This window comes from Psittacula echo (genome assembly GCF_963264785.1).
Source record: "Psittacula echo genome assembly, chromosome: 4".
Classification (NCBI taxonomy): Eukaryota; Metazoa; Chordata; class Aves; order Psittaciformes; family Psittacidae; genus Psittacula; species Psittacula echo.
Window position 1 is genome coordinate 110,353,076 of NC_137738.1, and position 64,985 is coordinate 110,418,060.

At 40.9% G+C, this 64,985-nt stretch overlaps 1 protein-coding gene across 1 annotated transcript; it reads left to right on the forward strand.

Moving 5' to 3' along the window:
• The first annotated feature begins 13,419 nt into the window (after positions 1 to 13,419).
• MRPS5 (mitochondrial ribosomal protein S5) lies at positions 13,420 to 60,152 on the forward strand. Its single transcript, XM_080614984.1, has 11 exons — positions 13,420 to 13,492; positions 18,641 to 18,778; positions 34,283 to 34,408; positions 34,706 to 34,939; positions 39,893 to 39,927; positions 49,023 to 49,113; positions 50,126 to 50,172; positions 51,458 to 51,515; positions 52,798 to 52,860; positions 57,814 to 57,950; positions 59,597 to 60,152. The coding sequence occupies exons 1-11, from the start codon at positions 13,429 to 13,431 to the stop codon at positions 59,819 to 59,821; spliced, it is 1,218 nt and encodes a 405-aa protein (XP_080471110.1). The 5' UTR covers positions 13,420 to 13,428; the 3' UTR covers positions 59,822 to 60,152.
• Positions 60,153 to 64,985: the final 4,833 nt, after the last annotated feature.

Sequence of the window (64,985 nt, forward strand, 5' to 3'; positions counted from 1 at the left end):
TCAAATCTCTAAGCACTTCAGGTTGTCTCAACTTATCATGATACAGAAAGTCACTTTGAGGCAGTAGGAGACTCCTGGGGCAAGATCTCAGGGAAATACTGTCAGTATGTTGCCCTTCTGACTGCTGGGCCCAAAAATCAAGACAGTCTCAACTATAAGGAGGTACAGGACTGAGATTTGAGACCAACTGTGAGACTTAAGTCACCTAACCCGTGCTCTGGTGGCTGAGGATTGTCTGAACATCTGTGTAGGTACATCATAGGTGTGCCAGTGCAACATTTGGGGCACTCCAGATCTGGACAGGGGTGAGGCAATGTGTACAGCATGATGAGGGAGGCTCTTGTACTTTCCCTGTTAAATCAGCACTGGGGGTCTGTCTCAAGTGCCTGAATGTGAATATAACATGGGAAGCCAACAGGAAGCACTTAGGAAATAATAGTATGTCTAATAAGAATACTTTCTTGCCATAGCAGAGGAGCATGGCCCAAGAAGAACCAGCACACGACAGATACTGGAGTGCCTATGGTCATCAAGTGCCACTTTGAAGGAAGCAACAATAATCCCTTTTGTGAGCATTTTGAGGTTAATAGCCTGCCTCTGCACTGCTCATTTTCCCATTTCCTGAGACTATATAGAAGGTGCAGCTTGGTTAGGGAACAACATTGAAGCTAGGATGAGATAATCATCATATGACCAGTTCATACAAAGCTGGTATGACCTTCTGTACTGCAAAGAAGTTTTGTTGGGTCTACTAGGCTGGTTTAACATCCAGCCTGATGGATGCTGGCTTATGGTAGGACTTCTGAGAAGCCAGTCTGGGTTTTATTCTGAAATAAGTACATTTTTGTGGTTCATAACTTTCATTTGTGCCTAATTCTTTTTCCTCAAACTGTAAGAGCAGAAGTACAAGGCAGCAGCTCCAGAAGCATTACTCTTGACTCCTAAGTGAAGGGCAGTACTTGGGTAGAGTTACAGGCAAGCCTGACCTTGGCTTAGAAAGCTACTGAAGTGACCTGAGCCACAGTTGATCACAAGCAACTCTGCTGTCATGGAGAAGGCACACTTCATACTGGGATGTACCACAAGCAGATGTCTTTCTTACATGTATATAGTCAACTGGGTTTTCCTATTTGCTATGGGTTAGCCATGGCGGGGAGAGCTGTGTCTGAGCTGGGGCATTCACCACAGAAGGGATGCAGGATGCTGAAGAGAGTCACAGGGAAAGCGTGAGGTGGTTTCGAGGTCTGAGCCGTAGGAAATGGGCACTATGACAGAAAGCAAAAGGAAGCAGGAGTTGGCTTTATTTAACCTATCCTGGGACTGCCTTCTCTGTCACCAGCGTGACCGGCCTTGCAGTCTGCCTGGAGGCTGCACAGTAGTGATAAGCATAAATATTTTAACACTTCATATTAATGAAATTGACTGCCATGTGCCCTAAAGATAATAGGCGTCGAGCTGTCACTCAGAATATTTTAGGTGCAAACAGATGCATCTTCCCCTGCAGCTGTTTTCCTCTGTGAGAATAGTGATATTATCAAAGTTCGCCAAGAAAGCATTTCACCAGCTCATTAAACACAGCTGCGTATTTTGTGTAGCATTAAAGCAATTCACTTAGTAATTAACTAAATGTATGATAAGACATTTTAACTAATATTGATTTTCTTATATGAGTGATTTTCACTCACCTCAATCTAATGTCCTCCTAGCTGATAGCATGGCAGGGGAGGATCGACTGCCATCCAGGGTGGAGGAAGTCCATGAAACCACTGCATGGCCCTGACAGGCTTTTCATCTGAACATGTCAGGTCCTCCTCCAAAGCAACCATCCACCTCTGCACTGGACTTGCCAGCCTTATCTGTCTTGTCTCTATCCTATTCCTTCCAAATAGCAATCTTGATATTTCTCCAGAGTTTGCTGTGCTCTTTTGGACTTGTGCTTCTCCTCCTGCATCCATAGGTACATATAGTTTCTCTCTTCATGCTGCTGCTGCTTGTGTCTTCATCAAGAGCTGTTTGGGTAGTTTTACAGCCCTGTGGGTTGACTCATGTCCCACAACGGCTCTTCCAGGTGCCTTTGTTCCCTGGGGCTGTTGGATGGCGGAACCAGAGCTGCTTTCTGCTGTGCAGTGGCCTCAGGCTCAAGGGAGTTTTGTTGAGCCAGATCTCCTGCACAGTGGGCAGCCTGGGACTTCTTGGCCCTCTGACCTTAAAGGGATGTATTTGTCATTCCTTGCCCTGCTCCACTGCTGTGCTCAGCAACTTGAATCCCCAGCATTGCAACTGCAATTGCAACAGCCCAGCCATCACATATATGCACATGCATGACACAGCAATGCATCCTTCAGTTTCCAGCTTACTGTGCTTGCTGCAGGGGATCACCAAGATCTCCATCAAGAAAAGAAATAGCCAAAAAGTCTTCTGCTACATAGTCTTGTGCCTTCTGCCCTTATGATTGAGCAGGTCTGTTCTGAAGTGTTCCTAGGGCTGGCATGGGATCAGAGAGTCCTAGTCTGGGTCCATCGCTGGAATCTTTGCAGGTTTTGCTTAGCGCATATCAGGTTTTCATGCAGCCTGGATCCTGTCATCCAGTGCCAGGAAGGAGTTCCTGTGTAGGGAATGCTCTGTGCCACCCTTCCTCCCTGAGCCAGCATCTGTCCAGTGGCTTCTTCTTCTGAGGCAGCTATGGCATTCATTTTGCATCCAAGGCAGGATGACCCCAGAGACACTTCAGGGCAGATCCTGGTGGTGGGTAGCAGTGTGGTGCTGCAGTTCCTATGGCAGTGGGGCGAGCAGGTCTGCTGCAAGGAGGCAGCTCTGGGGTAGTCCAATGCTAGGTCAGCAACTTGCAGACAGCTCATCAGGACACAGAGCCATGGACTGTGGGGTGAGCTAAGCAGGAAGCAGGAATAAAGATGGACAGGGAGGGCCCTGGCCATTCCTTCAGTTAGGTTTTTGCTACGCAGCCAGATCTCAGGTGACCCCTTTGCTCAGCACATGGGAAAATGTGTGACAGATCCAGGGAAGTGTTATATATGCAGAGGTTGCATACTTGACCTAGATGAAAAAAAAAGTATTCAGAATTATCTGCAGAGAAGCCACTATGCATCAGTCATATTTTCATCTCTTTTGTTCATAATGGTGACAGGATTTTGGTTTTCCTAACAAGTAATATGACATAGGGTATCCACTGAAAAAAATGGAGTACTTTACTACACCACAATGTCCAATATTCCTAAAGTTAGCTGGGATACTCTCCAAATTTTAAATGAACACCCCCATCCTCAAGACAGAACTGAGTATAATAATATGAGTATTGCTTTTCGCAGCCTCCCTATACGGTGCTTTGTAACCAGAGAATGAAAATTAGTTGGTGTAAATCTTATTTTGGAATATTTTGGCCTCATCCCAGAGTCATTCAGAAAGTTTTCTTTTGTTCACTTCCACCAATAGACAGCATGTGTGATGTTTGTAGGGGAGATGGAAAACTCATGGATCATCCCACTTTTCCTCACAAGTAGGATGTAGTAAGTAAGCTAGTAAGTTTTCTTACTAGCTTGCCATAGACTGGCATCTCTTTGCCGTGTTAGTACAATGTAGCCTGCAAAGATCTGTGATAAACAGAAAACAGAGCAAGTTGAGGAGCTTGCCTCACGTTCTGAGCATTTAATGTAACTTCGCTGATAGACTTCTCTCACTGGATTGTGAAATGGTGTTTTGTGTGTTGGTGATAGGCTGTAATGGAATCCCACAAAATGTTCCCATGTCACTGCTTAATGTGCTGCCGAGCAGAAATCTGGGAAAATGCTGACTATTATCTTTAGGCGCTTGCAGCACCAGACCAGCAGTGAAGCACTGTTGATAAAGACATCTCTGAAATACCTCTAGAGTCAAAGTCTGACACACACAAACGAACAGGGCATTGAAGGGATTATCACTAGCAGCCTTCTTCTGCTGAACAGCTTACTGAATTTCAATATTGTCAACGAGGAATGGACAAACTGGATAATATGAATATTAATAAACTCCACCACCACCACCGCCAGTCCCCAAGGTATTATTTTTCCTTCTAGTTTAATGTAAGAAAGGTGCTGTGTACCTATGAAAACCTTCAAACTCACTTCACCCAAGTTCAGGAGGAAGGAGGCAGGGGCAGAGAAAATGGAGAAGAGGTGCTTTTTCCTTTGGCAGATTCCTCACAACGTCCAGATCCCACAAAACAAAACATGGGTTCTTTAAGAGGAAGGCAGTTTAATAATAATTTGAACACAGTCAAATTCTCTGTTTTAGTCTTTATGTCCCAGATCCTTCCACCCATCTGGCTGAGCCTGGGGTTTTGGTGCCTGGATGCTGCACAACTTACCACTCATGCAGGAAAGAAACAGTGGGAAAATCATCAGGAGAATCAGAAGCATGGGGACATTTAGAGGCTTCTACAGCTTTGCTGCTGGACTCACAGCAGGAGCAGAAACAGGAATTGGTTCATTACTCTCTCAGCCAATACATCCATTTGTGCATTCTTGCTTTCATTTCAAGGATAGAGCTTTTGGTCTTGCCCTTCCCTGTGAGTGTGTGAGTAGTGGAGATTGTGCAGCCCTTGCCTGCTCTTCAGGCAAAGGGGATGGTAGGAGAAGACAAAGGCACTGACAGTTAGGCAGGGTAAGCAGCACTTCTGCCCAAAGGCAGGATGAATTTGCACTGCAGTGCTATACATTGGAAAAAGCTTCCTTTGGTTCAGGAGACACATACAGCAGGTGTTGATGAGAGCAGAAGTAGAATATCCTGAAAGTACAACTACAGAAACTGAAAGCGAGTAAAGGCAAAGGTGATGCTGTTTTGTACTTCCTTTCTCAGCTGTATCAGCAGTCAGGGTGGAAGTTAGTGCAGGACCAGGACCCTTGTATTGACACCTGGTTATGATCCTAAGATCGTAAGAGCAAAGATCATTACAGCTGGGTTATGATCAAAGAGAGCTCTCACACAGGCAATTGTACAGTACACTATTTAGCACACTGGTACCCCAGCTGTGGCCAGTGAAAACTTTAGCTCAAACTCTCCTGCTTAGGTGGAATATGAAGGCATAAAAAATAAAATAAAATAAAATAAAACAAAATAAAATAAAATAAAATAAAATTATAAACTGCATAAAAATTTGGTCCGCTTTCTGGGCTGCGAGCACACACTGCTGCCACATGTCCAGCTTTTCATTCACCAGTACCCTCAAGTCCTTCTCCTCAGGGCTGCTCTCAATCCATTCATTCCCCAGCCTGTATTAATACCAGTGGTTGCCCTGACCCAGGTGCAGGACTTTGCACTTGGCCTTGCTGAACCTCATAAGGTTCATATGGACCCACTTCTAGAGCTTGTCCAGTACCCTCTGGATGGCATCCCTCCCCTCACACTTGTCGACTGCACCACACAGCTCTGTGTCATTTGCAAACTTACTGAAGGTGCACTTGATCCCACTGCCTATATCATAAAGACATTATATAATAGATAATACAGGGCTTGTTAAGTCCCCGAGAGTGTGCAGCATTTGACTGGTGTGGGTGGTTAAGTCTCAAAGCCACACAGAGAGCTGCTGTTCCTGTTAGCACTTTCCCTGGGTGCTTCCAGGAGCAGGGGACAGAAAACATTCTTGCCTGTTCTGCACAGAGTCAAGTGCTGAAGTTGGCACTGCCAGGGTAGCTTTTCACATCATCTTTTACAACATGATCATGCTTACTTAGAATACACAAGAGAAAGACATCTGAGATTGCCCTCCAGATGCTGGGATGTCTGAGGCAGAAAGTACAGACCAGTCTCACAACTATTCTGCCTATGTTTGTTCTGTATGACAGACCCTGGCACAAAGCAGCCCAGATCACCTCCACCAGTTCACAGGACCTGCAGACAGGGGAAGGTTGTTTTGGGGTTTTTTTTAATTTTTTGAGTGTTGCATTAATTTAAAATGTCCTCAATCTCTAACATGTCAGGGAGGGAAGAACAAAAATCTCATCACCTCTTTTCTCTAGAAATGTAGTTCAAAGAGGAGATGACAGTATGTTTGAATTTCTTAAAAGTTACCTCAAGCAAAGTGAGTATTTATTTTGTGCCTGAAAGCATCTGTTTTCTGAGCCATAACTTCTAGTCTCTGCCATTCTTAATAGCTTATTTGGCTTATTGACATTCCTTAGAGATGTCCCAGTTCCTGGCAACATGTCTACTAGGACTGATTTCTACATACCCTGAACAGGTTCTGGGAGGAGCTCTTAGCACTCCAGCCTCTTAATTTTGTGCTACTACTGGGGGTAGTTGACATGAGAGTTGACTTTTTGTTTGGTTCTTCACTACATATCTCATGAACGAGCCTTTGGTGCATAAGTTGAGCTGCTTGTTGCTCAGATGAGTTATGCAGATAGGAAGCAACTGAATGCAAGATGTTTGGCTGCCAGATAGCAGGACAGCCCTGGACAGCAGCCCAAAAGATCTTTGTGTCAGTAAGTTCCCCAGCTCATAATGCTTCCTTGCAACCAGCATAGGAAAAAGGTAAAATCTGTTGGTCTGACATGCATCATTAAACCATATCAATAAAAGATGTGTATGGGGTGACAGTGTGCTTAAAGAAAGAAAACACCCCAAATAGTCAAAAGAGCAATTCTAATTTGGGCCCTGTAGATTTAGTGCTGGTATTGAATGCCTTTGTCCTGTACAGAATTTCTGCCTTCCTTTGGGGTAACTGCTATCTTTCAGGATAACCAGTTGCCTGTTCTGTTGTTTATTTATACATGTTTCAGATAGAGGCATGGACTTGAGCATGCAAAGAAGAGTTTTTTGCATTTCATTTCTTTTCCTGCTGCCATGCAATTATGGCCCTAGCAAGACAGTCTTTGCAAGAGGAGGTCTGCAGATGTCAGCATCCAGCTTAAATGTAGCTTCTCTTCCTTATACAATTTCTCACTGCACCCTCTATATAATGCCAGGTCTCAGGGAAGACAAGCATTGAACACCTGTATTGAAGCCCGGAGTGACAAACTCCCTGTGAGCTCGTGCTTTTGGATTGTGCTCATGCCAGCACAATAGTGACAATGGATTTGTACTAATCCCCTGGATTGGCCTGTCACTGCACAAACCCTGCCAGAGCAAATGTCCACATCCCCCAACAATGCTGCTAGTATGGAGTCCAGCAGCAGCAGCTCTTCACAGTCAGAGACCTCTGCGCACCTGAGCACTACAGCTGGTTTTTGGAAACAACAGCCTTCTGCTTCGTAAATGATCCATATGAGACAGGTGGAGCCTGGTTTGTTACTGCCAGCAACAGGAAGGAGAACACATAAGTAACGTGGAGAGTTGAACAGTTGTTTTGTTTACTGCTACTTTATCTCTGGCTACTGCCATACAGAAAACAGCTATAATGCATTTGATGCCAGGTGGCAATAATACTTAGATCTCAGTGGAAATGCGTACATCTTTAAAAGCTTGAGCACTACAGTCAGATAAATGCTACCTTGGCTGATGGTCTTAGGGCAGCCTTCTGGGCCTGCCAAACCCTCCTTTTCATGTATGTTTATTTCTCTGTATAACTGCTAGGCTACTTTTCCAATTGTACAGCCTTCAAACCAGGTGCCTGGCAGTAGCCATCTATTTCAAGAGGCATGTAAATTACCTTCTGTCCTACCAGGAATTCAGAATACCTTAATGGAGTTGACCACAGGAAAGCTTCAACCTATTTCCAGCTTTCACTTTGGTAGGTTATTGATAGCTTGCAACACTGTACCTCAGCAACACAAGAGAAATGATGGCAGTAGTCACATTAAACTTTCCAATCAGCTACATGCTGGTTTCACATTGCTCTGCCAAAAGCCTGGCAGTGGCTTTTGGCTCACAGATGTCATCTCAAAACAATTAAATATCAAGTTATGTCATTGCTGTCTGACTCATAACAGTAATGGCAGAAATACTGAGGCACCTTCAGAACCGAAGGTCTGTTTATGACCTTTCTTTTGTCTTCATTAGCAATACTGCTGTGCAATTGCATGTTAATTGTTATGAATGGCCAGCGCACCTGCTCACTTCCCTGCTTGACTCTGAGCCCAACCAGCAGTTGCAAGGCCCATACCGACCACCTATGTAACAAAAGTGGAACAGAAACCAAGGCAGAGCAAGCCTAGATACGTATGCGCTAGATATGTATGTTGGTATAATTTTGTATTGGGAAGAAGAGAGGTTTTCACCTGGTGCCACATCACACAGTGTTGTTAGATGCAGCATCACTACAGCTGCTATTGCTCTGTCACGCATATTCCTGGTAATGTGGACACCTTGGATTCACATTGCCTCCTCCATAAAACTGATGCTTATGCACAAATAATAAGAAAAATCAAGCCCCAGAACTGTTGAAGAAAACAGGTGATCAGCCAAGTGTGAAACCTATGGACTAAAAAAAAGAAGGGCAGAGCAGAGAGACAAAGAGAGAATACTGACCAGGGCAGGAATGTTTCTGTCTATAATTCAGTGAGTAGGTATATTAAACACCCATTGAAGATCTCAAATTACTGCAAGTTGTCTGGTTTCAGCAGCTCTGCAGCATCTCTAGGTTAGCCAAGACCTGTATTCTTCGCTACTCTCCTTGGCAGCGGATCTTTTGTCCCAGAGATACACTTCTGTAGCAATACTGGAGTTTTACAGCATGGGAGTCTCCACAGACAGTCACAGCAGAGGAAATGAAACACCACGCAAATTGCAGACAGGGGCAGAAGGGGAGCAATTGTGAAAGGAAGGGCTGATTTTGCTGGCACAGACAAAGGAGTTACCACCTGGGAGATGGTATGCTACAGTTATTCCTGACTGGCTGAGGAGAAACACGAGGTCTGGCAGAAACCCTAAAAGCACTCTGATACTAAAAGGCAACAGCAATGTGGCAGGTAAGCCCTCATGCCCTCATGGATACTCCTGATGGCCTTGCTCTGGAATCTTTAATGACACCTTCCTGAAACAGGTGCCTTGATGATGCTTGTCAGTCCCCAGCATGTACAGAAGCAAACCGTTCAAGTGCAGGTTTCCATGGAGAATTTATTATGCTTTCTCCTGAAAACCCTTTAGGCAACACTGGCAAGTGGATATTGTGTTTGCAGAGTGGGGCTTATTTGGCCCTTATCAAGGAAGCTGGGACTGGGGCCTCTTCTATGTGTCACCAAGGCCTGCGATCAAGGTGAGCATCTGGGCTGAAAGCTCCCTGGTTCCTCATTATCCAGTGGCCCAGGCAGGTAAAAAGGGTGCAAAAACTTGTATCTCGTCTACCTGGGGAAGAAGTTCCTGGTAGGACATATTCCTGTTCTCTGGCATTGTCCTGGGTTCAGCAGTAGCAGTCATTTTTTTTCTCCTTCTTAGTAGCTGGTGCAGTGCTGTGTTTTTGACTTTCGGCCTGGGAACAGCACTGATAAAACTGATGTTTTCAGTTGCTGGTCAGAATGTTTACCCTGACCAAGGACTTTGTGAGTCTCATGCTCTGCCAGGGAGAAGGGGAAGCCAGGAGGAAGCAGAGACAGGACACCTGACCCAAACTAGCCAAAGAGGTATTCCATACCACAGCACATCATGCGCAGGTAACTCTTAGTTACATCCTGAAGGGCTAGTGCACTGCTGGGTGGGGGGGAGCTATCGGTCGGCGGGTGGTGAGGTGTTGTATTCTCTTCCCTTGTTATTTCCTTTATCATTATTATCATTGGTGGTAGCAGCAGTGGTTTTGTGTTATACCTTAGTTACTAAACTGTTCTTATCTCAACCCGTGGGAGTTACATTCTTTTGATTCTCCTTCCCATCCCTCCGGGAGTAGGGGGAGGGAAAGAAGGGGGGGAGTGAGACTGCATGGCTAACTTGACGACAGGGTTTAAACCACGACAGGCATGCAGCTGTTTCTACCACACCTGGATGATCTTCCTACTCCTTCTTCAAAATGCCTTACTTAGCGTTAGTTGCTAAACAGCTAAATACTCCTGAGGTTTCCACATTATAAGGCCACCCACAATTGCCTGTGGTGTCTCACCTCAACTTCAGCGCTGGGAGAAAATTCAGGCTGATTTTCTCTGGGACAGCATCATGCCCAATGCCAAACAGCCAGTTCTGTTGTTTTGGAAACTTGTTTATCAGAAACTGTTCAAAACACCAGCCTCTTCCCTGCTGAAGCTGACCCAAAGTGCATTAAATCCTTCCAACCCCACTAGGTCTCAGAGCTCCTCATTAGATATGTTTCTTCTTGCACATCTGAAGTTCCTACCAAGGAAGAGCCAAAACAGTGTAATGCATATAATTGACATTGCTTTTACAATGGGAAAGCATACACACTGCGGAGCTTTAATCAACAGAGAGTTACAGGCAATGAGCCAGTCAAAAAACCACAGTGTTTAGCCATCGTTAAAAATTAGCAGTCTTGCTGAAACAAATGAGCTAGATTGAGACTTCGCTATTATTAAGAGATAGGAAAACCCTAATCAAAATCACATCTCTGAAATTTTTGTCTGCTGGCATTGGAGTCCACTATTCATCCTTCATTGGAGCAGTCAGTCTGCCTTTGTATGGCACATTATCAGCCTGTATTGCTGTCCCTCCCAGTGGCAGCACTGTTCACACATCAATGACTAATACTGTATCAAATCTATTTTACTGCCAAGCAAAACAGTTATCACTGGTGAAAAAATCTGAGCATGTAAGGTTTGCTCCAAAATGTAAATGACAGCATGCCCAGATAGAAGTCTTATTGTAATTGTTTTCAGTTCTGGTAGGTTATCAGATAGGATGGGATTTTCCTCTACTCTGAAACAGCAAAGAAGTAGCTGGTAACACCACTTTGCTGAAAGTATTCCAGTGCTGGACAGACTAGATATGTATTTCAAGGGACTGCAGTGTGATACTGAAAGCACCAGATTGCCCGGTGGAGTGAGGATTCTTCCTCCTTAGCTTCTCACCACAGGGAGAACGGTGGCTGCATCATGTTGGTTTAACAATTATGTTCCCCCTTCAGGACAGATCACCCCTCTGGGTCCTTTTCCCCACCATGCATATATCCTTTCCTGTCTGCCACAACAGCACCATGCTGGTGCTAACCAGGTGCTATTTTGTCATCTGTTTTCTCTCTAGCTTCTCGTGGCATCACCCACACCAGCTTCTTGCACAGCAATCAAGCACTAGCACTAGGTGCTTTTCTGGAGCCTCAGCCCTAACATAAAGACTTTTGCAGACTATTTCCAGTTCTAAGGAGAAAAACTAGGATTCAACCAGGTAAAGTAACAGTTCAGAGCTATTGGAACCCGATTTTTAAAGACAGTCTAAGTGAAATCCCCAAACCATTCTGAGTAGATTCAGAACTCTGTTAATTTTTCAGACTTAGAAGGTTTTGCTCCAAGATTATTTAAATTTTTTGACTTTTCTTAAAATGTAGGTCCAGTTTTAGAGGGAGTGGGAGGAAAAGAATTGTAGTAACTCTCATGAAGGAGGAAATTTGCCCACTCCAAGTTGGATCTTGAAGCAGAGTACTGAACTCTGGGAACTGGCTTGTAGGGCTGAGTATTACTTTTTCTTCATCTTTTGTAGTCTCTATAGCATAAAGACTGGCATAAACCAGCTGACATGAGACATTGACATCCCTACACTGCTGGCATTCACCAGCTGTAGCAGTGTGACAAGGTACAATTGCTGAATAGCCACTTCATTGGCTGCATTTTGTTTTTTCTATGTAACAAATCTGCACAAGGCAAATTCATTCTCTCCAGTAAATGATGTGCAGAAAGTGGCATTTCCATTAGAACACCCAGTGCATAAATAAAAAAGAGAGCTTAATTCTCTATGTGACACAATTACTTCCAAAAGAAAAAACTGGAAATAAATACTGCAGTGAACTTATCTGCAGGAATTTATGAGACACTAATTGGTTTTATCCTATCCAGTCACACTGCTAGGGTTACATCCTGAAATACATGGTATCGCCATGCTGTGAGAATGGGCATATTAAAAGCGCCTGAAGATAAGATAAAAATCCTGTTTGAAAGATTATGTCTAGCATCAATTTTCTGCTAGCAGCTGGTCTGTCAGCACACTACAGGAAATCCTTCTCTACAGTTTCTCAGTGAATTTTTGTTCCATCAGATACACAGCAATCATTGTGTTATACATTGAATGTATGACAAATACTGAATACATTGCAGGTTGTGTGCTTCGGCTCACTAATGCAAATTCAACTATTACAGTAGTCTTCACTACTGGAACTATTATATCAGGAGGAAGAATGTTAATGCAGTATATCAAAAGAGTTGTACTGCAGGTGAGAGCTATCAGACCAAAAACTCCATCAGCCTTGCTGCACAGGAAAGAGAAAAATAAGGGGGGGAACAAAACTGCTTTGAATCGTTTGCAGTAAATTTTTTCCAAAAAGTGTTCTGAAAAACCATGAATTCATTCCCTAGCATTCTGCTGCTTTTTCCTTCTTGGTATAGCAGTTCCTCATAGCCACAGCAACAGGCACCATGCAAAACAGATGATTTCTGCCCCAAGAGTACCACACCGAAGGGTACTTAACTGCCAGGTCTTTTTGTTACACTTGCTGTGCGATTAGGGTCTTGAGCAGTTCCTAAAGCGCATTTGATGCTGCTGCAGGTCAAAGGAGAAACAGAGCTGCGGAGAAACTGCAAGCAAGGTTTGCCAGCATTATTGTCAGGCACAGGGAAGCTTTGTCACAGGCAGCGTTCATCTGCGTTACCACAGCTTTTAATGGAGCCCACCTGCCATGGAATACCAGGCACGCCTCGGTGCCACCGTGGCAACGCGGAGCCACAATACAGCTGTTTGCGAAGGTACATCAAACTAACAGAGCAGTGCACAGCCCACTGCACCTCAGGTGAGTGAAAACGGAATGGAACCACTGGGACAGACATCGTGACTCCGAGGGAAGCCGTACGAGCTCCAGATAAGAGCTGTCGCCCTGGTGTTCATGCGAACTTCGGGTTTGGGCAAAGCCCGGCACCGGTGACTTTCCCCGCCCCGCTGCATCCATAGCCCGGTCCCGCAGCTGCTGGCGGTGGCAAGGGCAGCGAACGCGACGGCACCATCGCACACCGCTTACCTCCCGCTGCCCTGGGCCACCAGCAGCAATGACAACCCCACCCCTACGTGAGGACAACCCCTCACCAACGCCGCGCAGCGCCCTAGCCAACGTCGGGGTCCTGCAAAGGGCCTCTGCTGAGGGGCTGTTCACCAGCTTGCCTGTTGACCTTTAGGTACTCAGCTGCCCTTTGGGAAGCGGCCGAGACAGCGGGGGCGTTTCAATAAGGCTGCAGCTGAGCCTCAGCAGTTGGGTTTCTGCATTCCGCTCTAGTTTCCGCTGCCTAGCCTGCCTCTTTTTCATCAGGCAGTTTTCGGGGCAGCAAAGGATGGTGGCCGAGAGTGGGGGAAGGGACTAGTATGGCGGCGGCGGCGTTGGTTGGTCGGGCGTGCGCCTTTGGCGCCTTGCGAGCGGCGTGGCGAGGTGATGGGGAGCGCATGGTACCGGGGGCACCTCCTTGGGGAGGCGGTAGTCGCTTGTGGGCTTGCCTCTCGTGGGAACGGCCCCGTTCAGGCAACCTTCGCGGGACCCAGGCCCTGTGCGGTTCCCCGCAGTCTGGGGTGGGGGGGGGGGGGCGTGTGTGTCCACGTATGTGGAGACGTGTGTATGCGCCTAAGCCTGGAGGGTGGGTTTGTTTCGTCCCCGAAGGCTCAGGGGAGACCCTGCCACTCTCTACAACTACCTGAAAGTAGGTTGTAGTGAGATGGGTATCGGTCTCTGCTCCCAAGTAACAAGCGATAGGACAAGAGGTAGCGACCTCAAGCTGCGCCAGGGGAGGTTTAGATTGGATATTAGGAGAAATGTCTTCTCTGAAAGGACAGTCGGGCACTGGAACAGGCTGTCCAGGCAGTGGTGGAATCACTGTCCCAGTAAGTGTTCAGAAAACGTGTAGATGAGGCCCTCAGTGATACGGTTTAGTGGTGGTCTTGGTAGTCCTGGGGTGCTGTTAGGCTTGATGATCCTAAAGGTCTTTTCCAACCTAACTGATTCTATGATCTGGAGCATGACCAGGTAAGGGCAACCCCCTGCGGCCTGCTGCCTGCCTGCACTGGTATGACATCGGCAGCGCTGCTAGGGGATAGAGGGAGATCAGAGTGTGTGCTTCAGAGATCATTGTCATACTGAGGTGTCTATACATATGCGTATTTTTGTTTTGTAAGCCCTGGCAATGATTTTCCCTCTATTTTATTAATTCCAGCATGGGAAGAAGTACTTTGTTGTTTGTCGGAATCAACTCCATCTGTGAGACTTTACAGTGGTTACTGTGGCACAGTATTAAATATCTAGTGACAAGAACAACACATAGAGAATTGGGAGCTACTCACTGCATGTGTGGATCAGAACACACCACAGTTGCATACATTCCCTTGTCTGTCCAGTCACTCCTGGTCCTGCAGGAGCTACACGTGAATCCTCTTTTGTATCTAAATAATGCTAATGGAAATTTCAAAACAAACTTCTAAAAAGACTGTATTTTGCTAGGTAGTATCAACCTAGTTGCTGTTGCATGTTATTCTTCTCCAGGACAGGAAGTGTAATAAGCACCTCATGAAATAAGTAGCTTTACACTTGCATTGTCATCAGTGGGCAAGTTTGCTGTTGTCAGTACTTAGCAGTTACCATATTTTTTTTCTTCATATGCAGTAAACATGTACTTCAAATCATGAATGGGCATTAGGCATGCAGATCTTGTTCATCATTACAGGGTTTGGGACAGGCCAGCTGTGCTTTTGGAAACCTCTGTCAGTCATCTGTTATCCCATCAGCTATGCACCCTGCTAATAAATCTAGGTGAGCCTATCTCAGAATCCTTTATACAGCCTAGGTAGCTTGTATGCACTTATGTTCTCTGCAAAAGTGATAATGAACTACATGAATGCCTGTGTGTTTTCCAGGGAAAGCTGGCAACTGAGGTGGGAGGAAAGGCCAGATTACATTGGTAAAAGTATATTCAAGCTTGGTATTAGAACACCTGGGAGCTGAGCGTGTTTTTGGCTTTCAGCAAAGTATGTCCTTTTTTTCTCCCCCACCTTCAAAGGCAAAATAAAGTTCTTAGCTTTTTTTCAGCTTCTACAGTCCCCTGAAAACTTCCTTGCCTCCACTCCTGAAAAAAAATAAATTAAAAAAAAAAACCCAAACCTAAGCAGTTGATGAATTTCTGGTCTCTTTTCTTTCTCAGGGTAATTGTTAATGAAGTGATGCCCATTCTGTAGCCAAACTGCAGTTAGAGCCTCAGCATTCAGGGACCTTTGGAAGCAGGCAAGTGCTGTTTCCTTGGTGGAGGGAAACATCTTCCCTGTCTAGTTACAGAGTATATCCTAAAAAAGGAATAATACTTCTTGCAAATAGACCAGGAAGAGTAAAATGCTGCATCTGCTCCTAAATAATTTATTAAAATAATCTGTGTCTTCAGGTGTGACCCTCTAACTCTTTCTGGTTTGATTACTTTGGTGTTCCGTGTTTAGCCCAGGTAAATAATGACCCTTTCCATATGCTGTGATTTTAAATGTGTGGGTTTTAGCTTGAGAAATTAAGTTCTTTACACCCAAAATTTTCCAAGGCAGCTGGAGGGTTTTTAAAAAGCAGTTTGTGTTTTATGGTGATTTTGTTAAGTGATTTTCTTTTTTTTTTTTTTTTTTTTAGTGCTGAATGTATGTATATTTATACTTGTGTAAAATTTTGTATTTAGCCAGCGAAAGACAGCACTTAAAAGTCAGTGCAGGGTTTTAATTATAATGTTTATAGCAGGGATGTAAGTGTCACTGAGAAGTTAATTTTATGTTGGTGTAGAGCATGTCTGAGAGAGACGTGTCTTTTGCTGGTGGCAAGACATTAGTCCAGCATTCATGACCTGTCTTCCTTTTATTTATGATTCAGGTTTTAGATAAGAATCCCATCATGTGTTTGGAGGATGCATAGGGAATGAGGGATATGATGCATTAACTGTACATACTTACATGTCAAAACACTGTTTTATTGAGATGTGACATTTCAGATGTTTACATTTCATAAATTTATTCTTTGCTCTCCTTTCAAAGTGTCTCTTCCCTTGGTAGCAGTATGTGTATAGAAGTGTGTAAGTATATTTTATTAAGTACCAGCACTCAGTGTTTCAGACTTTGATAATCACATAGATTTGGTTAGGTTAGGTTTTGGGTTGGTCTTTTTTTCCCTGTCTTCCTCCTTCTTTTGTCCTGCTGCTCCTGAGACCAAGCGTCTCATCTCCTGGTGTTCAGAATATGGTCAACAAAGCCCGTAGGCTTTCCTAGACATGTAATTTTGATTGCCAGCCCAGAGCTGGTATTCTCTCACTGCGAGTCTTATAAGTATAGATTGTTCTCACTTTAAAGAAGATTGAATCCTTAAAGAAAACAGGAGATTTGTCACTGATTTCAGTTTTGAAGCCGGGATCTCACAATGGTCTTTAGCAAGCTCTGTTATGAGTTGTAATAGTTGGATGTTGTAGTACTTTTTTAAAATAACTTTGGATCACCAGACTTCTTGAGATCAGCTGAAAGTCTTCTGACCTTTTTCTATCACACCAGTGATCATTTGGCTGTTTCTTTTTCTGACATTTGACTTTTTCTTCTGTTCGCCAGCCATAAAATAATAACCTAGCTCATGATGTGGTGAGCAGTAGATTTGTGTGACTCCTTATCAAGGAGTGTTGTGGATGCAAGATGGCTACATGGTTCTGAGGAAATCACCTATACTGAAAGTAGTCAGAGACTGAGAAAATATAAAGGAGGACAGTATGGTACATATTTGCTCCCTTTTTACTCTTCCCAAGCCAGCTGTTTATAGTACTTACTGGAGACAGAATGTTGGGCTACTTAGGCCACTAGCCTGAACCACTGCATGTCTTCATAAATGTCCAGATTGTTTCTTTTCATTTTTCTCAAAAAGATGTTAAAACTAAGAATTACTATGCCTTTGTATTAAAAGAAGCTTGTTCAAAGAAATTATCAGGAGATATGTTCATTTATAGGCTAACAGGAAGTATGTGAAGTGGGAAAAAGCGTGCTACTTAAAGTCACATTTGAGGTATGGCAAAATACGCAAGTGTGTGAAGAAGAAGGATTAGATTTTGCCAGTTATTTTGAAGCAGTTTCCAGCTGTAGGCAACTAAAGGGTGCAACAGAAAATTATAAGTACTGCGAAACAGTGTGAATTTGAATTTGAATTTGTTGTAGATGCATGATGTTCTTTTTTTTAAAAAATAAGCTGTTTAATTGCACACCATTCCAAAAAATAGATTAATACCTCATGTAATTTGGGGGAAGATTATTCTCAGATGAGCTGTTAATTTAATCTTGTAGATGAACAGTTTGTCTTTAAATGCATATTGAAAAAAAACCCCACAAAACAGCTCAATAATTGTGTGTGCTTATAGAATTATCATTAATTAACATTGTCTATGGAGTTTGTACTAGGAGTGACAGCTAGTTCTGTAGCAGTTTGAACTGAAAGGAAGTGTTTTGAGTAGTGACTGTAGCATATTGTTTGTATGCGTCTCATACTATGACTCAGTGATATGTTCTGCATTCTCTGTGAATTTAACAAGATATTTAAGAACCTTCTATTCCTGTTTTTGCTTTTTTGTTTCTAGGCCGCTTTTTATTTTTTGAAAATTGATAGTTTTTCACAAATTGTTCATGACGGTGTTTTACTGTCAACTTTAACTTTTTATAGGAATAAACGATGATATATTCACATTGTAAGATGACTTTGAATTTTTTTAGAGCTTCCTGCTACAGGAATTGATTTGCCTAGAAGGAGCTATTATCCTGACTTCAAAAAATGGTGGTTGTTTTATTGATACTGGATGATAACAGAACATGACAAAAGTCATGCTTATTTTCTGCTTTTAAAAACCATCTGAAAAGATTTAATTTAAATGTACTTTGGGAAGAAGTAGGGTTTTTCTATTATCATTTTTCTGAATAGCATGTTGAAAACTTAATTTCAAGACAGTATAGCCCTTTTTAGTTTCTTGAATATGCATGCTGAGGTTGCTGTCAACCAATTCCTCCAGCCTGGCAAGGTCCCTTTGTATGGCAGCATGACCCTCTGGTGCATCAGCCACTGCTCCCAGTTCTGTATAACCAGCAAACTTGCTGAGGGTATGCTCTGCCCCACCATCCACATCATTAATGATGATATTGAACAGGATTATTGGGCTGATTTCAAGTCTGGTTTTCATAGCACATACAGTATTTTGTAGTATATTTATTTATCACTTTCAGTTGTGTCCAGGATGTTATTGCACATTTTGCTGCTAGGGCAATATTTCTACTTTTTGAGGGTGCATTCTCACTCTGTCACCAATGTGTTAGAAGCCTTCTAGATATCTTCTGTTTGTGACAATTTCCATTGCAGTATTTCACCACCATCACCTCCTGCAACTTGCTTTACACTTCAGGACAGAAGGTTCAAGTTCGATTCCCTTTGGAAATTAAACTGTATGAGACAATACTGCTGTTTTTTTCTTCTGATGTGTATATTTGCACAAAATGCTGTTTTAAAAAAAACCCGTCCCTTATATAAGCACCTTTCTGTCTTTATTCTTAGGTTTTGCTTCTGTGCCGGGGAAAGGAAATTGCTGTTCATATTCTAGCCTGGCATGGGCTTTCCAGGCACGATGTTCCATCTCTGCCCCCTGGACTGTGGCAGTAGAGCAACGCAGACAAAGCAGTTTCTTCAATACGTGTAAGTCTTGAGTTGGAGTAAAATTATTATCTGTAATAAACAGAAGAAGAAAAGAAAACTTTGCTTTGGAGAGATACGGTCATGAAAATCTGTGTATAGTAACTTTTTTAATCTATTCTAGCTACCTGTCTGCTAGGATTATAGTTGCAGCTACACCTATTTGACAAAAGTGCATGCACGAGGTCAGTTTATTATCTTTTAACAGCAAGCAAGGGTTTGTTTAAAATCACAGTGGATCAGCCATCTAATATCCATCATTGGGTGAAGTAGCAGGAAGTACCTTCCCCTCTGTTTCATACTCCTTTATTAAGAATAAATTGTGTGTTTATTTTCTAAATTAATTTTGAGGCGCAGGCAGGACGTATTGTTCCAGCTGTGCTGTCTCAAAAAGAAAAAACTAAAATGCTGTAATGTTTTAAGCAAAAACCTGTTGATAGTGCCCTGCTAATTGTCTGGCCAGCTGCAGTTCTTTCTTCCACATATACTTAACATAATTGAGAAATGGCTGTTTAAATTCACACTTGGGACTGTGAGCTGAGATAGCTGAAGGGGCCATTCCACCTGTTTTGTGGTTCCTTATCCTATCCCAAAGGGGATAAGAAGGAATAGTAAGAACATAATCTCTGCAGGAGATAACTGCAGCAGTTTGCAGTTCCTTGACTGTTTATAATCCATCAAATACAAGACCTCTGCAGAATCAGGCTGTCAGAACTGGTGGTCTCTTCCTATTCCTCTCAACATCTGAGTGGCAGAATACTGTGTTTTCTACATTTTTAATGCAGAAAAATACAAGTTTTACTACATTTGCTAAAAAATTGGTTTAAACAGTCGTGCTGGCTACCTGTTCGTCTTACTCAGTAAATTTTGACCATTGATTGATTTCAAACAACTGAGGGTAGGGAGGTCTCAAAAGAACTGCAAAAGGCTACAGTGTGTGAACCAGAGGCTCTTCCTGGTAAAAGTTTTCTAAGGATGCTAACTGCAGAAAAAAAATAATGTAGAACTTTTTCGTAGGCACCCAAGCAGTCACAAGATAAGAATATGTAAGAAGCTAAGCATTGTTGTTATTTTGTTTATCTTAAATTTATAATTTAGCATTGCAAGTGATTGCAGTGTGATTACAATTTGTAGGTTAGATTGTTTCCTTAGTTATGCTTGTGTTCATATTCATGAGGTCTAGATGAGCTCTGTTTTAGCAGAAAGTTTGCCAGCTCTCTTGTTAAATGACTTAATGAAAAACGTGTGTTAGATGACTGAATTAAAATGTTTGTTGTGATGGCACCTGCATTGTCTGATTTAACAAAATTTTGAACAAGTTATATGCAGGCAATCTACCTGTAACTATTGGCTTAATAAGATGTAACAACTTGGAAGAATCTAAGTGTGCCTCCTTTATGTATTCATCAGATTCAGAAGATTGAGGGTTTCTATTTCAAAGCACAGTTTCTAAGAACGTTTTCTCTTAAAGAATTAAAAAAAATAAAATCTTCAAAATTCGAATGGAGTAGATAGTAACAGTATAAATCATTCATATCCTCTAGCAGCATAGTTGCTTCATAAGTGGCTACATTAAAAATGCAGATATGACCATTTTATGTGAAACAATTTTCAGGTGAAATGTCAACCAAATGACAGGTTCTTTGTGACTGAGAAAGGTGACCATTCCTTTCTTTCTCATTAGCGAAGGTTTATTTCTCTTCCATCATACCTGTAAGAATATTAACATGCTCTTGTTAGTAGGCACATCTGTAGCTTCAACTTAACCATTAAAACAGTTTAACTTATTCAAATTGACAAAATTAATTTAAATAAGAGGAATGGCAACTACCCTAGGCACTCTGCAATCCTTACCTAGATAGTTGCCTCCTGCAACTCTGACACAGAAATGTACATGAGTTTATTCTTGTCCTATGACATATTTAAGTGAGTTTGTAATGAAATAATTTTAAATGATCTTGTTATCCTGGGCTTAGCTTCTGTCCCTCCTTTTCCCTTTTCATTGTCCCCACTATGGGAAACAGTTTGGTTTCCATTTACTTAAGAATTTCACGTGCTTGTTTAGAGATGTGGAAGGGCCTGAGGTTTTTCAGATCATGCTTAAAAAATACATAACTTCCTCCGAAAAGTCGTGCCTCCTTTTTCAGTGTGTCTCTGTAGACCTGGTATTTGCAGATAATGTCTTTATTGTGCCTGTTTCAGTCCAACTTTTGTCTGAGAGGACAGGGCAGATTGGTTTTCCTTACCTGTCAGTACATTCCTGGGCTGTCAGTCCTGAAGGCAGTGGAGATACACACAGATGTGGTTGCCTCCCAGCTATAGGAGTTATCTTTGATCCCAGTCATTCAAATCGGCTAGCATAATTTTCTCAATATCTGTTGTGTATCCAAGTATATATGAAAATAAAGAACTTTTATTTGATAATGTGACTATATAAAAATCATGCTTTCCAAATCAGAGTATTAATTCCATTAGCCTACCCTTGGGAACAAATAAAAGACAAACTTAATTTCTCTGTTGCTAGGTGATACATCCTCTTAGATAGAATACAGAGTAAGGAATAAGATTATTTTCTTTCAGAGGTTATAGAACTAGATTGTCATGATCAAGGGAGAATCATTCAGGCCAACAACATAAAATCATACACAGAGTAACATGTTTTGTCTCTAGAGGCTTTGTGCACTGTAGGCAATTGTACTTGGTATAAATCTCTGTTCTTTCTTGAAAATGTCAGCTCCTGAAAGCCTGCTCCTTTAAATTACATTTTATATTAAATTTTTATAGTGCTGTGTGAATTTTCTTAAGTATGAACACTCCAGATAAATAATCACTGAGTTACTGTCGGTGATATAATATGAAGAGTTCTGATGTTTCATCATTAACGTTATAAAGAGTTTCAAGTATACAACTGCCTTTTTTTTTCTCTTTTTTTTCTTTTACAAGGGAGGTGCCTGTTGTTAAAGATAGTTGGTTAATTGTAGGCAAAATAAGGGGAGTGAATATTAAATTCCTTACAGTTAGTTGTACTTAATGGGGAGGGCTGTTTTATTGGGTTTTGCTATGTTGCTGTGCAGTGTAACTTTTGTGAAGGTGCTTGGCCTCTGGTTTTCATTTAGTTTTGAGGCCAGTGATGTTTAGTTTACAGACCTCACCAAAATCTTTTCTTCGTATTCATCTGGTGACGCTAAGGCCAGCTTTAGTAATTAAAGCAACCTTCAAAACATAGTAACATTTACAACAGCATCCATTAGCTAAGTTAAGGTCTTGGTTTTTTAATAAGTTGCTATGAAGAAAAACCGTATAATTTCTCAGATGTTTGTCCAGATAATTTAGAGCAATTTTGGTTCCTCCTTTAAGCTAACAAGTTTTCAGTCTGTCAACGACTAGGTTTGTAGATGGATTTATTCAGCATTTGAATTGTGACTAACTGGAAAATCCCATGTCTACAGCTTCCTGGTGACATTGTGGTAAATAGCCAGTTTTAAAAAATGTGAAATTCTAATTCCAAGTACACTGTGAAAGTGTGCTTAGGGTTTGCAGTTAAGTGGAGAAATCCACTAAGTCTGTGGAGCAGTATGGATGCATCTTTCAGAATATTTTCTAGCTCCAGAGGTTTTGTTGTACTACCATAATATATAATATAGACATCTCTTGACAACAAATGTACAGACACACCTAAACTATTTTTTTCCTGCACTCCACGTAATGAGAACTTTTAATTATATTCTTCAACTTCTGTGAATAAGAAGGTAGCCCTTAAAGCTTCAGCCTTTTATTATCAGAACCAAACAGAAGCTGGAAAATTTGTTTCTAGATTAGGGTTTTTTTCTGTTTCAGTCCTGTGGAAATCCAGGTAGCAGTGAGAAGTAGAAATGAGCTTAAGTTTTCGTAGAAACATTACAGATATGTGCAGTTCTAATTTTTAGTCTGTGAAGATTACCTAAAACCATCTTAAATCTGTCCCATGATTCTAATCTCTTACATGGCCTAATGTTCCTCTTTGTGGTATTGCAGTAGTCCTTGTCTTTCTTGGAACATTTTCAATGTCCATATTTTTGCAGTGCATGAGAAACCACCTGCTATCCAAATTAATTTTGAGTTATTCAGTAGAAGGCTGACTAGACTGAATGCTTTATATTCTTCACTATTTCTAGGTTTGTGTAAAGGCCCTGTAGAACTAACAGATAATATCCTCAGAAGATGACATCTTAAGAGGCTGGAGGCAGAGTCATAAAGAAGAAGTGTTTTGTTAAAGTAGCCGCCCATTGCTTGCAGGGGTGGGAGGAGTTTTTTCTTTTGATTATCTTTCAGCAGAACTCGTATCAGATGTACATCATACATGTCCATTTAGAATGTAAGAGGTGCCTTATAGTAGAAGAAAACAATGTTTTGAGTGTGTCACTGAGGAAATTCAAGAGTAATCCAGCATTATATATCATTTCTTATGTGTCTACACTTTCCTGCTTGCAGACTGGGGTTAGACAGGGAGTCAAGAAACTATGATGTCACATGATGGCAGACAGTTCCAATTTGGAGATAAAGGAAGTAGCAAGGGCAGTTCTTGTTCGGGATGAGCACACTGATTTTGACAAAACTACTTTCGAGTCTTTTGGGGATCTTTTGTAGGCTGATGCGATTTAAACACTGGTTCCTAAAAAGATTTTAATTGTAAATTTTTATTTCCCATAATGGATATATACATCACCTGAAATGACAAGTGGTAGAATGATTAGTTTTCTGAGATCAGCAGCATGCAGCTTTAACAAAATACAGTGTTTTAAATTTTATAGTGATACAACACCTTGGCATGTGACTGAGGATTCCTTGCATGGTTGTCGTGGTTTAAACCAGTCGGCAAGTCAGCCACGCAGTTTCTACTCCCTCCCCCCCAGCCCCGAGGGGATGCAAAGGAGAATTGAAAGAATGTAACTCCCATGGGTTGAGACAAGAACAGTCCAGTAACTAAGGTATAACACAAATCACTACTGCTACCACCACTAATAATAATGATAAGAGAAATAACAAGGGAAGAGAATACGATACCACCCGCTGAAAACGAGCCCAACTGAGCAGAGACCGCCCCTCCAGGTAACTCCTAGTCACATCCCCGGGCATGACGTGCTGTGGTATGGAATACCTCTTTGGCTAGTTTGGGTCAAGTGTCCTGTCCCTGCTTCTTCCCGGCCTCCCCTCCTCCCTGGCAGAGCATGAGACTCACAAAGTCCTTGGTCAGGGTAAACATTCTGACCAGCAACTGAAAGCATCCGTTTTATCAGTATTATTCCCAGGCCGAAAGTCAAAAACACAGCGCTGCACCAGCTACTAAGAAGGAGAAAAAGTGACTGCTGCTGCTGAACCCAGGACAATGGTGTACTTCACCAGAACTAAGCAGGTTTATGCATCAGTCAGTCCTACTGAAAAGTAGAACTGGATGTGTAGCTTTATCAGAAGTTTGAAAGTTTTGATAAGATTTCTGAGCAGCATTTTAGTCATTGCTGTCTTCTATTTTTCAGATTGAGAAAGCACCTGACCATAGTTGTTTCTGGCCTTGATTATTAATTTTGGTTAAATTGGTGAAAGAATGCCAAAATATTGTTGTGATCTGTTATCAAAAATAACAGAAGTGTAGGTTAAAAGCCAATGTCTTCTAAAATCCATCAAGGGTTTTAAGAAAAATTAACTACTATTGGGCTTTGTAGGTTTCAGAAGAAAGCTGTCATTTTACAAGGAAAGCCTAATGTTTAGAACTCCTGTAGACTATCTCAGTTAGCTCTGATGAGACAGGGTTGCCATTGTCTCTTTTTAAGAGATCATAAAATCCAATGTAATTGAAATAATCCAGCTCTGCCTGTTCCTCAGTGATGAAGCTGCTTAATAAATTAGTTTCATCATGTCAATGCATGATAAAAACTCTTATTTGATGGGATATCAATTTATTGGCAGTGAAGTTGTCACTAAGAACTTGTTTAATTTAAAAGTGAGTGGATTACTCTGTTCGCTTTAATTCCAGTAGTAGATAATAGCTACATAGTAAAAGTTTTATGAAGATTAACTTCATTATCTTTCTGGACTATCAGCACATCCTGCTTTAGAAGCATGACTTAATATTAATTGTTCATGAATGCTGTCAGAATGACGTTTCTCTTGAGGCTTTGCCTGCTTAGAACAAATACTGAAATGCAGTTCTTAGTAGTGAAGAATTTGTTTCTAAGCTTTCTGAAACATGAACAGACTTTTCACTGTCTACTGTACAGTTGCATAGTTCTTAACAGAGATGCACATCCTTAAAATGATAGCCATAGTGGCAGACTTTTGAAAGTACAACTGTGGCAGAGAATAAGAGTGGGTATGGGTTTGGTTTTAACATCTTATACAATGATGTCTTGTTCTACAGTGAACCTCGAAGGCAGAGCTGTACAAATAAGTAATATATTGTTTTCCCTATTCTCATCCAATTTCAGCTATACCTAGAGAACACCTCTTAGAGCAGGCCTATCATTTGCTTTTCATACCTGTTTAATGCTTGGCCTGTTCTTACCAGCCCTCAGTGATCCCAGTTGTGGTAAGGTGATAGAAATGTGTGTGTTTTCTAAGAACTCATGGAGTCCGTACTGTTCTTTCAGAAATGTGTTTCGAAATCGACAGATCCTGAATACGAAAATTATACCTTACAGTAATGTCTCGGAGGAGTGAGGTAAAAATGAACTTGTAGAGTGTGAGAAAAACCTCGCCTCATCAGACCAAACGTTCATTTAACTGAGCATCCTGTATCCAGCAGCAGTTCACGCTATTGGAAGAAAGTAAGAATTGGATGAGCATGTAGGGATGCTTCCTTAGGAAAACCTCACAACCTTCAGTGATTTGCAAATGGATTTTCTTTTTTTCTTTTTTTCTTTTTTTTTTTCTTCATTTATTTCACTTCTCTGTGCCTTTTTCTTCTATGAATTTGGCTGCTTTTGAGCCCATGTAAATGTTCTGACTAGAGTGTCTTCTCTTTCCTATAGATGGGTAAGCATGTGTTCATTAAGGAAAGACAAGGTCAATGAAATGCCCTCTGCACCTGAGTATAGTGAGGCTTCTGCGGTTTGGTTCTTAGAAGAGTTGATTTTTAAGCCTTTAACCTCCTTCTGAGAAAAAATGTCTCCTTGTAGTCATTAAGCAGCTGAATCTAGACTGCGTAATTTATCATGCAATTTGTAGTAGATTATGTAAGCTTCAGATTCCCTTTGTAGATGCTCTTCCTTGTTTCTTGTGTGTGAAGTATTTTTTTTTTTTGGAGATGGCAGATTCACTGTCTGAAGAAGGAAAGGGGTTGAAATACCATACCTTTTTAGAATTCATCTAATAAAAGTGTGTATTCCAAGCTGAAACCTGAAAGAGAATGTTACTGATTGAAAAGACCTTAGTGAGTTCCTTAAGGTAATACAGATGTGTAGATGTGTGGGGGCTGGAATGCACCAAAACTGTCAGAAACCATGGGAAAGAGGAACTACAGCAAGCAATTAAGAGTGACCCGTCCCTGACTGGTACTTGGAAGATGTTGGAACTGGCAAGGAATAAGGATGTCAGAACTGGACAGAGGATGTTGATAAGAAAAATCAGATAGATCTTTTGCCTGAAGTTGTAAATATAACCACAAGGCAGACACAGATGTGCTTGGCTAATTGCTTGGAAGCATATAAATATCGTGTAATCCTTGTAATAAATGATCCAGCTTGTACTCTACCTCTGGGTCTGTGCCTTCCATCCTCACAAATGGTGCCCGAACAGGGACCCTCAGATCGGTAACCTTTGCTGAGGGTTTGAAGTCCGATACAATGAGGGGGCAGGAGCCGGCCAACATCAGCGCTGCCCTGGCGCTGGAAGAAGACAGCGAGCTGCAAAACGAGTGGAATCCCACCTTGATCAGGTGAGCGGCCAGGGAGGAGATGGGGCACTCGCTATCCAAAGAGGAACAGGCAGTGGTGAAGCTCCTCCAGCATATTCTCTCTAAGAGAGGACTAGAAAATGATAGTGCCGCCTTGCAAAGGCTGCTGAAATGGTCCCACGACTGTGGTTTTCTGCCCACTGTGCAGGCAGCGTTTGAGGTTCCCGAATGGGAACGTATAGGACAGGCGCTGTGGGACAAGATCAGTAAAGGGTCAAAAGAGGCCCCTGAATATTCCACTCTGTGGCGGTTGGTAAAAGAGACCTTGGTCGAGATGAAGTCAGAGCGGACAGCAGTGGCTTCGGTTTTGGTGGCCACCGCGCAGAGTGAGCAGCCGTCCAGGACCGGGGTTGATAGCGCATCAGCGATGTTTTTTTTGCCTCCGGTTGTCCCAAAATCGGCACCAACAAGGATCTCTGGAGGTCAGAAGGGGAAGAAGAAATCGGATAAGAAGGACTGTGCCTCCCTTCCTCTGCCGCCACCACTGCCAACAAAAGCGACGGGCGACCAGTCATCCGACATTGATGATCCTGAAGGGGACCTGGACCCAGGACCAGTCGATCCGGAACAGGAACCAGATCTTTACCCTCCGTTGCCTGACTCTGATTCTGAATCAAACCATTCCGTTTGTGCTGGACATTGACAGCTAGAGATGAAGAAGAAATATAAGGAGCTGGTGAACAAATTGATGACACTGGGGGGAAGTGTTAAAGTAGCGGACTCCTCTGCTCCGCCGCCGTCTTATAATCCTTTTTGGAAAGGGAGGTCGGGTGGTGTTGCGGGCGGTGTTGACTCGGTTGAAGGGGAGGCCAGGGGGAAAGATCCGGCATATCGATGGCGCGGTTTTATCAGGGATGCTATAGTGGATGGGGAATTTATGACCATGGGACCATCTGCGTTCCCCGTGCTTACTACTCTTCAGGGGACGCATGAGTGGGAGGCATTGGATATAAAAATAGTGAAAGAATCCAGGCAAGCGGTAACTACGTATGGGGTGAAATCATCATATACCCAGGCAATTATTGCCCATATATTCTTGGCGTATACACTTGCTCCATATGACACAAAACTGATAGCACAGACGTTACTTACCCCACACTTACAGTTGTGGTTTTTTAACAGATGGGAATCTGCTTGTCAGTGAGTGGTTTATCAACCACGACAGCCAGGTGATCCCTTGTTTGGGGTAACAATAGATGCTTTGCTGGGAAGAGGGCCATTTGATGATCCCCAAAGGCAAGCCCAGTTGCCGATGGCCGTCTTAGCTGCTTCGCAAGAGCAGGTGGTCAAGGCATGGTTTGCCTTACCAGATGATAAGGCGACCCTGGGATTTCTGTCGGTGAAACAAGGGCCGACAGAATTGTACCAGCAATTTATAGCCAGGCTGTATGATGCTCTAAATAGACATCCTGATTTAAGTGATGACATGAAGGGAAATTTACTGGACATAATGGCCTTTGACGGGGCAAATGATCAGACTAAGCAGATATTAAGTACGTTGCCCAGAGGAACTTGTGCGGCCCAACTGTTGGAAACGGTCGAACGTATGGGCCATAAGCAAAAAGCGGCCTATATGGCTGAGGCCTTCGGCACGGCTGTCCAACCATTGGTTTGAGGGAAAGAAAGGAAGGGAAAAGATAAAAGATGTTACAGTTGTGGAAAGATGGGACACATTTGGTCGCAGTGTCGTTCCACACCATCTTTTGGCGCGAATCGTTTTTTCAATAGTCAAGGCAGCGGTCAAGGGAATCAGAAATGGTGTGATCAGTGTAAAAAACCTACGTATAATACCTCCAAATGTAGGGGCCCGGGAAACGGGAAATCAAGTGCTTACCCTCGCACTCAGACAAAAGTGCAGGGTGCTTGGACAGTCTCGCCTCAGCCACAGCTGGCAGTGCCGGAGTGGACGTGGCAACAGCAATAGATATCACACTAATTGATACGCAGGTGCGACTGGTTGACTCCACATTGTGGGGTCCGTTGGGTCGAGGGTTAAGTGCGCTGTTAATAGGTCGCTCCTCTGTGTCGCGCCATGGAATTTTTGTTGTACCAAGTTTAATCGATGCAGATTTCTGTGGAAACATCAAAATTATGGTGTACACCCTGCACCCACTGGTATCAATTCCAAAGAGAGAAAAAATTGCACAACTAATACCGTTTGAGGCAAAGGTACCATGCCAGGGAAAATGAGAACGGCGTTCGGGTGGTTTTGGTTCCATGGGTCAACCAGAAGTTTTGTTCGCCAAGGAGATTTCGAATGGGAAGCCTACAGAAATTGTTTGCTTGAGTCACTGCGACGGACAGTCGATCAAGCTGACTACTATATTAGATACTGGAGCGGACGTAACGGTCATTCCAACACACAATTGGCCCCCCGATTGGCCTTTAATTCAAGAACCCACCTCTATTATGGAGGTTGGTGGTTGTCAGCAGACATCAATTAGTCAGGACCTAATTCGCTGTACCCTCTCTGATGGGGGCACGGCAACCATAAAGCCATATGTTTTGAACCTCCCTGTGGCATTGATAGGATGAGATATTTTAAGCCAATTACACACAAAATTGGTTACATCACCTTTTTAGGTGTGATCACTGAAGAGCAGCCCCCTATCCTGAAGTTAACTTGGCTAACAGAGAGGCCAGTCTGGGTAGATCAGTGGCCACTTAGGGATGAACGGCTGCAAAAGGTACAGGAATTGGTGGACGAGCAATTGCAGGCAGGACATATAGTCCCGTCCACTAGTCCTTGGAACATCCCGGTGTTCACTATCACTAAAAAATCAGGAAAATGGAGACTGTTACATGATTTGAGGGCGGTTAATGCGGTTATGCAGGATATGGGTGCACTGCAACCAGGGTTGCCTTCACCGATTACGTGATCAATAAGATTGTTTCCTGATGGAAAAGTACCAAACGAACTAACTGCTACTAACCGCTAGGCAGAATACTATAAAAGCCTGTGAGCTCACTCAATAAGGGATTTCATTTGTAGCCAGAAACAGAGTCCGTTCCTCAGTTGCCATAAGATCAGGCCTGGCAGGGGGTGCCGTCCCATATAAAGGGCGGCCCATGTGCAGTAGGGACCTTAGGCATGTTTATCCTTAATAACACTATGATAATAAATAAATGAGGATTGTGTTCTCGAAGGTCAACGCATACTTTTCAACCGAGCTGTGATGAAAAAGTAAATTTCTGGAACCCGGGTGAAATAATAGCTGCCTCATTTTTAGCTGCCAAAGTAGCTAGCGCTCAAGCTTTAGCAACATTGAATAAATTAGGGTGTTGGCTTGCTAAACAAACTAATGCTACAGCGTCTGCTGTCTCTGCTTTGCTCACTGATGTCGACTCTATTAGGCATGTGACCTTACAAAATAGGGCAGCAATCAATTTTCTCCTCTTAGTGCATGGACATGGGTGTGAAATTTTGGAAGGAATGTGCTGCATGAATTTATCAGACCATTCAGAATCCATACATGAAAGTATCTGCAAGTTGAAAGACAGTATGACGAAGTTAAGGGAAGATGATGCAGGGGGTATAACTGGGTGGCTATTGACTTTGGTTAAAGGACGATTGATCTTCTTGCTTGCTCTCTTTGCTATGGTATGCGTTGTACCTTGTTTGTTACAATGTATGCAGTGAATGTTATCCCAGGCTTTTGAGAGGCACATCTATACTGCATTGATAAAACAAGAAGGGGGAACTGTGGGGGTTGGAATGCATCAAAACTGTCAGAGACCATGGGAAAGAGGAACTACAGAACGCAATTAAGAGTGACCCGTCCCTGACTGGTACTTGGAAGATGTTGGAACTGGCAAGGAATAAGAATGTCAGAACTGGACAGGGGATGTTGATAAGAAAAATCAGATAGACCTTTTGCCTGGAGTTGTAAATATAACCGCAAGGCAGACACAGATGTGCTTGGCTAATTGCTTGGAAGCATATAAATATCGTGTAATCCTTGTAATAAGTGATCCAGCTTGTACTCTACCTCTGGGTCTATGTCTTTCATCCTCACATAGATGTAACAGCACTAGTGAGCAACAGCACATTGAAAGATGCGTGTTTGTTGTAACATGTTCATTAGTCTTTTTATTATATGATTAATATTAATGTCTTTGTATCTCTACTGCTCTGATGCTACAAGACCATTTGTCATTAAAAAGCTTAAGGAAAAATTGCTTGTAAGTAGAAGTGAGCCTACTTATAAAATTATTTCTTTCTTCTGCTTTTATTCCCTTAATTTTCCAATTTACTGCTACTTGTCTTTCTCTGTAGTTCATATTCTAAGCAAGCTGGGAACTCATCTTGCAGAAGGCAAAGAAATGTGCTGTTAATCTTCGTTTATCGTGATCTAGGATACTGTTTTCTGATACAGTTTAAAGCAAGTCTTTTCAGTAATACTTGTGAGTTACTGTGGTGTGAGCTAATACTCATCTTCCTCTGAAGTGTGCCCTGGGACTGTCGGGTTCCTGAAATTTAGGGACATTATAAAAAGACAAAATCAAATAATTTTCAGAATATTACAAGCATCTTTTATGTGGGTTAAGAATGGAATGGTGTCATGCAGACTTACTATTGGCAGTTGTCAGCAATCAGCTTGCATAAAGAATGCTCTCAGCAAAATTAAATAGTGGATCTTTTTCCAACCTATAAAATAAAATTTTATATATGACACATTTTCTTGTATTTCTTTTTTCAGTTAGTAGCTATGGGCCTTTTGGTAACTCAGTAGAAATGTGGGGGCTTTTATGACAGGATCTATTTTAGTTCTGAAGGAACACATGCAAAAATCAAAGTGTAAAAAGGCAAAGTAAAGGAAAGGCCATAAATCACTAAGAGATTGCATACCTTCAGAGCATTTCTGAGCATTTGCAAATGCAAAAAGGAGTACAGCAATCCCCAATTCTGTTTTGGGTTTTATCCACTACATTTCATTTCTCCTGCCTACGTGTGTGCTCTTGAATCATTTTGGCGCTTTGCTGCCAAGTCAGATTGATCTTTCTTATGGTCAGGTTTTTTTTCGTTGTTGCTGTGTTGTGTCTATTGTAAGCAGTATCCCCACCGTTGTAATCTTCTTGACTGCACCCTATCCTTTCCATATTCCGTTCTTGCCACTTTGTCTTAAAATCAGTGTGGTATCTGCCATCTTACAAAGAACTCTCAGCTCTGTAGCCTGCAGGCTTCTGATGTTTCATTAAATGCAGCTGCTTTCCAAGCACATGATGGTATTATTATAGACTGATTAGATGAACTGCTCTTTGCTACCGAATGTGATGTTTTCATCTGGTTTTAATTTTGTCAGAAGTTGTGCAGTGCTTGAGGCCAAAACTTGAGTCAGTCTGACCTCGTCTTGCAGGATCTGTTGGCATTGACTGATCTCCTTTGGTACAAAACAATCTCCTTTTGCTTCTTCCCTCTATTGGGATTAAGTGATCTTATCATACAGATATTTAGAATACAGCTCAAAGTGCTGGGGTTTTTTTGAGTGTATGACCAGCTCAAGAGCTCCCTGTTCATGTGTCTCAACTGCTTGTTGCTGCCCCTCTGCAGCCTCCTTTGTAGCTGTTACAACCCTCATGAGGCCACACGAACTGCAGCAGATTGGGGAACTGTTCCAGCTTAAAAATAACCTGGCAAAGAAAATGTAAATACCTGTATTGTAATTCCAAGTTTCCAGGCTAGCAGGATTATCATGAAGAAAAATAAATTGCTAGTTACACAGTGTTTTCTGAATAAGCTAAGAAGCTTAACATGATTGATCATAAAACTTCCAACTCATGCGAGAATCCTCTAGTCCACTTTAGAACATCAAAAGCTGCATCATGCATTACCTACTTACTACCGGTCTTTTTTTGACTCAGCTTTAATGCAGTGTCATCTTAGGGTAATATTCGCTAGCTGTAGACAGCCTAGTACCTATCACCATTTGACCTTTACTGAAAGTAACATGTTGAGTCAGCAGTTAGGTTTTTCTGTTTGGTGAGTTCTGTGCAGCAGAAGATTTTTTTAATTACTATTATTTATTTAGCACACAGATACATGCGTCAGTTTGTAATCAGCTGGAAACTTTTTTTAGTGGCTGACAGTTTAGATGCTGTTTTCAAGCCATTTGATGCATTTACTGTTGGTGGGATTTTTTTTAACCGTAAACCTCTGGACATTAGAGCTCACTTGAATGTCTAGAAAAGATAAAAATGTCTTTTCTACAGGGACTAAGTCTGCCCAGGAGCAAATACAATTCTTGCCTCATAGCACATGGTAACTGTTATAAACACTCTTATCCATGGGCATTTCTGCTTGTCTATAGTACACATTTTCCACTTGTCTGTAATACATCTGAAATCTGTATTATATATATATTATATATTATGTTATTTGTATATATAGTACTTTCTAGGCTATTCTGCTGTTGTCCATCTCGAGGGAATGCTGCTTTGTAGCTTTCTGGACTTGTGTTGTGTGTCCTTCCTTGTGCACTTGCTTTCTTAATGTACTGAGCTTTGGTTACTTGATTCAGGATTGAACTTCTCAAAAAAGAATCACAGTTAGAACCATAGAATAGCGTGGTTGGAAGGGACCTTCAAAGCTCATCTAATCCAACCCCCCCAGCAATGAACAGGGACATCTTCATCTAGATCAGATTGCCCAGAACCACATCAGCCCTTCCTTAAAGTCTGCAGGGATAGTACATAGACTGTGCAGTTCTGTATCCCACTTTGAAAAGGATTTTTGACTGAAAAGATGGGTGTCATGTCTTTGTATCTTAATACAAACTTACTCAATAAAAAAATAAACTTGGGCATTTAGTGATATGTCTGGAAATCTTGGATAGCTCCTGGCCCTCACCATGTTGTCAGCGTAGCAGAGCTTCCCCAGTTCCAATGTGCTTGCCAGTCTGTGATCAGGACTCTTACGTGCATTAATCTAGCAAGCATGAAATGCTGATGGGAAACTGTAGCTATTTGAGCATAGTTACTTTAATTCTTCTGGTTAAAAGCATTTACTGATTTTTTTTTTTCCTATTTCAAATAAACAAAATCAGTTTCAAATTAGAGAAGATGAGATTTAAACTGCCATAGTAACATTGCCCTGGGTGAAACACAGCGGCAGATTTATGTTGTTGGTTAACTTCTTGTGTTTTGTGGCTTTTTAAAGCGGGCTAATCCTTAGATAATTTTAGGAGTGATTCAAGTTGGCTGTCATTTATATTTGCCCTTGGATAAGTGCTTACAGGTGTTGTTGCAGAGTTCTAATGAATTATTTTCTTTTAATGGTTTGGGAGTTAATAACCTTACTGATTACTGGTTAGGAATGTTTGCCTTCAAAGGATTTTCAAAATCGATTTAAAAACCCATGCACCTGGCTGTGTGCCTACCCGATTTCAGTAATGAGTAGAAGCACTTCTCTACACCAGATGCGTATGCATAAAGAATCACTTAGCAAGGCAGTACAGCTTAAGTTCCAGTGAAGGTCAAACAAGGGTTAACATTTCAGGTTTGGGGTTTTTTTTTATGTTCAGCTTCAGTTTCCTATATAAGCTGTACTTGTACAATGCTTATGAAAGCTTTTTTTATTTCAGTGACAGCTGATGAGCTATGGAAAGGAGCTTTGGCAGAGACTGGTGTGGGAGTAAGGAAAGGAAGAGGAAAGAGAAGGAAGAAAAAGCTAAGGAAGAATCTGAATAAAGGCCAGGCGATTGGTGAAGGTAGATTCATAAATAAGGGGCTGAAGACATGTCTTGACCTTTTCATGTATAATGTTTCTTGATTTAATAAATTGACAAATTGCTGTTAATTTCTTTGGTGTCAGAACTGCTTGATATATTTTTGTCTTTTTTTAAAAAATCCCGATCGTTTAATGTGTCCTTGGTTTTAAAATACAAATTCTGTATCATAAACCACACTTGAAATATGTGAGAACCTTCCATTTTATTGCATTTTTTCAGAGTGCAGCGTTTCACTCTTAATCTGTCATAAACTGTATTTTTTCTGTTATTTTTAAGGACGTTCTGGATTCCTCTGGCCTGGTCTTAACGCTCCTGTGATACAAGGTGGGAAAGTCCAGGCAATTAGCCAAAGAAAAAAAGAAGAACGAGAGAAAATTCATTCTGAACTTATTCAGCAGAGGGATATGTATGAGAAGAGAAGAAAAATAAAAATTAAGAGGCAGGGAGGTTGGAGTGGAAAGTGTTGGGGAGGTGTCATTCTGGATCCTCCTGACCCAGGTCCTAATGGAGGTAAGAAAACTGATTATCTGTCTTAGTCTTACTTTTGTCTTTCTGATAAGGGGCTTGGAGCAAGTGAGATCAAGGCTTTTCCTACAGGTGAAAATTGATTTTGTACTTCTCTTTTACATGCCCATACATGAAGCAAGGCAGCTAAATCAAAGAACAAGTGTTAACACAAGTGAAACTTGCTTAATCACTGCTTAGTCTAATACAGCTGTTAGACTGTATGTTATAGATTGCATGATGTTATATTGTACTGCATTACAGAGTAACGTACTATGGTGTAGGCTGTTACAGGAGTCTTGAAGTATGGAAATAGTTTTCTGTTTTCAGCAATTGGCTTGAGTATGAAATATATCCATGTTTTGGGTTGATTGGTTGGTTGGGTTTTTTTGTAGCTTAAAGGATCCTGTGGGATTAATCAGGCTTTTTGTCCTAGTTCAGATAATGAAATGTGGTTAAAGATGATGTAGTTTGAATGTAGCTAATAAAATATATTTATTTGCTGCTGGTTAAATACAGTGAAACTAGAAGTCCTATACCTAGAGTGATGACCTTAACTTTTTTTTACAATGCTCTGATTCAAACCACTAGAAATTCTGTAGTAGCTTTGTTTAACATTTAGAAACCTAATCCTTGTCAACTGATTAAATACGGAAATGAATTGTTACTCAGCTGAGTTTTTCTTGGGAAGCAACTAATGATGCTTTTATGTTTATTGTTGTTTTTCTTTAGGCTTTTCTAGTAAGATTACCTAAGACAGTTGATTTCTAGTTTTTTTTCTAGCACTGTTGTTTCAGGGTTGTTGCAGTCATTGTTAAGTGTTAAGCTTGTTCATGTTTTGGAAGCTATTTTTGTCCAGGAATATATTCTCCCAGTGTAAGCTTGGATCTTGGAACATATGTTGCAACAAGTCAACATAAATGGGAAATTACATGCATATAATCAGAATTACATTGTTGTCTCATCTTGCAGTCACCTTTGCTCCCCAGTCTGCCTGATGCTTTGTGTTAATCAATTTCTTTTCTGTCTGTAAATATTATCTGGTTACATTCTATTGGACATTAACTAAAAATTAAGCCATGCTTTAAGCTGAGCTATAAGGTTGTGAGAGCATTGTCCTTCCAGTGTAATCTATTGCCTTTGTCCATGTAGATTGAAGTTTTTTGTGGCTTTATGCTTTATAAGCTAATGCCATTATTATTATCTACTACTTCTTTGTTCCCTTCTCAGTTTTTCCATTCCTGTAGCTGGTACAGATGATTTTGTGGCTTGCGTCGCTGTAGCGTCTGAGATACGTGGTTTCCCTCAGATTTACCTGTTGCATTTAAGGAGAGTTTGCCTTCCAATCTGTTCAAATTTTTTTGTATTGTCTTCAGTTTTAAGGGCAATTAATGCTATTTTAATATTAGCATAGTGCTTTAGTATACAAATGAAAGATTTCCTATAATTACTTCCCCGTGTTTCATTTTATTACCTTGGCAGCAAATATTCCACGGAAGGCAGTGATGTAGCAATGGACTTGGTGGCTGTCACAGAATCTTACAACTGAAAAATAGATGATTTGAGAAATTAATGAATTGTTCCAAATTCCCTGTAATTCAGTGGTGGAATATATATAGAAAGTTGAGAAAATTTCATAGTTCTAGTTTCATACTTTGAACACAAGACTGTGTTGGTTTTAAATTTAAATCTATTTTCAAGTAGTTTGTTCCACTAAAAGAAGTGGCAGCTGTTGCAAACAACGTTTATGCACATAGGAATTTTATCTTCCGGTGTTTTCATTGATTTTGCTTTTGGCTGATACTATTGGTGTTGATTACTTGCATTAAAGTTGGCTGTGTGGAGGCTGTAGTAAAGTTGGGCCAGAAAGAGGAAAGGGTAGTACAGTCAAAATAGGCAAATCAAGCTGTCAATTTATATTATAAATTTGCTTGAGAAAAAGCGGTTTCTGATCAGTATGCACTGATTTCCTTTTAATCTGCTAAAAATTTTGAGGATTTTCTGCTCCCCGTAGTTCTTTCAGTTTTTTTTTTTATTCAGATAATTAATGATTTTGCAGGGGATCTGGGATATTGACACTGTCAGGGTGTTAGGAGGAATAAACCAAATGAATCCTTTTGACCTGAGACTATGGCATGGATTCCCTGTCGTCTAAGCAAGAACGAGTTCCGAGATTCTGCAGTTCAGCCCTTCCTAGTATTCTCATACTAGAATCTCTAGTAGCAATCGGAGGTTGAACATAAGCTGCAGCTTTCCTTCAGCAGCATTCATATTGTGAAAACAAGTCCAAGAAGCTTGTAGAAACCTCAGTGGTGTTAGCCTTCAACATCTGACAAATTTGGTTGAAATTGACCAGTATGTTAAAAAGAAACAGATAATTGGGGACATACTGTGATTGTATATGCTTCATTCTTTCAAAGGGATCTTCCTCCGCTGCACCTCTAATTATTGTGCTAACTAGGAGCAGAGAAAGAACGGTATTGTTCTGTTGGAAATAAAATCAATTTTCTTCCAAGTTTACAGTATTTCGTTGCAACTGAAGAGGCTTCAGAGAGGGAACAGGGTACCTGCTGATATTCATATACTGTGAACTAGAAGTCTTACTTCTTGTAGATTAACAGATCTCTAAATTGTGCAGGAATGATTGTGTTTATAATTGTCTTGGAGGTTATGCGTAAATGATGAAGCAGTTTCGGAGAAGGAGTGAGTCCCCAGTTCTTTATCGTTCTTCACCGTTTTACTGTTTTCAGCTTTTATCCAATATCTCACTGTAGCTACACCAAATAAAATAAGTATTAACTGCTTTCATTAACGCTGGTCTTCTATGTTCCACTGAAATGCTCTTGCGCATGAGATAAATTGGAAAAGCAGGAGGTTGGAAGGATCTCTTACCTGTTCTGCTTCTTATACCAAGACGTTGCATTTTACTTCGTTGCTTTCGAAGTCACTAATTTTTCCCACAACCAAGCTGATAATAGGATACTCCTTTTGGAAAATGCATCTGTATTAAAATACAGATAGAATATAAATATAAATATGCTCTCAATTGCATGAAAGGAAACAAATACATTTGCAATTTATATTCAGGTGTTTGTGTGGTCATCGGGTTTTGAAACAGAAACTCAGAGAAAATAGGATCCTTCGGGCACTATCCATGATTTGCAGCCTTTTTGCCTGCTTCTCTAAAATGGAGTTTGAGAAATGCTGATGGAACTGCTGAAAGCTAAGCCTAAGGGATTTGCTTGCTGACAATTCTTACAGTATGTGTCAGGGTGAAGGCCTGTGGAGAGGATCTATGTGGACCACAGTTTGCATGGTTTTGTGCTCTCCTATTTGACTTACTGCCTTTGAAGGCAGTACATGTCATGCCCAGAGCTCTCCAGTATTCTTGCTCTTCCCCCATTCTTCTCCCTGAAAGGTTGTAAGACATTTCAAAAACATCTTATTTTGAAGTTTCTTCCAGTGACAGAGCAGAAACTTACTAACTTTCGGTGCAGTGGAAAGGCTATGTTTACCACTTGGGGCTGAATATATAACGTACACCTGAACTCTGTGTCTGGTGTTTCATTACCACTGTGATGAAAAGACTTGAACACAGATGTGACATAGAAGTGATCTTTATTTTACAGTACAAAATGCCTTAACTGTTACTAGGCAAAATAAATGGTGCTGTAATTGTCTTTGATTGCAAAGACATTTTATTCAGGCAGAATTTGAAATTGAAAGGGGGAAAAAACTGTCTGGCTATGTGATACATGATTATTTGAAGTGGCTATATATTGTTTTGTTTTGTCCTCCCCTTCTTGGTACTTCACAGAAATATGTATTAAGAAATACTTGCAATTTCTTTTAATCTCTGCTGATTGTCTGCTGATACAAGTTTCAGAATATTCTGAATAATATTGAATAATACTTAGGTCATTATGGAAGTGACCCATTTGGTGATCTACCTTTTTCTTTTTAACCATTTACAGCCTTTGCTCAGTGGATATGAAATTTGGGGTTCATTTGCAGTTTTAGAGCAGTATTTAGGGAAGGAAGGCAGTTTACTCTGCCAGCCAGTGAAAACCCAAGACATTCTGTTTTCGTAACATGCTGTGGATGGTTATTTTTCAAAGCATTTCGGCAGCTGTAAAGAATGAGGAAGAATATCGGATATAACAAAAATGCTTCAGTGTAAGTGGTGAGTTGCAGTGATTTCCAGAAGAAGGATGTATAGCTTAGCTTCTGATCAAAATACTCAACAGATTCTGAGGATGTCTCAGTTTTTCTGTCAGCTTTGCTTTCTTTGTGATGTTCAGAGCAAGCAGTTAAATTTGTATGTCTTGCTGTATCATTTAAAAAGTGATTATTTTTCTTCCTGTGTGCTTCTCTGGTTATTTAGATTGGACAGTCCTTGGAGACTGTTTCCATCTTAATTCTCTGCATGTATGGTACTTAAAAACATCAGATACTGATTGCAGTTGGAGGTTGGGGTCCCTAATGGAGCACAATGAATGCATTTAACAGTTGTTATCTCTTAATTATAACAAGCTGTATTGTAATAACAAGCAGTATTATACTTTCTGAGAAGTTACCATTTTAACTGGATTTTTTTAACTAGTTTTCTTCACATAAGTAGATTTTACTGAAGAAATTAATAAAACCCAAACCTATGCTTTATAAATAAGAGCTATATGCTGTTTTTCACTGTCCTTATTCTAAAAGATTGAATGATTGAGTGAATGGTGTCAAGTAAAAAAACGTATTTGAGGTCTTTTTAAAAGGAAGCAACTAATAAAGCTCACTTTAGATACGTTTGTTCAAGTTATTCTTACCTTTTCTACTTACTGCTGAGATTAATTTATAAATTACAGTTACATAAAAATTGTGTCCTTTTTAAATTATACGACCTGCAGAGAGCTGTGCTGTTAGATAAGTAATACAAGGAAATGTAATGCCCTATTTTTCTCCCAACAGAAACTTACGAGGATTTTGAAACAAGAGTCATTGAGGTAAGCATTACAAATCTTTTTAAGGACTTCAGATAATTGTCACTGTTTTATATTGAGCTTGCAGTTATTTAAGTAGCCTTTGCCAAGTTGATCTTACAGCAATAGGAATTAGTCTGGTATTTTGTATCAGCAGTCATTTTTTTCACAATTAAAAGGTGGTTTTGAGTATCTCTGAAATGGCAAATGCCTGAAAATAAAGCTTTAATAGTTCACAAACAACCATAAGAGGGAAAACATTGCCATAGTAAAGAGGTAGGGTTATTTCTCAGAGAAAACTACAGATAGGAAGTTATATAACTCTGCCTGTAAAACAAAGAATTAAAGAGGGGGGGAGCAGTTGCACAGGGCAGAGAGTGAGTAGAATGGAGACCCCATCTTGTGTGCCTCTCAAGTAACAAAATACTCACTTGTCCTAGATGTTTTAACTTATTCTATCTTCTGGGAAAAAAATACTGTTAAATTTCATATGATCGATGATGGTCCAGCTCTGTATCCAGATCTCACTATAAGGTCACTCTACCCATGAGGAAGTCTACAGTTCCTCCTAATTTAGCATCATCGGCAAATTTTCTTAATGTGCATTCCAATCCTGCATCCACATAATTTATAAAAATATTAGAGTGCTGGCTCTAAAATTGAACCCACTGGTGATAGGCTGGCAGCCTGATGTAACCCCATTTACTATAACCCTTTGAGCCAGACTTATCAGCTAATTGTTAACCCAATTTATAGACGTGTCTAGCTGTATGCTGGACATCTTGTCCATAAGGATACTGAGAGGGACAATTTCAGAAGCTTTGCTAAAATCAAACAAAACCCCACATCTATTGGCTTCCCTTGGTCAACCAGATGGGTAACCTTATCATAAAAGGAAATTAAGTTAGTTAAAGATGACTTTTCCCCTTGTGAACCCATGTTGGCTATGACTAATTGTGTAAACTTGTCACTTTAGAACATTCTCCTGTTGTTTCCTTACCTACAGCTGAAATTGCTTATTAAATTTATGTTCCTTTCGGGATTGTAATCAGAACTTTCATTTGCAATTAATATTTAACTGCTTTATTAGTGGAAAACTATCCTAGTCTAGCTGCTGCTTGTTGAAAGAGACACCTCTCATTTCTAATTATCATCTGAGAGCCAAGGTCTTAACCTGAATCAATATACATTCTGTGATAGATGCACATCGTGTGTCTTTGCTTAATATGAACATTGACAGGCTTTTATCACTATGAAATTGTCTATTGAGTTGTTACACAGTTTTATGTGTATAGAGATGACTTCATCACTTTACTCATTAGTACAGCTTCACTTACCAAACACATCTGTGAAACCTTGCCTGTACTTTTAGCCAGTATTATGTTGTACCTGTGTCCATATGAGGTGTTTGTTCCAAAGAATCTTGGTGTTTTGAGTTTCTATTTAAGTTTCACTCGCAGGGTATATCACTTTGTGTTCTACTACCAAAGTAATGCCTTTTTTGGAGAGGATCACACTCCCTCTGTCCTCTATCATGCACTGTCATATACTGTTACAAGAACTGATATTCCTTCATGCAAATCCTTTTTAAATTCTTTGTTTGACAAAACTGGGTTTTAGTTAGTAAGACATGCTTGAAAACAGTTACTCAGTATCAAAATCTTGCATTGTGGTCATACTAAAATCTCATATTCAGACTTTAATCTCTTTGAGACAGCAACTTTGTCCTGCACTGCATATCTCTAAATAAGCTATAAATGCCAAGCACTGGTTTTCTTGCCAGACCTCAACTGTCTTTAAACTTTTTTGTCATCAAAATTTTTTAATTTTTAATTTTTTAGCATTTCAGCACCTGGACTAAGATGAGTGGTTGTAGGGTCCCTTCTGTATCTTGACAATGATCACTCTCTATGTTAAAACCAAATGGCTGTTTAAGACCAACTTTGGCTTTTCAGAATCTTCTACAGAATGTGTAAAGTGGTGCTGGTATGTGCAAGAACAAATTAAATTAAAGTTACTTTAGTGAGGTATATCTTTTCCATTAGCAAGTGCAGTCAGTCTGAATCTTAAGATAACATTTATCAAAGGATCTGACCTTCACTGGCAGTTCATATATGACATGTATATCTAAACAGACATGAATATAAACCTATACAAATGAGTTTGGTATCAAGATTTTTCCTGTTTTCTCAAGTATCTCTAATATATTATTGTCAGATTTGTCATTGGTGCCTAGAGATGACAGGAAATAAAATGAGTAGCACAGGAAATAAAATGAATAGCAAACTTGCACTTAATGCCACTGGTGGTTTCTTTCAATGGTAAATGGGTCGCATGCTTCTGTTCTTTATTACATATGCTGATGTGCATATGTCCAGGCTTCTCTGAAACAGCCTTTATAGGATGGCACTATTGGAAAAAAAGACTGGTGATCTTCTGATCATATCCAAGTGGATTAGATGGTCCCTTTTATATACCAAATTCCCATTGAGTAGTATTTTAGGGATTATATTGGGAATGATAAATGCAATAAAAATGAACATTTATGTGAGCATTAATGAGATGTCCTGAAGTGCACCATACACTTTTCATGAATTCTTATTTTAACACGCAAAATTAATCTATTATTCTCAGGTTTAAAACCACACAGGTGGTTTTAGTTCCTTTTAGATCAGGAGTACCTGTACACACAGTAGATTCTTGTGGGATTTGGAAGACCCACACATATTGTTAAAGCTCCTTTAAGTAAATAAGGTTTGGGAGTGGACTGGGCACTATGGACTTTAATGGAGCAGAGACTGTTTGGACCACTTAGCCTTTAGCTGTGTCTGTTGGAAAACAACTTGTGATACTGAGTTGCATGGGTGCTGCTCATGAAAGAAGTGATTTTTGTTAATGAGCCTTGCAGTTGGAAGTGCATTCAGTTAATTGAAAGAGTGCATTGCAGAAAAGTGGCCGTTGTTTTGTTACTGTGACATGTCACAACTGACTGTCAGTTGGATACTACGTATTTACTAAAGCTGGCCATTTTGTGCTGGCGTAATTATTTGCAGTCAAATTCATTAAACAGCAAAATGCTATGCAGTATTTCCTTGTGATGTAGAAATTGTTTCAATGCTTTATTGTGTCTGAGTAATAAAACAGCTTTTACAAGCAGGCTGAGACTACTGTTATATGAGGTTCTCAAATGTGAACTGAGAAAGAGGAATGGGTTGTTTTTTTGTTTATTTTGTTGTTCTTTTTTTCAGAATAGCAGCAGCAGCAAAAAGTTGTATATTCAAAGGCAGTAGTGAGCCCAAGATTACTGGGTCCTGTAATTTTCTGATGAGTTTTGAAATAAACAGATCTTTTTTAGCATTCTTATTTTAAATAGACGGCATACATGATGCTATTTCTGAATGTCTTTTCCATTATCTTTATCTTTACAACACTACAGGAGATTAAAATAATGTTTATTGGGGAACTATACTTCGCAGCGAGAAACTGAAAGCCAGTTTTAAATTACTGTTTTATGGACAAAGATACAGAAGTCTCTTTCTGACGTGGTTGTGCTACTAAAAAGACTGTGCTCCCTTGCTATAAGTGAGAAATTGTTTAATAAAGTGTTTTCTAATAGTGTAGAAACAGAAAAGCAAACTTGATTTTCCCCTGACTGTAGAATAGAGTAAAAACAAGGTCAGATTTTCATGTAAATTAGAGCTGAAAGTTGTCAGAGATAAAGCTAGCTTGAGAGAGTGTTAAGGAACAGCAGCAGGGATTGCATGTTGGGTTTGCTTCTGGCTTTCCTACAGACTGTTATGTTACTTAAAGTAGATGACTTGGGCTACCTGTTTGTTTCTTTCCCTGCCAACCTGAAGGCACATTTCCTGTTTGTTCGTACATTACACATAAGAATTTCTGTGAATAGAACTGAAGGAAGTGTTTACTGCCTTGTTTACATTTAACACAATGTAATAATACTGGCAGTTAAAATTTACAGCTGTAATTGATATATGCCATTCTTGCACAAAAGTGATGCTTTCCAGTTAAAGTATCATCCATCCTCAGATAAATTTTTATTCTGTTTTTCTCCAAAGTCAACATGGTAATGTAGTGAAAAAAGTAGCTTCATGATACCTTGAGTTATAATACTACTTGCCTTGTAGTGCAATCAGAATTAGAAGGTGAGACCTAATAATCAGTAAGGGCTGAGAGTGGCCCTTTTGAATGTTTAATGAAGGGGAGCATACTCGGAAAATTAAAATTTATTTTATGAGCTTACTAGGAAGGAAAACAAACACGTCATACAAGTGCTTAATCCCCTTTGTACTGACTAGTCTAACACGTGAATTCACTAGTTCATCGCTTAATTCATGAGGTTTCTAAGTCAAAAGTTCTCTAATTCATAACTTGTAACTTGTGCAGCTGTGAGTGAAATAGTTGCCAAACAGCAAGAGTTCTCACCCTTGCTCCTTTGTCACAATACTTCCCTGTGTCATAGGGGAAACATGAAAACCTCAGCAGTCTGCTGCTGTCAGATCCATTTCAAAATCTTTCTGGGTAAGCCAACATATTTATACCATCCAGCTTGGCAGTTTGGTCTGTACAACTGCCATGAGCTAGGGGATTCTGAATTTGGCTGCCTGGCAATCATCACTGCAGGGGATGGTAAGCTGCAGGTGGCAGTGGCTGCATAATGACCTTTAGCCCTTCTTGGACATGATGTTTGTCCGTGTGTTGCGTTCCTTTTGACCTCATGGAGCTGCTCTCAGCATACATCAGGCCTTAGCATGAGCTGAATGTTAGCCAAAATCTGAGCAGGAGTATTAACTTGTCTTAGAAACGGTAGCTCTATGTTGGCATGTGGAAAGCAGAGACAAAATAAAAAAAAACATAGGTTTGTTGGGTCAAAATGATATGAAGAACCTCTCTTAAGTATTCCTGAATGTCTTGACACAGAAGTGCATGCAACTGTAGGGAATATGAACACAGAAGAGAGTTACAAACTATCACTCTGTAGTCATTTTTTTTGCATCCACTAAACAAAAATAAACTGTCTAGCTGCAGCAAGGGGTTGTTTATAGGACCATAGTTTCGATTTCCATGAAGTAGTAAAAACCCCACAAGAACATACTTGTTTTAAGACCACAAAATTAATCTTGGTAGATTAGTTACTTGTAACAAAAAGAATTTTTGTATAATATATATATAATAATATGTAGTCTAAACCCTTCATTTCTTTTTGTGAGTCATTGGAAATAGTTTTCTAGCTGTTGTTTTTGCAAAGGGTGCATTAAAAAAGGCTTGTGAAAAGGAAATGATGCATGAAATTACAGTGTCTGAGAACCATTGTTTGACATCTTTGACTGAAAAATTATGTGGTAGACAGGATACTGTCTGAGTAATAATTTATTTCAAGTGAGATATTGGCTCAAAAGTACTTTTTGGGTATTGGAGCTCTAGATTTTGCTTTTAAAACTACAGGAAAGTTTTCTACTCACTGGATGATACTGACAGTGTCTTTAGACTGACAATGAAAATTTCAGGCAGTTTCTAAGGTAGCATCTACAGCAACCTGTCAGAGGAAAGAACAAGAGGTCAGAGCTGTGTACTAGAATTCATTTCTGATATTCTTGGACTTCTCAAGTATTTTGGCCTGCCTCTGAAGTAGCGTTTGGGGATGCTACTTTACACTGGTTCTGTTGATGAAATAATTAAATCTTTTATCTCTTTTTACCTCTCAGCCTGTATGGATGAAATAATTGGCATTTGGAACATTCAGAAGCTTTTAAGTGAGTTATAATTTGACGTGATGATGGATCATCCTTTGAAAAGGAAACAAAGCCATTTCTGATGTAGTGTGGCTTTGAGCATGCATTATTGTGGGGTTAATCCAAAGGATCTGTACTCAGATGTGAGCTGCAGTATGAAGCCACATTAAACAGCACCCTGTGTCAGTAGGGCATACGAGCTATCGTATTTTTCCTAATGAGTTATAAAAGAGAGAGTTTCACACATGTGACAGGAAAACCATCAGCACTAACCATGGTTTAGTCAGTAGTTTCTCTGCAGATTGGGCTCATTAATTTGGATGAGAACTGCACTTGGGGTTTATCCCAGAGCTGTGATGACTCAACCTGTATGAAAAACAGTTCAAGTGCCTGGTCAAAAACTTTCATCTGTTTTGCTGAGTTAGGGGTAGAGGAGTTCAGATTATTTTCTGTATTGCAGTTTCTCCATTGCCTTGAGTACCTGGGAGGTGGATGTACTGTGAGCAGGATGGCTGGTTCTAATCTTCCTGCTTCTCAAAGGTTAGAGCTACTGAATCAAATTCCTCAAGAGAAAATCATTCTACTTATGACCAAGATGAAGAGAGTACTGACTGTTAGGTTATGTGATAAAAGGCCTCTCTGCCCACACACAAGTGAGTGCAGGGGCAATAGCAGGTAAAGGAACCCAAGTAACACCCTGCCAGCACTCCTCCCAAGACCATCACAGGAGAGCTGTAACTGCATTGGTGGCTCATCTGCACAGACCCGAGGAGCACACAGGCAAGCAGGGGAACCAAAATTACAGACTGAGAGAAACAGACACCCTGTTTGGCTTCTCCTGTGGTCCAGGGGTAACATCTATTAAGACGAGGCTTTCCAGAGCATGCTACAAGGCTATGGGGGGGGGTTACTGCTGAGGAGTAGGGGACACATTTTGGGATGCAGGGGAAGAGCATTTCAGTATTAACACAAGATGTATGGGATGTCTGGGGCAGGACCCAAAGGGAGAACAAGGGAGAGATCTAGGTGAATTTGCATTCTGACCACTAGATAATGAATGCAGGGCGACAGTCAGTTTGAGGTATGCTGTGATTAAGCTTGAGCATGCATCTGTTTTCAAATTTAAAGAATTGTTAAATCCAGCTTGAGTGGCAATCTAGTAAATAGGGGTAATTGTGTCTTAGTTTCAGTCACTTTTCAGAGGCCATGCTGTTTTAAAAGTGTCACGCTGTTTTATTGTATATTAATTAATTCCAGTGCAGTTTAATGATAGGCTTTCAGCTGCATGCCTTATTTTTAAGATGGAAGGGAAGCATCGCTGAGCATCCAGAAGAGCATTGCTTATTTGATGTGAGGAGGCATGGGGCTGTGGCAGGGAGAATCTAAGGACAGTGTTGTTCAGTAGTCATAGCTGCCTGTGTACATGATCAAGCTTGAAAGGCCTTCACAGTGTTTCAGGAGAAATGCAGTAGCGCTGATTGTGATGGGTGACTGAACACGTTTTCCTTCAGAGCTGCTCAGAAACAGCTGACAATTGCAGTTTTAGGAAGCCTTCTGGAGAAATCATTGCATGTGTCTTTATTGCCACCTTCTGGAAAGGGAGAAAAATAATTCTTGAGTATATTTCTACAAACATCACATCCTTTAATTCTGACAATATGCATGCCAACTTTGGGGTTTTTACAAGTATTTATTCAGATTGGCAGTGAAAGACAAAAAAATATGTGCAAAGCAAAAAGAGTATGCTCTTGATGCTCTTGGGGAGATCACTCTGCTTCACTCTCTTCTTTCTTTCGTAATCATTTTGCATTTTCTGTAAATAGCCTATTTCCACAGGCACTTTCATCTTAGGGGGCTTGTTTTTTTAGCTTGTGCTTGTGAGCAGTAAGATTGCAGAAATAAAAATAGCTCGGAATAAGCCATTAGCAAAGATGATCTTTCTTCAAAGTGCTCTCCAGAATATATGTGCACCTTGAATTTAACAGCATCTTTATTTTAATGCAAGCAGGGTGGATTTTTTCAGAATCACTCATTCCTAATCTGTACCTTGTGATGTCAGTGGAATTTTTTGGGGTGGGAGGGGGTGTTTGGTGGGGGGTGGTGTATTGAGTTTCAGGAAGCATATTTAAGCCATGACCAAGTATTGTATAATAACCTGCTTTCAGATATAACAGTACAACTAGATTAGCTTACTGAAGAATTACATATAGGGAAAAAGGGGGCACACTGCTTAATTCATGTATCAGTAATGCATGTTTAATTTAGCTGTTGTGATAAATTATGGAAATCATATTGAGGCTTCAAGAAAGTAGGCCCTGATGCATCTGAGAGAAAGAAATGAACCATTAAGTAAGTTGTATCTTGTGACTGGTAATTCTGAGACACAGTCAAGCAATATCCAGTATGTTATTTTATATGTGTATGTATTTTTTTGTATACTATGTATATTATATTACATTATATGTGATAAATGTATATAGTTTATTATATACAGTATATAATCTACATATGAAAGTATCTATATTTAAGTAAGAAATATATTTAAATATGTAAACAAAGCCAAGGACACTAGAACAGGAGCCAGTTGGACAGGACCTCAGGTGATATATTAGGTCGTTCAAGGTGGGAGACTATAATGCAGTGACTTGCCTCTAGTCACATAGGGGGAGTCTGTAGCAGAGGCAGAAGCAAATTTAGAGTTCCAGAATGCTAACCATAAGGCCATCTATCTCCCCAGTTGTTGTGTCCCTCCACTCCAAACTAAGTAGCTTTCTTGCATCTCTGCTTGAATTTCTTGCAGAGTTTCTAGTTCCAGGCATGGAATACCATTTTCTTCTTCTACTTTCTTAAATGAAGTCTTTTTAGCAGCTATCATCTCAGTAATGAGACTGCCTTCTGCAGTCTGCGAGTAGATTTCAGTGCTAAGTTATAACTCATGTTAAGCAACAACATGCCCTGAATAATTCCTCTGAATGCTTCTAAAATATGTTAAAACATGAGGGGGGCAATGAGATATTAATGTCACTTCCAATTTTTTTTCCATGTTTTTTCATCACAGTTGAAATCACATGTGAAGCTCACAGCAGTAGAGCATTATCTGTTGTGCAGCTAAATACAAAAGAGGATATTTTAATGAAACTTTATTGAGCTAACTTCTTTGTCTGAGTATAGACTTCTAGCAGCCTTTACATATTTAATGCCTTGAAGCCAGTGTGCCACTTGCGGATGACAAAGACAGTTTATATTGTATGGTTTCATCACAGACCTCTAATTACTTTTTGGTAAACTGAATCTCTTTAAAAACAAACAAGCAGAAAGAGTTGGGCTGTGCCATCACAAAATGCTTTGTGGTTTGTTTTTTTTCTTCAGGTGAGAAATGTGTTTTGTATGAATGCAAAGGAAGGCAGAAAAAAATCAATACGTGCCTTGGTGGCTATTGGAAATGGTAAAGGAGCTGCAGGTACGTGTATTTCCTGTATGTAAAAGATGCCAAGTTAGTCATTGTTTGTAGTAGGACTTTGGGAGGCAAGGTGACTTAAAGGGACTTTTAATACTTAACAAAAGAAAACAAAAAAAAACCTTTTTTCTACTGGGCAATATTGAAATATCTGTAGGAGTTTTGAGTTTCATCTGTAAAAGTAAGATTTATGATCAAACTATGTATGTATTCATTTGGACACTGTGTTTTGTATCAAAAGACCAAAGAAGCTAGATCTGCAGATTTGAAGTGAAATGATTTTCATTCACTCTACCTTGACATTGTTGGACTACAGAGTTAGTGAAAATGGTTGTCACATCCTCTTACTCATTCCATACAGTCAGTTGATGCCCTGCTCTGAGCTGACTGCGAATACTCTGAGACTGCTGTGAAATCTCTTTGTCACTACCATAGCTGACCTGGTAAATAGGAGTAGGTCTGAGGGTTCAGAGAGATTAGGTAGCAGTTTGTAAACTGGCAGTCAAAACAGACCCTGTGCTCTGTTCTACAGACATGCATTTTTTAACAGATGCACTATTCTGTACAACCTGGTTTTGGTACTCTGCTTCACTACTAGAAACCCAGTCTGCATTGCTTATAGGGTCTTGGAGCTCTTATCTGCATCAGATTCCTTTTGGTTCATTCCCTTCTTTCTTTTAAGCAGAAGGCTGGACTGTTTCTGGCTGAAACAGTCACCATTATTCAGTCGTTTGGTATAAGTTTGGACAAATACATGAAAGAAATAACAAACCATATTTATTTCACTTGACAACAAGCAATTGGCTTCCAATTATTAGGTATTCATAACTCCTAAACTGTTACTTTCTATGGTTTTTGTGGTTTTCTCTGGACCATTTTCTGAGTATGATCTGTGCATATGTGGAAATAACAGATACTAAACATGGTTGTGAAATTCTGGTTTTTTCCCTTTGCTTTACGAAGATCCTGCCTCAGCTATTTCTCAGTAATAAAGTGACTCTTTTCTTTCTCGCAGGTTTTGCACTGGGGAAAGCAGGTGACAGGATGAATGCTTTACGGAAAGTATGTTGATTGGATTACTTGTTGCTTGATGACAAGCACGTATAATTCATACCTACACTTTTTTTTTTGTGGTCAATATCTTTTGTAGTATATAGAATCATAGAATAGTTAGGGTTGGAAAGGACCCTCAGATCATCTAGTTCCAACCCCCCTGCCATGGGCAGGGACATCTACCACTATACCATGTCACCCAAGGCTCTGTCCAGCCTGGCCATGAACACCGCCAGGGATGGAATGTATGCAGAGAAGTAGGTCCGTATACATGGTTTGTCAGCCTTGATACATGTAATCATAGAATCATTAGATTGGAAGAGACCTTTAAGGTTTTGGAGTCCAACCATAAACCTAACACTGCCAAGTCCACTGCTAAATCATGTCCCTAAGCACCATGTGCCTTTAAATACCTTCAGGGTTGGTGACTCAACCACTTCCCTGGGCAGCCTGTTCCAATGCTTGATAACCTTTTCAGTGAAGAAATTTTTTCCAGTATCCAATCTAAATCTACCGTGGCACAACTTGAGGCTGTTTCTTCTCATCCTATCACTTGCTGCTTGGGAAAAGAGACCAACACCCACCTTGTTACAAACTCAGTAGTTGTAGAGGATGATAAGTTCTCCCCTAAGTCTCCTTTTCTCCAGACTAAACAATCCCAGTTCCCTTAGCTGTTCCTTATAAGACTTTTGCTCCAGACCCTTTGCCAGCTTCATTGCTCTTCGGACACACATAATGAGGTTGCTTTGCAATGAGATTTTCCTTAATGCACTCTTTATTTTATTTCTGCTCCCTTTTCTATGGCATATATCTGTACCCCCATGGTCACTTGTTTCGTAAAATCATAGAATCATAGAATAGTTAGGGTTAGTTTCCAATACTATATGACATACAATCTGTTTATACAGTTAGTGTGTAGAAAATTTTCTCTTACACATGGATAATGACCGTATTAAAGGCTCCTTTAGACTTCAAAATGTTACTTGTCCAATGCTCAACTAAGCTATCAGTGTAGCAATGCTAAATTACACAAAGTTTGATAAAGTTGTTACTGAATTGAGAATTTTCAAAAAATATGAAATCTGGTTGGAGAAAGCAGTTCTTTACAGAGAACATTTTCATTTCCATAAAATAAATGTATTAGATGCAGCCATCCTGTTTCTAAAGGTTTGTATCTGGCTTTTCTTTATTTTCATTTTTTTTTTATTGTCTAGTTAAGTGAACAGTGGTAATTTCCAGTACTTTGCAGGAAAAAAAATCAAGGAAAAAAATGTTTTCTGCTTTTATTCCCTAGGCAAAGAATAAAGCAATACGTGGCTTACATTTTATAGAGCGGTATCAGGACCACACTAGTAAGTATTACGATTTTCTTAGACTCTAAATCAGTACTGAATATACCAACAAGAACTGACTGCAACTTGTTACAAAGCATAAAAAGATGTTAACTGAAACCTGTCTGATCTGATGCATTGTGTTAGTATTATTCATGCATTATTTTGCTTCTTCAGCATGCCGTGTGAAATCTCAGCTCCAGACTCTTTTAGCTAGATGATGGTCATGTCAGAGTACGTAGTCTGTCAATCCCTGTATAAAATAAATTGCCATTAACTGGAATGAATATGTGGTTTATCTCTTCTCTATGGTGAACTCCTCTGTGCTTTTCCCCTTTGTGTATGTCAGAGATGATTCCCTATTGAGTCAGTCCATGGCAATGGGCTTTGCTGACAAAGCCCAGCACAAAGCCAGGGAGAGTGTGGGGTGGAGAAGTCAGCCTGATGTTTTGTGGTTGCTTTTTGTTAATTCAGTTTAATATCACCCAAGTCCTCTCTGATGTCAGACATGGCACCAGAATACCAAATATTCAGTTATCAAAAAAATTGAAAGATAGTACCTTACGGAGTATATGAATAACCAAGTCATTGTGTAGTAAATATTCAATATAGTAAAACCAGCTTACAAATACAAAACTGCAGTTACCTTCACACATCTATTCCTTGAGCATTATTATTGCACACTGTTTAGGGATTTTATTAAAAACTGGTGGCATTTCCACCATGCTTTATGTTCTACTTAACATAGAGATCCTCTATGCACCATCTTGACTGCAGTGCTAGAATCCACTGTGCAAAGACTGAACCACCGAATCAGATGTATATAGCAGCCACCCACCAGAAGATACGAGTTTGGGGTTCATTTTGAAGCAGAGAGAAGCAGGAAGACTGGAATGGTAAATACTCTGTATGGAAAATCCAAGAATGCTGAAGCCTCTGGTGAAATCTTAGGTTAAAAGCTGAATTATTAGAAAAATCTGAGTATGTGGAAGAAGACTAAATTGTATCACGTGAACTCACTTCAAAGCTAGAGAAAGATTATTGGAGATAAACACACACTTCACATTTTTCAAGTGAAGCTTGGCTTTGTATACAATAGTAACACAGTATTCACAGATGTGTAAACATTCCTGATCTATGCCAGAAATTTACCTCCATTAGTCATTATTATTGAAGAACTCTGAGGAGAGTAAAACCAACTTCCCATTCACAGTTCTGAAAAAGAATGTGCTGAGCTAAAACTTTTCTAGAAGGAAGAATTTACCTGTGATGCTTCTTGTTTGGTTTTTTTCCTCCCCTCCAGTTTACCATGACATTACAGTGAGATTTAAAAGAACGACCATCCGCATGAAGAAGCAAAACAAAGGTAATTAAAGCTGCCTGGAAATTTTGAAGTTTTATCAATTACTGACTGGTATTTATTTGATGAAGTTAATTTGTGCAATGCCTGTTCACTTCAGAAATGGATCCATTTCCGTCAGAAATTATCCATTCAGAAATGGAGCATTTGGTGCTAATTTACCATGTGTTAAATGCTAGAGATGATCAGTTGTTTTTCATTAGAAATGCCCACTGTTAATGACGTGGTTTTGTTATAGTAAATCAGGGCTTGCGCCTCTAACACTGGTGGGAGCAATGTTTGTGATTTTCTTTCATGCTTCCTAAGCGTAGTTCCTCCTGACCACTTTCTCATACATCATATGCCTGGTAATGGTTTCTAGGGATTGGTTGTTGCATCAGCTTCCCACAGATCTAGGTGAGGCTGATTAGCCTGTAGTTTCCTGGGTCCTCCAGTACCTCAGCCTTTTCTGTGTCCTGTGTCACCAGGTCCTCTGCCCCGTTCAGTTCTTGGCCGAACAGCAGATTGCTGGAAATGGGGGATGCAAACTTTAATGATGATTTTGCCTGGTTCTATTTCCGTAGCTTATTTGTGAGAGTATCACGCTGACCTGTGTCAGAATACAAGTCCGGTTCTATCACATTGCCACTTTAGCCTTGGTAGCTTGTTGCTGCCTGTTTTGGCTAAGTTCTTTGCTTTTATCTGAGTATCTGGCCAGCCTATTAGGTACACAACACATAGACAACACATTCATACATAACAAAGTATCCTTCAAAAATTGGGAAACACTTTTCCATTTAATGAGTATTTTCCCTGTTTTATAACTGATGGAAATAGATTGTACTTTTCCTGAAACAGGTTTGATGTTGCCAAGAAAAAAATTGTGCTTATGTCCAATGTGCTCTGGACAGCAGGCATCACTGGCCTTATTAAGAAGTGTAATGGTAGATTAGTGTGCAAAGTTTTGTAGATAAATTGTATGTGTGTGAAGGAGGCCTCATTATGTGGTCATGACCTGAAAACAAGCCGTAATGTTATATATCTATGCAAAATTGAGTTTTTAAGGGGTGGTATAGATAGAGCTCTTGCTGATTTTACCTTCATCTCTGACAGGCTTTTGTGCTGTACTCTAAGGGGAGGATCCATAGTGGCAGCAGGAGCTGGCTGTCATTTTAGAACAATTAAATGACTTGTGAACATACTACAGAACAAGATTTAACATGAGGCAGGCCTGGACTTCGTGTCTGCCACCATTCCAGATCACTCCTGTTTGTAGCACATGCCAGCTGGATGGAGTCTACCCAGGGGTATTGCTCATCTGTGCTGTAGAATATGCTACCTTTTGGAGTGTGGACAGAACTTAATCTTCATCTCTGATTTGACTTTAGAATTACAGTAGTCATGAGTCTACTCTGCTAACCACATCGATACACTCCTAAGTACCGTAAATTAGTTCCTAATATGAATTAATAAGGGGAAACACAGAGCAGTGTCAGATACACTTATGTGGCTGTGAAGCCCAGCACTGATACCCTGTAGCTGTAATTAATAGGTATAAGCAATTGCAATTATTCATAGTTTTCACATTAGGCATATGTAGACTTAAGGCATACCCTCTATTCACTGCTGGCATTACAGCTGTATGTTTATGTATGCTGAAGCCTTTCACTTTGCATAATTACAGCTGGCAGTTTATTTCCAGTTCCTGTACATAAGACTCAGGCAGCTATCTCAGCAAATGATCACAACAGAGCCTAATGTTTCAGTAGAAAAGGTGAAGTCACTGTTAAACTTAAATGTTCCTTTCTTAAATTTATTCCTAGTCCCTGCAAAGTGGAGAAAAGCCCCATCAGTCAGGATTACATGTTAGACAAGTGAAAATCCAAGCTAAAAAAGTAATGTAAAGTGAGTATGCGAATGTGGACTACTAGTCCTTTAGTGTAGGTATAAAGTGGGTGTTTTACTTCCAAAGTCTTGTTAGTGGCTACCCAGAAGATCTAATGTAGATTTCATTAACTGTTTGTTAGATTATAGGAGGGATAAATTTTAAATACTACTTTTGGTTACCTTTGTATCTTTTTCAGTGTAAGAAAATGTTTTACATTTAAATGAGCCTTTTCTCTTACGTAGCTCTCACTGAATTAAACCGCAGTAAGGCAGCATGCCTGCCACAGACAAGTTAAAAATGTCTGACCCCAACTTTTTCTCCACATCTGGAGTTTGCAGTTGGAATCCTTTGCTTTTGTGTTCAGAATAAATTTTGTTCAGTGACTGATGACTGGCTTCTGTTTTATGTATTAATCTGCAGAAGCCTGGCTGAGATCAGATGGAAGAAAAGCACAATAAAAATGCCAGAAATTAAATGCTTTAAAAGGCACTGAAAATGCATCTTTGACAAACAGCCTTTCAGAGGTCATTCACTGTAATTGTGTCTAAGACTTGACTTTGTCTTGTAGCATAGAAAACAGTATTTTCTGAAATCACAGAATTGTTTGGGTTGGAAGGGACCATCCAGTTCCAGCCCCTCTGCCATGGACAGGAACACCTTCCACCACACCTGGTTGCTCATTACCAAACCAATTCTGCATTCACCATGTGTAAATCATTGTGGCCCCAGCACTATTAATGCTCTAGCCATTGTGGTTTTCCCTTCACCATTATAGTAACTAAAAGGGAAGGCTGTTGTTCTGTACGCTGGAGAAGGAAATTTTCCATTCAGAATTGCTTCAGGTGGGACTTCGCCTTTGGTGGTCAGGTCAGACATAAGGCAAAAATTAAATTGCACGTGTGAGGGATAGGCAGAACAAATGGCAGAACAAGTGACTTTGGATGGTTATAGTTTCTGTTCTGATTATAGGTTAAAAGAAAAAGAGACATATTGGCACAATAAGACATGCAGCACTGGAATAGACTTTTTTTTCCTTACTTATTCAGCAGCAAGACTGTCCCCCATAGTGGACTAATCAATAACCTGCTTTTCAGCTTTTAAGTAAGATACATTAGAACTATCACAAACCAATTTTTAAAGACTAACAGAGCTAGGCCATGTGAAACAAAACTCTCTGGGGTACAAGAGAGCAAAATTAGACTCCTCAAAAAATAACTCCTTCATTAAAATCTGACCAGTCTAAGAAACCATTTGCTAATGTATTACAATTATGCATTGGAGCTAATATAACACTCTATGGTGGAGATGGATGCAGATGATATGCAAATCTTTGTTGTGTTTGTGGATTTTGAACTATGTCTCTCCTTTCCACTCACCTACAAATTTCAAGTTGTTATAGTTACAGGCTTGTAATTTGTAATTTGGCTTTTTTTTGATGATCTTACTACTTTGAATAATTAAGTTGAAAGCAAATGAGTGTCGCAACACTTGTTTGTTCTTTAGGCTTGATTAAAAGAATTGTTTTTCCTAGAAATGTGTTTTGCTGTGTTTCCAGTAATTTTAGCTCCAAGGAGACTGTTACCTTCTTTATTTCCATTCCATCCTTCATGCTGTGCCACTGATGTAATAGCAAATCTAATTCATGCCAGTTGCTGGGCCAGGAGAAAGTCTCAGCACAGTACCTTGATAATCTGTGCCATCTTACTTTCTTGGCAGTGCATAGTATCCTACTGGCTTTTGTGAGCGGAAGGGGAAAAGCGTGACTTTTTCTTGGCTGGTGGCTAGAGGCTGTTATATTTTGCATAGACTGTGGAGCTGGTGAGTTGCTGTTGCTTAGTCACAAGGCAAGGAACAGGTTCACATTTTGAAGAGATCAACTGCCAAGTGTGAATTTGGTCTGAGTCAGTGCCATGATGCCTTCCTGAATTTACAGGCAGTCTCATCCCACTTTCACTGCTCAAAGCTTTGCTTACCAAGAGCTGCATAAAATGAAAATGTGGTAGGTTTTATCTGGTTACTCAAAGGCCTGTGAGCAGCAAGAAACACCAGTGCCAGTCGGTACTCTGCCTCTATCCCAGCAGCTGTGTGCTTAGATTGGACTTTTCTATTGGAACATTATTGCTCTTGGACTTCCCTTTAACTTTCCAGTTTTCTCTGCCTTCTTTGTGTCTGATAGAGGTCTTAAGCACAGTCTCAGCCTTTAGGAAGGCACTGTAGTCCTCTCATCCAGCAGCAGTCTCCCTGGGAATGAGAGACACTGACATTGCTTCTACTGCTGGGTCCTTCTGAAAGGATGCCCAAAGGACAGAAGTGCTGTTTTGAGCAGTAACTTCACCATAGGAGACCAGTTTAAATCCCTCCATCATGTATATGAATCAGGACTTTAAAGTCAGATTTACCATGCTTAGGAGTTACTGAAGCTGTTATTTAGCAGCTGATCACCTGAAACTGCAAAGGAAGTGGTTTTGAAGCTGTGTAGGTATTGATTTTTAGAAGCGACAGTCTTGGTTGAAATTCAGTTATGTTTGGATCCTCTACCCTTCTAGTGGCTTTATTTTAATACTCCTTTAGGTAAACTTGTTGCCTTCCTTCTCTGGTAATATGTTATTAGTGTTGTTGTTATCATTATCATTAGGAAATACTAGTGTTATTTTTCTGCTGAGTGGGAAAAGGGAATTGCTTTTGTTTGGTGAATGTTCCCAGGGTGGGAGGGTATGTTTTTGGAAGATTCTTCTCAAGTCGCCAATGGTATTTCTAAGGAGTACTACCCAAACTTGCCATACTAAACAATTCTTCAGGTTGCATTATTTCTGGTTTTGCTTTGAGTTAGATGGTGACATTTTCATTTGGTTTTGCATTATGTTAAGTAAGGTGTATTTAGTACAAAAAAACCCATGATCTTTATGTTAACATGGCAGCAAAGCCTGGGAAGAATGGTCTTATCAGAATGATTTTGCCATTTTTAAGATATAATGTGTTCTAATGTTCTAAGAGACAAAAATAACTAAGAGGTCTTAGTTCTCTCTTCTTCCTTGGCTAAGTTGAATGCTTACAAATAATCATAATAATGCTAATTTATATTTTCCCACCAGGGTATGGTCTTCATTGCCACCGAGCTATCATCACCATCTGCAAACTAATTGGCATTAAAGACATGTACGCCAAGGTTTCTGGATCCAAAAACTTGATCAACATTACCAGAGCGCTCTTTAAAGGCTTGACACAGCAGGTAGAGTGCACTCTCAGTGATTCTATCCATCAGGTCAGGGGACAGGACAGGATTGATGTTGTAATAATTCGTGGTCACACAGTTTGTATTGTAGATTTAAAATTAAGTAATTTTCCAAAGAGCAAACAAAATCAGCATGTGAGTTATCTCAGTCATTCTGTCCCAGTTTGAAGTTGTCCACTCAGAAACAGCTGTATGTAATGCTACCTTTTCCACAACCAAGTGTCTCAATGGGACATTGAATTTCTGGGCTTTCATTTGTAGTATTTTTGGTGACATTTGAAAAGTCATGGGCAGAGGAAGTTGCGGCCCAGCTTTGCTTGCAGCTGCTTGTTTGTCTGCAATATAAGTTTTCATTGCCTAAGGACTGAACATCACAGCTGCTTCTATTGCTAGTATAATTAAGTTCCCTAAAATAAGTCAGGGAGGTGGTATCATTTCCTCTAACTCAAAGTGCTCACAATGGAGATGTCTGTCTCTGAGCCAGCTGCCTGTAGTTGATGGAAAGGTCCAACATGCAGCATTTCATCATTCCTTTGAACACCAGCCTTAGGATGAGTCAGTCCTTTGGAAATTCCTGGTTATCTCATTTGGATGTAGAGCCTTGCTAGCTGCCAGGATTTAGCTGCTTACACTCCCAATATAGCCCTGCAAAGCTATAGTTATCAAATCTGTCACCCTGTCCTAGCCAGCTCTTTCAGTTTAGCCTCAGGAGGGGAGGGGTTTTGATCCTCTTTGCCTAATGAGATAGTTGCAGGTTCTTATCAGTATCTGAGGTTAGTCTGACTTGAAAAAGTCTGGCATATAATATTTTCAGTGTGGTGTTTCTGAGAAGTCTTTCACAGAATGAATAGAAGAATAGAAGAAGGGCCAGCTTCTCCAAGAGGGTGATCAGGCGTTGGAACAGGATTCCCAGGAGAGTGGTAGAATCATTGTCCCTGGAAGTGTTCAGAAAATGTGTAGATGAGGCCCTTAGAGACATGGTTTAGTGGTGGCCTTGGCAATCCTGGGGTAATGGCTGGACTTGATAATTTTAAAGGTCTTTTCCAGCCTGGTTGATTCTGTGATTGCTTTGAGATGTGCACTAGATATATCTTCTTGACTTCTCTGGATAGGACAAGTTTCCTATTCCCAGTAGACACTTACTCTGTTAACTGTTATTCTGAGTGTTAACAAAACAACTTGTGTGTGAGGAAGAGGTTTAGTTGAAAATAATGTTTAATTCATATCATTATATTAGCTAATATTACCTGGCAGGGCAGTAATAAGCACTTTACTGTTGTCAAAGCAAAATTTATATGAAGACATAATAACGTTCCTGCACGTTACTAACATACCAACATGAATCCATATTAGCAGGATGTTCCTTTTGTGGCCACATCCCTTCCAGAAGCATCCTCTAGGATGGCATTGTCATGCTAGTATATCTGCAGTGTAGCTCTCTGAATTCCTGCTGCTTATGCAATTAGCTCATCTGAAACCCATGAGGATGAGCTTGACAAGTAATTTAATTTACACAGTGTTTAAACTGTTGTTAGTGAATTAACTTTTCTTTTCTTACCCCATACACCATGTAGAGTATGACCTGAAGTAAGTTATCATTGTGTATCATTGCTTTGAGTGTCTGTTCTCTTTCCTGCTCCCAGGAGACTCACCAGCAGTTAGCGAACCAAAAGAGTCTCTGTGTAGTGGAGTTCCGGGAGGAGCAGGGCCCTCTGCCCATTGTTGTGGCGCTGCCTGAGGGGACTGTCCGTGAGGATCCTGAGCCTGAAGATGAGGTTCCAGACATAAAGCTGGAGTGGAGTGACGTGAAAGCAGCTCAGGGAATGAAGAAATCTCCGTGGGCGAATGTCAAACGGACAGTATGGTAAAAGCTTCAGTCCTTCTGTCTCTTCTGCAACAGGGAAAGCCCAGCCCAAGTGGACAAGTTAGCTAGGCTTACATTTCAGAGGAGGGCATCATAATCATGCCATTTAAATTGCTGCTCCCATTGCTACCTTTCTTTTTGCTTTCCCACAATTCTTCTGACCACTGTTTGACTAGGGACATTCAGATGGAAGCAGCCAGTGAACATGACTTTTGTCTTCAAGCATGCATTTACTTGATTCCTGAAGATGATGTGTAATCAACAGATTATATGTGTCTTTCACAAGCTTTTGGGAAACTACTGGAAAGATAAGCGTGTGAAAGCAATAAAGAATCCTCAGAATGAGCTCAGTTTGAGTTAATTGGTGTCTTTCTTTTTTGGAAAATGCCAATGTCTGGGAGATGTGATGCAAGCGGCATCAGTGGGAGTTGTGTGTGCTCTCCATCTCACTCCCTAGGCTCACTCATGGTAGGGGAGCTGTGAAATCAGTAAGCAGAAGTTCTGTGTCTTCTAGTGGGGAGGAAGAGGGACAAGGTTGTGGTGGGCAACAGCTGGAGTTGTACAAAAATTATTCATGCGGGTGAGGGAGTTCCCCAAGTGAAGCAAATCCCAAATATCTGAGGACAGACACCCCACAGCCTGTGAGATACTGCAGTATTTTGACTGGCTTTGAAGTCCAGTCCAGAACCTGCAATCCAGCCTCTCCTCTGCACATGTGCTGGGAAAAGACCTAACTTCATTTTCTGCCCATTTCTTTTCTCAGTGCTAGTGCAGGGTAAAACAGTGCCTTATTCTGATGGGTCTTTTCTCCATCAGTCAAAACTCAGGGAAGTGTCTGACTGATTTATACCTAGTGCCTCCAAGAGAATCCACACAAACCTTGCAGATCCACCTTGTGTGCTATGTAAATGACGAGCTGCAAGGTAAGGAAGTGGTTGGGTAAATGTCATTTGCTTTTACAGAACTTAAAGTAATGTAATAACCACAAATCTTCCTCTTTCCCCAAGGTCTGCACATGAGTGACACTTGCATCTGCTCCCATGAGAGTCTTCAGGTCTCCTCTGCCTTGCCTCTGCTCTCTGGAGGAGGTTTAGGGCTCTTCTCAGACCCACAGGACAGTAACTCATGTTTGAGCACTTCCAGGAATAAGACATTTCTGTCTCTTAAAGCAAATGGGTTTTTAATGCTTGATTCTGTTAGCATAAAGGAGACAGGAGCAGGAGGGGGCCGTGATTGCTGTACAAAGATCAGAGGTAGGGAATGGACTGTAGTTGGGTCAGGAAAAGAGGCGGCAGACCGAGCCATCTGTAAATCAGATTCTGCCACAAACCCACATGGAGTTTTGATTCCTCCATAGAAGTCATCTTTTGTGGTTTTCCTGTCTTCACAGATTTGTTCATATTAATACAGATGCTCATATAGATGCTTTATCCAGCATTCAGTTCACTCGTCACTCACAGATAAAGCTGCCTGTAAAATGAGAAACATCAGAAACTCTTCCTACATTTTCCATGGAGCTGGCCATGTATTTCTATTATGTTTCTTTGCTTTCAGACAAAGCATATTCTCCTGCAATTCAGGAGAAGATGGAAGTGCTTCTAACTCACTGCCTCACTGGAGGCAAGGTATCCAATATACAAATATTTGGGGAACAGCTAGCATTGTGGTTAAACTATTCAATTAAGCAAGAGTAACCAAGATTGTAATCTGGGCATAGTTAATGAATGATATGTCTGTAATCTTGTTTTTATCGCAGGATCTGAGGTTTTGCCTACTTTCAAGTGGTTAGTTTGTTTTAACGAAAGTCTAATTGCCTGCTCTGTAGAGTAGATGCCTGCAGACCTCATTTTGGTGAGGAAGCTGGAAAAGGAGAACAGCAGAGATGGAAGCTCCGGTTATGCTACCAGTTGAGATGTGGTGGCTGTGAGGATGCAGTAGGCCACTGTTTTTACCCCCAGACAAGTACCTCCATGGGAGAAGGATCAAGCCTCAAGTGTTCATCATGCCAAACCTTTCCAGTGGGGTGACAGCAAATTCTCAGGCCGATGCTGTCTGCAGCGCTCTCTGTGGAGATGAGACCTGTTGCACAGATGTAGGTGGTTTGTAGTTCCTAGGAGATTATCTGAGCCCTGGGCAGCATCTTTCCCTTCAGAAGCAATGAGGTGCACGATTTTCCAGGCATCACCCCAGCACTGCCAAGGCCACCACTAAACCACATCACTGAGAGCCACATCTACACAGTTTCTGAACACTTCCAGGGACAGTGATTCCACCACTGCCCTGGGCAGCCTGTTCCAATGCCTTATTGCCCTCTCTGTGAAGAAGTTATTTCTAATATCCAATCTAAACCTCCCCTGGTGCAGCTTGAGGCTGTTCTCTCTTGTCTTATCACTTGTTACTTGGGAGAAGAGACTGACCCCACCTCACTACAACCTCCTTTCAGGCAGTTGTAGAGAGTGACAAGGTCCCCCCGAGCCTTCTCTTCTCCAGACTAAACCCCCCTCAGGTCCCTCAGCTGTTCCTCATCACATTTGAGCTCCAGACCCTTCACCAGCTCCATTTCCCTTCTCTGGCCCCGCTCCAGTGCCTCAATGTCTCTGTTGTGGTGAGGGGCCCAGAACTGAACACAGGATTCAAGGTGCAGCCTCACCAGTGCCCAGTACAGCAGATGATCACTGCCCTGGCCCTGCTGCCACACTATTGCTGATACAGGCCAGGATGGCTTTGGCCTTCTTGGCCGCCTGGGCACAAGCTGCTCATGTTCATGACCATCAATCAGCACCCAAACACGGCTCTGTTAAAATGACAGGAAAGCTGGGTGTGATGGGGAATGGCAACCTCAGGGTGCTTTTTTCATTTTCTTTTTCTCCTTTTACCACCATGCAGGGACTATGCCTGTTGCTGCAACCCAGCACCTGACAGGTCCAATCCAGCAGCTTGATGCAACAGAGCCACCCCTCACTGCACCGCTACCCTGTGCTGGGGCCCAGCAGCCCTGTGCAAATAGGGGCACTCGTTCATCATCAAGCTGTTCAGCTACATGGGATTGAAGTTGGGGCCACGCTGGGAGGGTTTGAAAGTGGCAGCATTGCTTTGTAGCTGCTCATTTGGATGCTCCTGTCCCTGTGGTGGCCCTTCTCTCCATTCAGCCCTCCTCAGGCAAAGACTTGGTGCAGTTTACAGTGCAGCTTCAAGGCTTCCTTCTCAATGCCATGTCCATAACATTGCCTGAGCCAGCTCCCAGCTGCCCTGAGCTGATGAGCACTCCTATGCCAGCAGCACCTCCAGTACTGGTTTACAGTAAGGTTACTCTGGTGGGACCAGAAGGGATGGGACAAGCAGGTGAACTAGTGCAGTCTGGTGTAAACTGGTGTGTGGCAGGGAAGGGATAAGTAAAGGAAGAAGCCAGGCAGAAAGAACTGGGGAGAAGAGATGGGAGACCTGCCAAGACACAGGCTGTAAATGCGATGCCAGCAAGGCATCAGGACATGGATGTGAGGGGACAAACAGCACTGCTTGGTGCAGAGGTGCTGGCCACACGTGGGTGCAGGAGGTGGGCAGAGATACTGCACCCCAGGGTCCAGGGTATGATTGCAAATGTCTGCCTTTGTTAACAGACCCAAGCAGAAAGGTGTCTTTGTGTGTTAATGCTCAGTTCAGGGGCATTAATAGAAGCAGAGCAAATCCGGGCTCACGCACACCCACACTCGCCCACGATGACAAGATGCTGAAACCAGTTTCAACAGGAGGATGTTGAACTTCAGAACAAGTGCCATTGTCCCCTCCCTGCTCTGAAAAGGGGTTTCTTTTCCTATCTATCTCTGTTGCAATCAAATTTCTGTTGTCACACTAACACCAGCAGAACAGGTCAGGCTGGTTTGCAGCAAGAAAAAATACAAGGAAAGAAAGAATTTTAATGTTTCCCTCTCATTGCAATTAAAAAGCTTCAACCCCAGCCCATGGTCACAGCTCAAAATTCCCCCCTGGATCTAGGGCAACAGAGGTGCCTTCAAGTCAACTTTCATTTACCTTCTGTTCTCCACTCCTTGTTACTATCCAGGAGCTTCAGACTAAAAACAGAAGCATTTTTTGCCCCACAGGGGCAAAAAAAGGGAAGGGCTAATTTGGTACCACTGTTTATTAAGCACCTTTAACATGTGAAAACACCCTTCTTGGGTCTAAACCCATTTAACTCACTGTCATGGTTCAAGTCCAGCTGGTAGCTAAGCACCACACAGCCACCACACTCATGGGATGGGGAGAGAATCAGAAGAGTAAAAGTGAGAAAACTCGTGGGTTGAGATAAAGGCAGTTTAATAGGTAAAGCAAAAGCCATGCACACAACCAGAGCAACATAAGGAATTCATTCACCCCTTCCCATCTCCAGGACAGCAGGCTCCATCACATGTAATGGTTACTTGGGAAGAGGAAAGCCATCACTCCAAATGTTCCCCCATTCCATCTTCCCCCAGCTTTATGTGCTGAGCATGGCCCCATATGGTCTGGAATATCCCTTGGGTCAGTTGGAGTCAGCTGTCCTGCCTGTGTCCACTCCCAGCTTCTTCTGCACCTCCAGCCTCCTCACTGGTGCAAGTTATGAGGAGCAGAGCAACTCTTGACTCTGTGCAAGCACTGCTCAGCAATAACAAAAACATCCCTGTGTTATCAACAGTTTCCAGCACAAATCCAAGCCACAGCCCCATACCAGCTACTGTGAAGAAAATTAACTCTATCCCAGCCAAACCCAGCCACTCAACACTGGAGTCATTTAAGCATTCAGATGAACATTGTCACTGAGCTGGTCTAACTGCTGGCCCCATAGGCTCCCCTTGCCAGAAGAACCCTCTCACTCATGCTGAAGTCTGTGCCTCCTCCCTTGGCATTGCCCTATTACAGTGCAGTCCTTCTGAGGCTGTACAGGGCTGTGTACCTGTGCGAAGCAAAGGCAGTATAGCAGAAGACTCTTGCCTATCTGCAAAACCTCAGCCAAACTCGTCTTCATTACAGCAATACAGCACTGGTGTATGTGAGAGCAGCCATGCACCGAAACCAAGTTGATTGCCTCTGCTTATTCAAGATGTTATTCTAGTAATCCATACAATTCTCCTGCAGTCTACTAAGCACCTTCTAAGCTGTATTTTGTAGGGAATGAAAGACAGCAGTAATTC

Coding starts and splice junctions, on each gene's coding strand:
- MRPS5 (XM_080614984.1), top strand. CDS start 13,429: ATGGCGGCGGCGGCGTTGGTTGGTCGGGCGTGCGCCTTTGGCGCCTTG. Junction 39,928..49,022: donor TTGAAACAAGAGTCATTGAG/GTAAGCATTACA, acceptor TTTTTTCTTCAG/GTGAGAAATGTGTTTTGTAT. Junction 51,516..52,797: donor GCGGTATCAGGACCACACTA/GTAAGTATTACG, acceptor CCTCCCCTCCAG/TTTACCATGACATTACAGTG.